Genomic DNA, 60,948 nt, shown 5'->3' with positions numbered 1-60,948 from the left:
TTGGTGGTATTAGAAAGTGATTCAAACACTCTGCTATAAGCCTCCCCCAGGTAAAGTGGTAGCTATTTGTTTTATCTTGTTTTTTTCTTTTTGTTTGTAGGGCATACGGTGTGATACGTAATGTAGGCCTATTCAAACTATTGTTTACAGTAAGTGCCCCGATATACCAACGAAAAAAAAAGTGAACCATTTGTGAATCTTAATTGTATTTTTAGTGAACTAAGAGACACATCTTGATATTTTATTACAATGTCGTAGACCGTGGTAGGTATGAATAAAGTGGGTGTTTTTTTACTTGTGTGTGATTGAGAGTTGTAAACTCAGAGGTTGCTGCCAGCTGACTACTGTCTGTGTATAGCACGCATTTCGCAGATTGAGTATACCATCAGGGAATGGAGCTTCCACCTCCTGGCTAACACCCCTTGTGGTAGAGATGTAAACTGCAATCTTGAGGGTCGAAGGGACTGGTCGGACAATGCCTGCCCCACCCTCTTTGTAATCCTTGTTTATCCCAGACAGCTGGCACGCGACGACCAGTAATTAAACGTCACCATAGTAACGACAGGTCCTTAGTGCCCAGGGGCCGCTGTTGACACGCAGTCTTTTGCCGACCTTTTTTTTTCTTTCGCCCACAATAGCTGAGCTATCCAGAAGGGTCCATATTACGTAATGGGGCACGCGCCACGGGGACGGGGATGCATAACATAACAATGAAGCATATAATGCTTTGTTGTCGCTACGTGACTGAAAATCTTGTTTCACGTCAATGCAAATCCATTATATTGATTTCCTCGGATTTCTGATAGTGGTTAGGTCTTGGCTGTGCTGTCCAGACAAAGGTTGCTAACCTTTTCTTCCTTTTTTTCCTTTTCTCTTTCTAACGGGGTGATAACGCCAGTGATTTCATTTCTCCTTCTCGTTCCGAAATTGTCCATAGTTTTAGAAAATAGCATTACACACCACAAACGAAAATACGCACGCATGTATGATATTATCAAGACGTACAGTCATCGAAAGAACTAGGCATAATGTCATAGATACAGAAACCGCATGAAAGATGAATTTTCGCTTTCTCGTTAATCTACATCATCTCCGTTCTACTTTCTTCAGTAAAAATCACACAAAATCACACACACACACAAAAAATAAAACAGAAAGCTCTAAGATGGCAACAAAGCACAGGTTTGCATGAACCCTTAATCCGATTCAATAAAGTGATGGATTCACATTTTGAAAGAATGAGAGGGAGGGATAGAGGGGTGGAGGGATGGAGGAAGAGGGAGAAGAATAATTTCTAATACAAGCAGCGGAATGACAGGAGCAGAGTGGTGAAAATACAAATCCAATTTGTTCACACATGCTATGGAAGGTGTTCAAGTTTTGCTATAAATCTAACCATAAGCACATGGAGTGACGTCTTTCAACCTGCGAAATTTGTTCGTTCGATATCCTATAACTCTTTCTGAAAACGCACGTAATGATATCAGATAGTCTATAATGTCATACACTTCTTCACTGACTATTTGTTGCTGTTGTAATATATATAAGTGTTTGTGTTTGTGTTTTTGTTTTTACAAAGAATAAAGATGCCTGCTGTCCCGGGTTTAACTTTAATGCTTCGCGAAGTTGGAAACCCTGACGACGACCGATCAGTTGTACCCTCAAGTTTGCGTGCTTGAATTTTAGATCATGTAGATTTATTCTCAGCCATGTCACTGAGTTTTATTTCTAATGGTCACATTGTGCTCCCAGGCTTTCCACATATAATGACATGGCAGGCTTTTCAATGTTCTTTCTAATCGGATGTCTGTATGGTGTGAGACCACTGGGCCTATTATGTCCCATACGGCTTTTGTCCTAATTGAGGGAGGTGGTGGTATAGTGGTGGCGGCATTGGCGGTTCGTGGGAAGGTTGGTGAGAGAATCGAGCTCCAAGCTGCTAGTATTGTTCATTATTAAAGGGTACCTTTATACCAGCACACTCACTTTATCTATCTACAGATTTGGCTAAGCGCAATGCTGGACATTCCTTTCATTCAACTCAGATTTTACAGGTTCCCAGCAGTACAATACTGTCGTTTGTCGGTCATTAAACGCTCATTGACCAGATAACTCCCCGCCCTTTTCAAACACTGTCGCTCCGTTCTATTGCTCGTCTCCCTACTTCCTTCTTCCTATTATTGCGTGTGCTGAAACTGACTCGATCTTCCTGGGTAGAGTTCCCTGTGAAAACTTAGATTCGTTGAGAAATCTAATATCTTTCTTACTTTTTATATTGTAATATCGAAGCCATCGATTTAGCCCAGCAAGTCTAACCCACTAAAAGTACGGAGGAATGGCAGACTGATGTCCTTTTTTTAGCTGTGGGTTTGTGTGGTGTGGGAGTGGGTTACAGCAGAATATAGGGGAAGCCCTGTTTACGTGCAGCCTGAGGGCTATCGCTGGACGCTTCAGACTCAAAGTGATTCTTGTTTGCCATTTATGGACAACCTTATATGCGAACTTCTCTGGGTCAATGAAAGACAACATCATCCAGTAGACATCTATAGTCAGTCTCTATAATGCACAGTCATGGTAACAGACCGAGAAGTTTTGCAACAGCACTTCAAAAAGGACACTGCCCCAACTCGTACGGATCTATATAAGGATCACTGCCTCTCTTTGAATTGAAATGGGAGAGGCTTCTGAAGTGCGCAAATAAAAATAGACATTGCATTCTCTCTCACAACAAAGGCTTTGAATAATTATATAATAACGCGCGATTTAGTCCGCCACCCACAACGATACATTTGTTTTTTCTTTTAGCCTATAGGGCATGTAGTGATGACTTCATGTATAGATACAACTGTACTTCAAACAGACTGTAACCGGTATGACATTTTGAACCACACTCGATTTCAACTTATCATTACAGGCAGCTAAGCCAACATTTTGGATTTAAAAGGAGATGAAATATTTTTGATGTCTGTAATCTAATTTCTTTATTTCCATAGAACAAAAGGGGATATGGTATATAGTATTCAGGAGATAAACAACCAAGAAAAAAAAAAACACCCAACCAAACAAAGAAACAAAATAACCTGTCATCCTCCCCCAACCCCCCCTCCCAAAAAAAAAAAATAAATAAAACACAGCAACAAAGTGCTCGTAACTGAAGAATACGTGTAATTAAAGTTATCGAGTGTATCTTAGGTTTTCACGGGGAAACAAGTTCAATAGCAAAATATCTACACTCTGGAACCGAAACATACGAATCTCTTTGCTTTGAAGAAGGTAGGCAAGAGATGTTTGTTGTTCTGTATTCATTATATGAAAGTATAATATATATATATATATATATATATATATATATATATATATATATATATATATAACACATTTTGACAGGGACATATATGTCTGAAAGCATTGTTCTCGAGAAATTAACTTATTCTATCAAAATCAAAAACGCCTCTCAGGTATTGCTTATACACCCTTTATTCCTCACAAGCAAATTGTAAATACGCACGGAGCTCTGCAGATCCTTGGCATAATATTTTACGGAAGCAGCAGGCGTAAATAATATCTGGGCTAACCAAACATAGTGCTTGTTTCACAACTGAGTCTCCAAGTGGCCTGCCTGTCCGATCCAAAACAAGACCACCTGACACTGTGTGGCACACATAACAGTATGTGACATAGTTATCAATTAGTATAGGTTCGAGTTCGGTCCAGTGCAAAGGTGAAATCGGCAATCTTTTTTTTTTTCTGATTCCATGTAGTCGACAAATCAAATTTAGGCAATTACTTTGAATTCTACAACAAATTAACAGAACAATATAATTGTACTGCTCATTCTGTTGTAGCATTCATAATATTAGCCTATATATTTGAATGTACAAATCAGCTATCACACAAAGACCATGGTGAATTTGTTTGGTGATATATAATTGTTATGCCGGGACTGTCCCACACTGATTCGACCAGTAACAAAGGGTATACATGAAGGTGCGATGATGACCCTGAATGCAGTAACTCCTGTCCAACTTGAGGTTTTGTTCCAAGTGAGACGCACAGCACCTCAGCAGCTCTTTGTTGCTATAGATCAGTTTTGCAAGTACCAGAACGGTACGGAGACTATGCTTATTGTTGTCTGTAAGTGTCGTATGCGTGAACACAGAAGGACGTTTCTCTCCGCTGCATGCAATGCGGGCAAAGGAGCTGCAGCTTCAAGTTTTGGTAACAAAGGGAATTTCAGCAGAATAGTTGAAGAATAAATTCACAAAGCATCGATATATACACTAATATAAATATGATATTTGAAATTAATGTTTGCAGATGAAGATACTACATTTCGTTAAAGACATTCGGTCGCATTTTATTCATAGACGTATTTCTTCAAACTTCGAATCAAACTTCGAACAAACGATAAAAAGTAGTGTTGTGGTTTTTAGGCAAGCCATAGACCTGGTTTTAATCCAACAGTGACAATTCCTGTGGATACTACTTTCTAAAGAAGTTTCTCAATCATTTAAAATATTGTAAGATAATTATGTAGATCAAGTTCGCACACGACCATGTTATCTTCTTGATGTGGTGGTGGTGGGGGGGGGGGAGTTCATAAAATGGCAACTTCGGAGATATTGATGTTGTGCAGCTCCACATGTTGAAATGAAGATACAAATACAGATAACTGAAACAACGAGATCCAGTTAGAGCATAAGAAGACATCTATTTCATTAACATTGGAAAAGGGTGATTGGTCTTTGACAACATGGGTCATGAGGGTGGGGTCTTGGATCAAACAGGTAGACTGGTTTAAACCATAGAACACAGTGATGCGGTCTTCAGGCAAACTTTACAACTTCGTCTTCACCGACCCCTCCCAACTCCCACACACACACACACATGCATAGTCTTCCTGCATGGGGATACTCAATTCTTTGAAATGTAACAAGATGATTAATTATCCAGACCAAGTACGCGTTTCTCCTTATAGATGACCGTCTTCTTTATTGTTGGTGGTATCCGGCAAAAAACAAAAGTTTATAAATACCAAACACCCATGAAGATATAGGAACAATGTGTGGGTTGCCGAGCTCGTCAAACATGGAAATGAAGATGGAAATAAACTTAATTGGATCAAGTTCGTGCGAGACAATAAAGTATGATATTGGCAAAGTACGATTGGTCTCTATAAGATAGGTCATGGGGTGGTAAACGTGGAGCACACAAGTGTTCTGGACTAACCCTTGTCAGAGACTTTGGACTGTGTTGCTGATGATGATGATGAAGATGATGATAATGATGATAAAATAAAATTCATATAGCGCCATTTATCCGTAGAAACATTGAAAGGCGCCCTGCTCCCACAATGTGTCACACATCATTCACAAAGTTGCTGGAGAAGATAAGTATTCAGTTCAGATTTGAAGGTATTGAAGTTGTTACAATTCCGAAGCGGGACTTGGGCACATGGAGAGTCAGATCCAGTATACAACGCAGTCCTGGTCGCCGCTGACGTACAGTGTTTACAGGGTGGTTTTCTGTGCCAAACAAGAGCACACTGAGGTTAAAGCAGGATATTCCTTGCAAGATATTCGCATGAAAGCATTAAATCGTGTAACAAAGCACGCAAAATGCATAACATTTTTCATCTTCTTTGACATGTCAAAACAAAAGCTATGCGTCCACAATGTTAAGGTATCTGCATAATAGATGACGTGACGCCATAATTGTCGTAAATCTGGTAATATTGGAACTTTTTGCTTGTTTTGCTCCATAATCCACTTTTCATAATACTTTTTCGCGTAACACTGTAAGAAAATACTTAAAACTAATTTGTTTCACCATTTGTGCATGTATGTGCATACATTGTTTATGCAGGGCTACTTATTTTCTATTTCTTTTTATATTATTCTCAGCTTTCATTAACCGGCCTGTTTGCATTGTTACTTAACATGTACTGATAGATAAGTTAATGCTCGAGCTGATATAATTATTATGTATAGAGCTATTTCATGTAAGCTTATGAACGATTAATATCTTCAACATTCATTACCATCATTTCACGGCTGTAATTAAAAGTTATATATGAATTTTCAAAGAAAATTAACAATTTAAAACACAGTTTACTTTAACATATAGTGGAATTTCTCTTTAAGCTGAGTACTGTAGTCTTGTCCATCCATCGGCTGGTTATTGACGCAGTCGCCGTACAAAATTTGGGCAGGTGTTTTAACGCGTGCGTTCTCTGTTGCTTCTTTTTTTTTCTTCATCATTGTGAAGTAAGGTGGGTGAGGAAGGCACGTAACACATGTGTATCTAGCCTATGTATCAGACTTATCATGCTTATAGATCTCGTTGGGGTGTCTGTGTGTTATGCACCTGCTAAGGTGTAAAGGATGGCGGCAATAAGGTACTTGCTATTGCCGAAGAAGCGTTACGTCCCTTTCAGGATGGGCGACATTATCGCTTGAAGTCGCCCATTGTCATGAACGAAATTGAGGCAAAACACACCTTCCGGTGCGTCTTGTTGTTAATGACAGTAATCAATGCACTGCACGCTCTGTTACCAAATCGAGGGACCCATTAAGAATAAACCAGCTCTTCTATTCAAATGGCTAGTGGTAGGTCTACTCTTTTACGATATTTTCCACGTCCCCATTAATTTGTTTCCTTACCCTTTTTGTTTACAGTTTTTGTGATTTCTATACCTTGTGTTTAAAGGAGGATAGATTCTAAATAGATTAGGCGGAGATACTGAAAGCAGAAACACATCGGCTAAGTTCGATGGAAATCGGGCAACCCGTTAACAATCTTTTATTCTTTTAAGAGAAAGTTTCGGTTGATCTACATGCCATCATATCTAGCTGGATAACGAAGGCTACGAATTCCGTGACGTCATAGTAGGGAAAGGATACAAAGAAAATACTGAGAATTTCACAACATTCATTTTCATGGAAAGTAAGCACGTTGACTCCCAGCCTTCTAACACGTCACTGAAATATTATCTCCCCTGCCTTCCGGTTGGGAGCCAGGCTAAGTCAAGTGCTCCTTCAGACCACCTATGACCATGCTTCGGACGTGACAAAAATCATCACACGAAGTCCACTTCCTTTTTAATGTATAGCAATTCGCTATGTCACTCTGTAGGACAGAATACGATAGGACCTAGCAGGGTTACCATTTACACACAAAGTAGCTATATCGTCAACCATCATCGGACACGTTGCTTTTCTCTATGATAATTCATCGAAAAAAATAACATTTCTCGTTAAAAGGGAGAAAAAAACTTCTTTTTCATGTCGCAATACCTCTATACCTCTAAAGAGAGAGAGAGAGAGAGAGAGAGAGAGAGAGAGGGAGAGAGAGAGAGAAATATAACTCAGAAAACGTCTGGCGTTTCTTGTTACCTTGTGCCTCACATCGTCACATCTACAAAAAGATGACGGAGGAGGAGGAGGAGGAGGAGGAGGAGGAGGAGGAGGAGGAGGAGGAGAAGAAATAGAAGAAGAAGAAGAAGAAGAAGAAGAAGAAGAAGAAGAAAGAAGAAGAAGAAGAAGAAGAAGAGGAAGAAGAGGAAGAGGAAGAAAGAGAAGAAAAGACAAAGAGACTAAGATGAAGATCGCCGCAGTATCCAACAGAGGGCGCTATTCAAACTACTCAGAGTTAATATGCCATCGGATCTGTAATAGGGCAGCTGACACGGGTAAATACCATAGAGACGTGCGTTAAAATTCAAAATTCAAAAAATTCAGTAAAATAGCTGGAAGAAATGAGGTGTTTCATCTTCACTAACCTTGATAAATGAGATATACCCTTTCATCAATCATATTTCGAAGGCGGGTTCTTCAGTTCAAGCTCTGTCGAGTTCTTTTCACTCAAAAAGTCACCTATTATCTGTATAAATTATGCACCCAATGAAACATAGTCCCTTCAAATTCCATGAGAAAAGCTTTCATCTTCCAACCAAAATGCAGTTTGTAGAGGAATTCATACTCAATATCTGCAGCTATTCATTTTTTTTTGCCAAACTGCATTTCTGATTTTTGATTATTTTTTTTTCTTCATTTACTTTGGTATCTTTTGTATGATTTTGTGAAGTGGTCAGGGACATTCCATTCCATTCCTTCTTAATCTTTACAACTTCTACAACAGTACCGAGTGCAAGGGCTACTCACTGATTACTCTGATTCCTCACAGGCTAGTGATCTTTGCCTTAGGAAGAAAAGCAAAGCTCGTTTCAAGCTAATCAACATTTGGATAACCATACATCATCTGTACAGTGGCTGTCTTACTTCACATTTGTTTGTAGGGATTGCACATTGCACACATCCAAAAAAATAAATGAATAAACACTACAGATGTTCGATGACCTTTTTTTATATTTACCTACTTGGTCAGATCAAGACAAGAAGGAATAGTCCTCAAATGAAGTTAAAGTTACATGAACCCAAGGAAATGCAAGTTGACAATTTTCAAAAATAATGTCAGTAGAAAACATCTTACTATGCAGATACACGTACATGCATTTTCATTCCCCAAATGCAGTACATATGTGTTGGTAAACTATCATATTGCATTTTCACTACACTTGCAGATGTGTTACCCACTGTATTTTGCTTGTTTTTATGAAACTGTACCACTTATGAAACAAGAAAGCAAGGCATTCTGTCTTTGTGGATGAATAAAAAATTGCTCCTAATTTCAGAAATTCATTAAGAGCTCACACAATTGAGGGGCTTCCTATTTTTGTTTATATGCCACAGAAAAAGAAGCAAAACACACACACTCACACACACACACACGCACAAACACACACACACGCACACACACTCACTCACATACAATCACACTGCTAAACCATCAACAGCATGTAAGCATCGATCAACAACCCATCAACACACAGTCTCTATTTTCAACAATCCTCCCACACTCACAGACACTCGCCCACACACAAGCACGATTATTGAAATCCCACACATGTATTTTGCCCACTTCCTGTCAAAACATCCTGGTATACAGTCACTGGTATCAATTTTTAAAATCAACACGACATTTATCACGAAATGCATGAATAGTGGACTGGAATTTGTTCACTTCACAATCATTGATTTATTCATTGACATAAGTATCCATGTTTGATATAGTAAACTGGAATACTCTCAAGACAGCCTAACACAGTCATTAGTTAAAGTACACAAAGCAACTCAGCTCTACTAACGTACAAAAAGTTCACTCAAAACAAAAACTCTTGAGCTATATGCACAATTCATATAAATACTTCATCACCTTGTGTGCTAGTATTAGACCAAGGGGGGGGGGGGGGGGGGGGGGAGGGGTTATTACTCGCCGAGTGGTTGTAACACAAGAATAATCTATTGCTGTATCAAGCTTAGGGCCATAAACGGAGAATAAAGCAATTGTTGCTCAATATAAGCTCTGTAATTCTCTTCAAATAAGTGTCAAGGTATACCGAAGCCTGCTACAGCCTACCAGCATGGTACATAGTGAAGTCTCAATAGAAGTAGTCAAGTCTGTTTGTGATAGCCAGGGGAGGGTGGGAATCACAACATATCCAAAATGTCAGTGTGTATCATTGAGCCCAATGAGAGAGACATACTGGTACCCTGGGAAACATACTACCAGTGGTGGGATGGTACAGCATTACCTCAACAGCCAATTCATAGCCATGGATGCTGCAACTTTGCTGGTATAGGCTGTGTCCAATTTCACACAAAAATAGCACAACTGCTAGTTTTGATTAAAATGGTGATAGTTGGGGGGTGGGGGAGACATTAAGAAAAGTGACAGGAGACATTCTATCTAGTGCTGTATACTCGATACATTAGACGAGTCTAATTTTTTCGCCAGCTGGGACTTCCAGACAATTTAGCGAGCGCATGAATTCATGATCATGGAGTACGGTAGCGGATGTAGAAATGTATGCATGCTCATCAGTCCCATTCATGTTGGGATCAAAGTAAATGCTTTGGCATTTTGCAAACTTCGTAAATACACCATTGTAGATCGACTGGCGAAATTGGTGAAAATAAAACTCCAAGGAAATATATGGTGTATACAGTATAAGTTTTGACTTGATACAGTACTGAGTGAGCTCAAGATGATAACTCATAATGTATGTAGCGCTTACATAGTATGAATGCTAGAGTTCCTATGGAACCTGAAAGCAATTTTCTGGGAAGCAAATTTTAACCTCACACAAGACAATCTCACTGACTTCATCCTTCCTCAAAGACTTTGTTTTTGGGTCAGCAGCAACTGATCTCCCAGCATGTGAAATACAGCTCATACCGATGTTCCCTCTAGCTCCCCATAGCCTTACACTCAGCCTTGTGTGCATTACGAAACTGTGCATTAGCAGCAAATCAAAATTCTCACATTCTTTCACATCAATCCTGAACAGACACTTAACATTTACATGTGACATATCACACAGCTGCCACTAGATTTTTCCTTAACTCAAACTTCCATATTTCTGCCGACAAGAGAATTTTATCAACAGCCTCACATCCCCCCCAAGGATGAACCAATCAGTACCATCTAGCTTGCCATCAAAAAAATTGTTCATCTATCCGTTGTGAAATGCGAGGTCAAGAAACCTTACATTCCGAACAACAAGACGACTTGACATGAACATTCGCCTGACATCCTCAACTCTTTGCATATTTGCCTCCATACTGTGACTGCTTGTCATACCAATCACTAGAACAAAGTCTTTGTAAACTGTTGCTGGCACAGTCTCAGAAAGCAGACGTTTGGGGTCCATTATGAAAAAAAGAGGGAAAATTTCTTTTATCTTACATTACCCAATGTATATTTCTGTAACTATTCCTTAAACAAATCTCATCTTGTGTGACCCAGTCTTAATTGCTCTTGTTCCTTCTCTGTTTATCCTGAGAAAAAAGAGTGTAACAGAAAACCAGTAACAAATAGAGCCTGGAGGCAATGGACTTTAGTGCATAGATGTAGCATATTCACAGTTCTGCTCTCACGTTGTCATGGCAACCACTGTGAAGTCGAGGCATGGTAAGAGGATGGGTCTCTAATTACTATCAAGAACATCCACAATGTTCTCGTAACCATGAAAACCGGGCTGATTAATCTAGTGTTTGTGACATGCACTATATCTATGAAAACCCCCCAAAACAACATCAACAACCAAACAAGACAGTATGTTGTGTGAGTCTTGTGTACAAGGCTTGGAAAGATGGTAACTTAGGACTTCATCTTCATGAGGAAACCCTACTACCTCCTGACATTTACAATAGCTGTCCGACTAGAGTAAGGGAAACCTGTCATTCTTTTCCATGTTTTTTGACTAGATACCCTGGGAGACATTTTATTTGGGATTAGGGTGGGGTGGGGGAGGGTGGAAACCTGGTCCTGCACTGCTTGTGTGATGCACTTTTCTTCTCCTAACTACCTACAGACATGACAATTATTCCGTTGTCGGGGCAACGGTGCCGGCGCCCTCCCTCTCGCCTGCCTTCTTGGATCCCGACACAATGTCGTCTATGCGCAGCAGGAGCATTGCAGTCTGGGTGGAGAGGAGGAAAAGTGGAGAGCGAGATAAACAATGGTTATGGGGGGGGGGGGGGAAATTTTGCAGCAGAAATCATTTATCTAATCATCAAATTGGCAACCAGCTCTGAATGTCACTGAGACTTTATATTGGAGACTGACATTTGAACAATAGCTAAAAAAAAAACACACACACACACACAGACATTTGCCAATTTGAGAGAACCAGGAACATCTATGCTCAAAAAGGATCCCCTAATAATGTAATGAACAAATGTATGTTCTCTCTTTTCTTAAAAACAAAAGCTAGGTGAGGCATATGCAATGATACTCTAGGAAGTATGGGTATAAAAATATTTTGAGTATGTTCACATTGAATCAAAATATAGCTATAAATCCATCATCTACAAAGGAGATGGAATGCACAAGCTAATTCTTTGGGGATACCTGCATAAAAATTGGACTTTTAAAATGAAAATATCAACATTTTGCTTCTAGCCTTTGATCAAAAAGGTCAGATGTTATCTTCCCCTTTCTTCATGCTTTGCAGCAAAAAGTTATCACTGCCCCCATGCCAGAGTACTGTAAAATAACATGAAATTTTCGAAAATTGGAGCCGACGGCATTTTTCGTGGCATGAAATTTTCGCGGGTTGCCTTAACATTCAATGCATATAGTGTAGACAATAACTTTTGCATTTTAATTTCGCGAATCTTGGCTCTCGCGATATTCATCAAATTAAAATGCACATGAACATTCCTCATTTTACAGTAATGAAATTCAATTCAGGGATTTGAACCTGTGATACTGTAACTGAATGCCTACTACATCAACCCTCCTGCTGCAGTGCTGCACACCACTCAATGGGCTTACCTCTATGGCCGTCTTGTAGGTCTGAGCCTTGACTGCATACGGATCCCACACCCCCAGCTGGTTCATGTCCGAGAGGACTCCCTTCTCCCCATCAATGCCCCAAGTGAAGTTGGTCTGGTCCACATGTTTGGCCTACGGGAAAAGAAAATAGTGAGGCAGCGGGGTAACAACTCTGCTTCAATTGCTGGCCAGTGATGGTTTTGCCATCTTCACTGTTGTCATTATTACAATCGTTGACAATAATCAGCAATACCATGAATTACAACCATCGATGCCGATAACATAACCCTAACACTGTCTTATTCAGTCATTCCTTAAAAAAATAATGCCTCCGGCACCACTTCATGGCGGAGGCATAAAAAAAAGTGCTACATTTATACTGCTCATTATGCTCATTATCACATTGCTCGGCTCAACTCACTTGTCCTCAAATGTTGAGAACTATTCATTTCACAGCAGTTGCCTTGTGACTTGGCCAACTCCCTTATCATATCCATATATGATCATACATATCGTCGCTGGGGCGACAAGAGCTCATGTCTGCAATTTTGGTGAATATGACTTTTTTTTTAGATTAATAGTCAGATAATCAGTTAAGTGATGTTCTGTCCAAATTCTAGCTGTCTTACCCTAAAAATGAAGCCACCACGGCATGTCAAAGGAAAGGCTTTCCCATCTGATACAGTGCTTTGGCTGTCATGTTTTTTTGCTCTCCTGAACATTTGACATTTTGTAGATACAAGGTCTTGTCGCCCCAGCAACGATATGTCATGTATGTATTTTTGTGATTCTGTATAGTGTATATGGACCCTCACACACTTTGATGTAACATGTGGCATGCATGGGGTTGGCATCTGTCCAAAGCGAATGTATTCCACCATTCATGCCATGACAATGGTCACATGTTCTAAGGTAATGGCACACTAGAAGCATGCTCGATTAAGTTTGTAGACGTGAGCAAAATAATACTGCACATATTGATGCATACTGCCAATAACTTCCACAGAACAGCGCATTGCCAAGCAGCAGAGTACAAATACAAGCACAAGCACAAATATTTTTGAAGATAACCCTTATGCATTTATTTTATTGCTGCATTTCACCCTTGAGGTCATGCTGAAAAGAGACTTTCATTCTGGCAGTGTTAGTAAGACTATATAAAATTAGCACAATATTACTTTGACGAGGAGGCACTGCCATAAAATGGCACACACTGCTGACTGGGATGAATAGTTGTTTGTTTTGAAAGTGACACTTTTGATACAGAAAAATGAGAGTATCATCATCAGACACATGATTCCAATATCATAACCTAATCATTCTGAGTTACAAACTGAAGCCTTAACAGTGCAAATCAGATTTCAATTAAAGATAATAAAAAGTTTTGGTACCTCAAAAGTTTCCCTGAATTTCCTTGTCTTGGTTTGTGTTTCACGTTAAAGTATGTTGTCTGTGAGAATTACTCGCCCCAAAGTGCTCTCATGTCTTAGTAATCATGCAATAATGGTTTCGTACCAGAGCCGTCGCCGCACGGTGTCGATAAATATTGTACGAAACCACTGACTGCGACCAGCAGTGTGCAGCCCATTGTACGGCATAGCTAACTGCGACCAGTAGCCCCATACGCATAGCGTAATGGGGCTTCGCATTGTAGCATTCAGGATCATGACAGAATTAGTATCGCGGGTAAATGGCAACTTAAAATCCAAAAATTTCTTTGATTTGAAGACTTACCAATTAAGTTGAAGTATTGAAAACAGGCTTCGAACAACGTTTGGTTCTGCCAATAGTCCCTTTCTTTTCGAATTGATGACTGAATGTGACTCGGTCGAGAGGACCTTGGGAGAGCTACTACACTGACTACTACGGCCAGCGCATGCGCACACAAACATCTTATCCGTTGATGGATTTGAAATTTGTGCGCATGTGATGTGTTCGCATGCACTGGCTGTAGTATTCAGTGTATGGTATCTCCCAAGGTCCTCTCGACCGAGTCACATTCAGTCATCAATTCGAACAGAAAGGGACTATAGGCAGAACCAAACGTTGCCCGAAGCCTGTTTTCAATACTTCACCTTAACTGGTAAGTCTTCAAATTGAAGAATTTTTGGGATTTTAAGTTGACATTTATCCTGCGATACTAAATCTGTCATGATCCTGAATGCTACAATGCGAAGCCCGATTACGCTATGCGTATGGGACTGCTGGTCGCTATGCGTATGGGGCTGCTGGTCGCAGTTAATTGCATGATTACTAAGACATGAGAGCACTTTGGGGCGAGTAAGTCTCACAGTGTTAGTTATATGAAAGGTACTTTAACCTGAAACACAAACTAAGACAAGGAAATTCAAGGAAACTTTTGAGGTACCAAAACTTTTTATTATCTTTAAAGGGATGGCATAGTTTTGATTGAGAAGGGGATTCAGGTTTTAACTCTTTGTGAGATAAACAGAAACCACTTATATGAATTATTTAAGAGCACAAAAGTCAAAGAGGAATTCAACGGTTATATGATGAGAATCTGTTTTGAAATGGTTGAGATATCCGGAAAACAAAGTACTTGTAATGAAATGTGGACCCCTCCTTTTACTAGGATCACTTTTTTAAAAACTTTTTTTTGGGATATTTTTGCCATTTTTAAACTAATTTTCATGAAATAAACTGAATGCTACTTAGAATTGTATGCTCTTTCATATTTCACAAAGTCATTTCTAAAAAGCTCACATAAAGTTAAAAGCTGAATCCTCATCTCAACCAATAATGTACCATCCCTTTAACGACTATTTCATCAGGTCCAAGACTTTCCACCTGCAAGGTGCCGGGAATGGACCATATGACCTCACTCCCGAGGATATGAGAGCAGTGGAAGATCTGAGTGACTTACCCTAAGAGCGGTCAGTGTGCGGATGGTGTTGCCCCCACAGTTCTGGATGAGGGTCCTGGGGATGACCTCGAGGGCTGAAGCGACTGCCTTGTAGGGCCACTGCTGCACCCCTTTGATGGTCTTGGCTTTCTCTGTGATGGCCTGATGGAAGGAGAGAGAGTACATAGTCAAAACAATTTCATTAACAGTTTGCATGCCAGGGATAGAAAAAGTGTGTGCAATGCTATGGTGTTTTCTGTGGTAATCGGTACTCAAAGCACACAATGGATTAATTTGAACCCAGAGGGTAGAATAGGGCCCCAACTCTGCTGTCACTTCTTGCAAACATTCCCACATTGATATCAGGCAAAACCCAAGAAGCAATCAGGAAAATGCTCGTCTGTAACATGCACCGCAATAGGCCAAAATAATACCCTAATTAGGGAGGCTTGTGTATTCTGTCATCAGAAGCAACTTCAGCTTTCAGAGTGCATCCTGCAGACACTGGGACACTTGGCCGTTCTGTTATATATCAGGTGGGTGTTTCATAAAGCTGTTCGTAAAGTTACGAACAACTTACGAGCGACTGGTAATCAGTTCTTGTGCTGAATTATTGAAATTCTGGTAAGTATAGCACATCAAACTGATCACCAGTCACTCATAAGTTGTTCGTAACTTTACGAATAGCTTTTAAAACACCCCCTGGACTGTGAAACCACAAACATTTGTGGCATGAAATTTTTGCAAGTTGGAGCCAGCAGCCTTTTTCATAGCATGGAACCTCTGCAAATTACCACTGGCATTCAATGCATTGCGTACAAGAGAGTTTTTGCGTGCATTTTACTTTTGTGAATCTTGGCTCCTTGCAGGAATATCTGGTATAACGGTAATCACAAAGACCATTAGTCTTGATGTAACAAAAGGACAAAAGGGACGGTGACAGGAAATTCCATTTCAATTTAATTCAGTTCCTACATAATTGGAGAGAGAGAGTGTACACATTCATTACACAGAAAATATTAAATAGGAAGGGCAAGAACTCAACGTTGCTTGGGTGACAAGACCTACAAAATGTCAAATGTTCAGGAGAGCCAAAAAACATGGTAGCCAAAGCACTATATCAAATGGGATTGCCTTTCCTTGGAGATGCCATGGTGGCTTCATTTTAGGGGTAAGACAGCTAGGATTTGGACAGGACATCACTAAACTGATTATCTAACCATTAATCCAAAAAAGTAATTTTCACCAACATTTGAGATACAAGGTCTTGTCACCCCAGTGACGTAAAGCTGATGACAAGCACTGACATCACTGACATGAATGATGCAAAATCCACTCCACATGCACAAACTCAAGAGGAAAGAGAGAGATTGCCATTCCCACAATTTGCAAAAGCCAAACAATACTTTTGACAGGCAGGACAAGAACTTTAACGAGATGTTCTACATAACATGCAGCAGAAGAACGAGAATAAATTACTGCAAAGTGGCTGTATGGCTGTATTTCCCCTTTGCTGATGTGTACTCACATGAGAGAGTGCCATCTCAACGGCGCCACCCCCAGGGACCAGGTAGGGCTCCTGCATAACGTTGCGTGCCGCATTCATGGCATCCTGCAGGTTGCGCTCCACCTCGTTCAGCACGTCCTTGCTCGCCCCTCTCAGCAGAATGGTACAGGCCTTGGGGCTCTTGCAATCAGTGATGAATGTGAAGTACCTTGGGAGTGCACACATAAGAGAATGTTCTATTTAGTTATGGGGGGAGTATAGGGATAATTGCAAGTAAAATCAATTTATCTACATCCAAGCTTACTAAATATTTGTCCATCTCACCGTATTATCACTGACTGGGCAATAAGACAATAATATACAAGGTGTCACTATTAAACAGCATAGTCATTTTATTTTGTTCTCATGTATGTATTTCTCTTTGAAGAATTTAACTATACGTTAACCAGTCACTATGCAACACACTATGCACAAATACATGTACCAGGGTGCTACATAAGAACTTGCCCGATTGCCCGGGGCAAGTAAAAATCAATGTCGGGCAAGTGTTTTGGAGCAATGAGAAACTAGAAATGTCGCTATGGCGACTGATGCCTCCGCCATAATGCATGATTCTCCCAATAGGCTTATAGTACAATGTCTTCACAATGTGTGATCCATGACAGTTTCACATAACTGGCAAAATATTGAAATGACAGGTTTGTCAGAAATGTCTTGAACTGGGTGTGGTATAATTTTCTAAGAGTGCAGGTACACATACTTGGGGAATTGAGAATTTTTACTTGAATTCTGACAGACCTTTTTATAAGTTTATGCATTGAGTAATTTCCAAGGTATGAAGAAAGAGTGTAAGTACAGTACAAAATAGATTTTTTTTTTTTTTTTTTTTTTTGGGGGGGGGGCGGGGGCATTGAAACCTGGCCTTTGACCCTTAACCTTTGACCTTTGACTTTCTGGCTGGAAATTTCCCAGAGAATTTCCATTAGGTAATGCATGTATTAAGTTTTGAAACTAATAATGCAAGCATTGCATATACTAGTATATGAGGGAAATAGTAAAATTTTGAGGAGTTGACCTTGACCTTTCACCCCTGACTATTGACCCATGACCCCTAAATTCCCTAGATAATCCCTGCCAGTCAGTACATGCGTATGTACCAAGTTCCACGAAGATACATTGAACCATTTGCGAGAAAAGTGATATTGCAACATTTTCACCTAACCTTTGACCTTTTGACCTTTGACCTAATGACATGAAACTCTCTCTGGAGAATCTTTACGCAGTAGTACATGTCCACACCAAGTTTCAAGAAAAATCTTTGGGCATTGCATAGAAATGGGGGAAATTGCAACACTTGTAGCATTTGACCTTGACCTTTTGACCTTTGACCTCTTGCCAATGTCACTAAAATCTACTCAACTAATTGTCCCATCATACATCATACTTGGACCAAGTTTGGTGAAAGCTGCTTCATCCAGTTTTGAGTTATCACGTAAACAGATAAATTTTAGGATTTGACCTTGATCTTTGACCTTTGACCTCTGTCCGATTTCACTGAAAAACTAATCAAGTAATTGCCCCATCATACATCATCCTCCAACAAAGTTTGGTGAAATTTGCTCCATCCAGTCTTGAGTTATCGCGTAAACGGATACAATTTCATGATTTGACCTTGACCTTTGACCTTTGACCTTTAGCCGATTTCACCCAAAATCTGATCAAATAATTGCCCCATCATACTTCATACTTGGACCAAGTTTGGTAAAATTCCAGTAAATATTACTCAAGTTATCGCGTAAACAAAAGCGGACGGACGGATGGACGGACGTACGTACGGACGGACGGACGGACAACCCGAAAACATAATGCCTCCGGCACCACTTCGTGGCGGAGGCATAAAAATGCTTGCCCGAATTGGGCAAGCAAAACGTTTTTAAGTCACCTTCATTTTGCAACACTTACGTGAAGAAGTCCCAATGCAATCCAACACCAACACTCTATTGAACATGTGCTGTGATTCAAGTGATTGTGTTCTATCATGCCCTTGACTTTACATGTGATTTTCTATGATTTTTCTTATGTCTTTGGACTTTCTTTTCAGGCAAGTAAAATTTATGTTCAGGCAAGTGTTCTGCAACGATTTGAAAACCTGCTTGCCTGACCGGGCAAGTGGTAAAAAAATGTTATGTAGCACCCTGATGTACTAACAGAAACAAAAAAGACAGTGAAAATGAGATTCAAACATCATTTCCCTATTTGATCACCATTTTATACTCCTTTGTTTCAAACTCCAATCAAACACTGCGGACTCAACTCACATCCAGGCCCACAGCTCAACTAAATCATGTTGAATCCATGCAAACATCTCCAATATGTTTGGCAGGCAAAAAGAGAATCAAATCTGATAATACTCACTCATCTCCAATCTTCTGGACTTCAAAGACACCACAGCCCAATCCAAGGTCCTCCTCCCTGAGTTCGTCTGTGCGATTGACAACAGTCGCGCCGCATGCTCTGTGAATAAGTACCAAGACAGATTGGGCGTAACTCAGTGAATCACAAATTGACGTCATCTGTACAAATTGGAAGCCAACTGTGAAAATAGTTACAGAAGTTGGCAGACGACACTGCTCTTACCAGTGACGTTGAGACTGGAACTTGACAGGAGTTTATAAGGCTTGTTAACACTATTAGCTCTGTGACACAAAGATAACTGATTCCTTACACCCATCTTCAACACAGTTAACCCATTACAGACATTTTCATAATACACCAGAGACACATCTGTGACTCTAAAGTCTCACCTTGCAATCCTGTTGTTGTCCGACTTCCTCACCCTTCTGATGGCTGTAATGTTTGCCTTTACCAAATAGTGCTGGGCCAAATCTGTGAGGGATGAACAAAAACCAACATAAGGAGCACCAGAGATGATACATAAACATGTGAGCACTCTTAATGACTACGCGTGAGAAGTACAGAGGTCAAGAAAGGTACAAAAATATTTTATTTTACATATTCTACGCAACCAGACAAACACACACAAGCACACTAATCCTACTTATATCTTATGGACACGGGGCATTACTGCATGCATCAGATCTTCGCCTGCCTGGCAGAAGGGTCCTTCCGCCAGGCAGGTGACGATATATTTAATAGCAAGTCTAATTTTCACCAAACAGGACTTCCAGACGATTTTGCGATTGGTTAAATTCACGATTGTGGAGTACAGTACATAATGTATTTAGAAATGTATGTTTGCACATCACATTAATATTGGGATCAGAGTCAATATTATCGCTCCTCAGTAAATTAGAGGAATTGCAGTAAGCACGTGACTCACAACAATTCACGAAAATACAATCCTCATGAAATATTCTACATATGGAAGAAGACAGAGAACTATCTTCTTTTCATTTTCTTAATGTACAATCAGAATGCAAACCAAATCTAAAACTAGCACACTATCCAACATGCTTAACATTGTTTTATTCACTTATCTTTAATGCTTGCATCATGACCAATCACTGAACAGATTATGTTGACCATTTAATATTGCATAGAAGATGTGGCCACAGGTGTCTATAGAGTTACTCACCAGAGATGCCCTTCTCTGTGAAGACGAGGTCAGGCTTGAGGGCAATGACCTCTGAACAGATACGTTGGATGTACTCCTCCTCCAGCTGTAAGATGCGGGTGAAGTCCGTCTCCTTGGTGATCTCCAGGTTGGTCTGAAGGTCGCCAATGCCCCCAGAAACACAAACAAACACACATACACACACAGAAAAAGAAAAGGAGATTGAGGCATAATCAAAGTCACAGCACAGCATCTGTCATCATGTTGTTGCTGCTGTTTATGGAAAAAAACACCCTCTGTATTCCCTCTTATCTGTACTCCCTGATATCAACATACGTAAGTATTAGTGTGTGGCCAGGACAAGTCATCTAACACTTCCTACTCTTTTACTTTTCTCCCTATGTGGAAATAGCAGCAAATCAAGCATTCCAGACGCTTTATCAGAAAGCTGGAATTAAAGCCTCTGACAAAGTGATTTCAGACCACATTCAAAAGACCTACCAAAAAGGCCCTTGTGTGTCTATCTATCATATCTCCATCAACAGACCTCAAATAACAACCCTATTAAGTTTGCCCATCTAAATATACACATTGGAATCAAACTCCACTGGCTCGCCACTATCCGATAAGCACTTTTCAGCAGCCTTTTTTTGGCTACATCTTTACTCTTATTACAAACTCAAGAAACCCTTTGGACCTAGTCAGGTAAAAGTGGGTAGACCTGTCATTGGTGAAAATGGAGTATGAATTGCAGCAGTGCTTTGATACATGAAACTGATGGCCAGAAAAACGATCATTCTAAGCAACAGTTCAACTGAACAGGAAAAAGGGTCGCTCATGTGTTGGTGCGTAGAAATGATTTTGGGACTGACAGGGTAACAGATGAGAGCAGACACAGAAATCCCAACATTACAGGGATGGTACAGTCTCAGTTTAGATAGGGCTTCAGGTTTCCAACATTTTTTAATAAAGATTTTTGAGAAAATGAAAAACCTCTTATGGGATATGAAAGAGGATGCATAGTTCTAAGAGGAATACAAAGTTTATTTGAGGAAAATTGATTTTGAAATGGCCGAGATATCCAAAACAAAGCGATCCCAATAAAAAGTGGGAACCACCTTTTAGTGTTTCCTTGTTTCTTTTGTTTCCTTTGTTTTTGAAGATCTCAGTCATTTCAAAACTGATTTTTATCAAATAAACTTTGAACTCTTAATAGAACTGTATGCCCATACACGTCTCATGAAGTAGTTTCCATGTATCTCACAAAAAAGTTAAAAGTTAAATCATCATCTCAACCAATACTACTGTAAAACGAGGAATGTTTGCGTGCATTTTAATTTCGCGAATTTCGCGAGCGCCAAGATTCGTGAAATTAAAATGCACGCGAAATTTCTTATCTACACTCTATGCATTGAACTCAAGTGGCAATTTGCGAAAATTTCTTGCCACGAAAAAGGCTGTCGGCTCCAATTCGCGAAAATTTCGTGCCGCGAATATATCATGTTTTACAGTATACCATCTTTTTAATGATCACATTTTTAGACAATGAATGAAAAATGCTGGAATATCGACCCAAAAGCAAATGGAGTCGAGATAGTTTCTCTTCCCACCTGGCTTTCCCCCTTCTTGTACTCCAGAGAGCAATCAAGCAGCAAGATGCGGGGATTCTCGATGCGCCGACGCATTCTGGGGTGGGTCACGTCTTTATTCAGCATGACTCCTCTCAATACACGGGAATCTTCAATGATACCACCAGGTACCTGGTAAAACAAAATGGAAACAAGGATATTATCTACGTATTCTGAAATGTAGGGGTCATTTATTGTTGTGCATTATGATCATTCTTAGAAAAAAAAAAGAAGAAACACTGATCTAGTTCTTAACACAAGCAAAGCAGACAATTAAAGACTGCCATTAAAGCTGAACAGTTTGCCAGATTTGTTTTGAGATAACAACTAAAACATTTCTGATGGCAATCATTGAAGGAGTGTATCCATTTGTAAAAGGGTAATTCCATGAAGTTGGGGCAGTGTCCATGTAGCATCGTGATATTTAAAAAATACATTTCAGCATAACTCAATATTAATTATGCTATACATTTATTGTTTGTAGGCTTTCCATTTGCATTGAGGCCACACATTTTCCTGGAAATTTTGTGCCATTCAGACTCAATTTTGATGAAGTTATTAAACAATATGTAACAGTGTCCTGTAGCATCGTGACGTGTCCATGTAGCATCGTGATATTTTAAAATTTGGTCCTAAGAGACAAATTATGGCAACTGGCTTGACCAAAATTTGATGCAATATGCATATTTACAAGATATGAATGAGATAGCTAAATATCTCAAATTTCCTGTACACAGTTTTAATTTCAAAAGAAAATTACAAAATGTATCACGATGCTATGCGGTGTCCTTTTTTGTGACATTTGGTGGACACCGCGTAGCATAGTGACACATTGTGTAATTTTCTTGTAAAAGTAAAACTGTGGAAAGGAGAGTTAAGACATTTAGCTATCTGACTAATCTAGTAATTATGCATATTATTTCAAATTTTGGTCAAGCTAATTGCATTAATTTGTCTTTTAGGACCAGATTTTAACTATCACGATGCTACATGGACACGTCATGATGCTACAGGACATTGTTACATATCGTTTTAATAACTTCATCAAAATTGAGTCTGAATGGCACAAAATTTCCAGGAAAATATATGGTCTCAATACAAATGTAAAGCCTATTAACAATATATAGCATAATTAGTATTGAGTTATGCTAAAATGTCACACTTTGCGCCCCAACTTCACGGAATTACCCCACCTTCACGGAATTACCCAAAATCCTTCAGGGTGATAACAAAATTATCAACTCAGGTCTATTTGATTATCAATTGAAAAAATAGGCATCTACAGACATAAATCGTAGCCTCTTCAAATTTCAACTAGATAGAGAATATCCTTGCAATATCAAGGCAGATGAACTTTAAACAAATCACAAGTGGCACTTTTGCTGTGGAAGTTGAGTTTTAGCAACAACGTTCCTACTAGGGGACACCTACTGTTCAGTACAAATCGATGATTTTCCTCTCAAGTAATAGTAGTCTTAATGCAAGTACACCTTACCTTTTCAACCTTTGCATAGCGTTTGATGTCGATCTCCTTACGACCATTCTCATCAAGGAACACAGTGTTGACAGCATCGTATGCTATTTGACACGCCAGATCAGCCCTAATAAAAAGTTAAAAAAGACAGAACTCAATGAAAGAGAGGTAAAAATTTGTTCTAGTCCTTGCCCTATCTCAGTGAAATCATACAATCATCTGAAATCTACTTATCCATTCCATGCATCAGCTTGGAAATATGACTTTTTATAATGACTGGTGCTTATGTGGATTGTGCTTGTGGATGGCCTTTTCTACAAAAATTGACACACCTGAATCAAAATCATCTGAACAACTCCATGCTGAATACAATTCTTTGTAACAATTTATGAAAAATTGAATATGTTTCGCGGTACTGACATATATTCAACTGACAAGTGCAGAATTTCTTTCATTTATTTGAAGAAATATACTATCCATAAGACAGAAAAGGAATGTTTACTCCCTTGATAACATGATTCACCCATATTACATGGGGTATATTTGCTAAGACCAACACCCAATCATCAATGTCATGACTATGTCTGACTGGGTAGTTAGTTCTTGACTTCCCTCTAAATAGTTGAATTTACCACATAGATAAACAATGCCTTGTTGTTGTCCAAGGAATCTAGATCTAAATCAGGGTTAGGCGGAGCATATTACCATTTGTTGATGAATTTGGTTCCAACACAGCTCTTGATGATTGTCATCATCTGGTCCCTGTCGTTGATGTCGACCGGTTTACTGTGAGGTGGAAAGGACACAAGAGTTGAGAAACACTGTTCAAGCACACGTCTTGATCAAATAGTGCTTGTACAACATGTTTGTTCAGCTACATATTTTGCACCTTTATAATAACACCCAGGTTCATGGCAAATTGTAAAATTCTTGAGACTTACAAATTGACAATTTTCTGCTTTGTGGTCCTTTCTCTGTTGGTCACTCTTATCAAGTCTTGAAGAAACACATTTACTGCACGAAACAACCTATCGGTCTGTGCTTTCGGTTACCTTTTTTTTGTTTTGTTTTGTTTTGTTTTTAATTATCTCATACCCTCTTCAGAAACAATCACTGAATCTGCCAACTGATTTGTGACAAAATTTGACAGTTGAGTACATTGAAACATGTATCCCTTGATTGAAGAAAACTTTGTACTTGTTTACACATGGGCAAATATAGGCTGTTTGTATACTGCGAAGGTTATACATTCCTCACAATGCTGAAATGAATTGAACAGGATTGAATTGAACTGAATTGATTTGGTGTACAGGGCTGCTGAAGAAACAATGAGTGCTTGTAAGCAAGCAACAGCTTCAAGTCCCCTTCGATGGACTAGGCAACAGGGATAAAGTGCCTTGCCAAGGGGGCACAATAACTGCAGCCTGGAGATTTGAACCGGTGACCTTGTCATTGGTATTCCATGGTCCTATCCACTGATCCATAACAGGTTCTGCTGATGCCTTTTTTACCTGCACTTGTCCTTCATGATCTGTAGCATGTCCTCCATAGCCTGCTTGTAGGCACTAATGATGAGGGTGGGGTGCATCTTCTGCTCTAGGAAGGGCTCAGCTACCGACATCATCTCACCAGCTTTGGGAGGGAGAGGGGGAGGGGAGATCACAGATGAAATACAGCTAGCATTTTCAGTCACTTGCATTCAACCATATGTAGCATCACTTCTCTTCTTGTTGCCTGATCTTACTGTATGCATGTCTCAAGGAACAACATTTGTCATAAGAGCCATCTTTTAGATGTACAGTTGAACCTCTCTTATCCGGCCTCCCTTTATCCGGATCTCTCTATTATACGGACGCAATCTCGCCGTGATTTTTTTTTTTTATAATTACAGGAGGAAAGGGGGATTCCCAACTCCTTGAGAACTCCAGCACAAACACACATGAATTACATATACTTGATACATTTCTTAATAATTATTTAGGTAAACCATCCCAAGAATTCTTGCAAACACGAACCTCTATTTTGGGGTCTGTTACTGAGTGTAACAATGAAAAGGTTGCAGTATACACATTACTACATGTGGTACTACAATGGGCTACATCAATACATGTGTATGTATATGTACATGCCCTGTGTACATGTATAAACTAGACATATCGCTACGGCTACTGATATGCCTCCGCCATAATGCATGGTTCTCCTAATAGGTCTATAGTACAATGTCTTGACAATGTGTGATGACAGTTTCACACAACTCGCAAAATATTAAAAGGACAGGTTTGACACAAATGTGCTGAATGTTCACTTTCCTAGAACTAGGTTCAATTGGATGAATGATTAAAATGTCAGAGTGCAGGTATTTGGGGAACTGATGATTTTTACTTGACTTTTGACCCTTTTATAAGTTTATGCATTGAGTAATTTTCAAGGTATTGAGGAAAAGTATAATTTCAGTATCAAATGGGAAAATAGCATTATCTAAACCTGGCCTTTGACCTTTGACCTCACAGTTCCAAAGAGAATCACTGTTAGGTTGAACATGCATAAATATGTAAGTTTCATGATGATACCTGGAGTTACTTTCGAGATATGGAGGAAAAAGCGCAGTTTAGCACTTTCACTTGACCTTTGACCTTTGACCTTTTGGCAAGAAACTTCCCCAAAAATATATATTGGGTAATACATGCCATACATCAAGTTTAAACAAGAGACCCACGGGTCTAGCGCTCACCTGAGTATCGCAAGTTCACCTTTCACGCAGTCACTAATCTAAATTATTCACAGCTCTACCAAAATTTGACCAGGCATTCTGAAGTAGAAGATGAAAATGTACAATAAGGGCCCAGATTTTTAAAGATTCCTTAATTTGGGGAATTGGGGGCCCCCTGGGGCCCTCTGGGTGGGGCATGGTGCCCATTTTGATAAATTGAGATCCTGACCCCCTAAGGATGCTACCTGCCAAGTTTGACGAAAATCTATCGTGAGGTTTTCAGGAAGAAGATGACAATGTACGATTCAGACCCCCATTTGGACCTTCCTAACCAACCCCCCCCCCCCACCCCTGCCCCCAAGAGGGGCACCCCTGGATCTCCTATGAACAAACTCGAAACTACAGTCATTAATGTACTCACTCATAGTATTATCTTAGCTGTATAACTTCTGATTCTAGAGAAAATTTTTAACGATTCCTTCATTTGGGGGGTTTGGGCCCCCCTGGGGGCCCCCTGGGTGGGACATGGTGCCCATTTTAACAAATTGAGATCCTAACCCCTTAGGGATGCTACCTGCCAAGTTTGGTGAAAATGGGTCATGGGGTTCTAAAAAAGAAGATAAAAATGTACAATTTAGGCCCCATTAGGACCCCTCCTCACCTCCCTCCCCTGGGTCCCAAGGGGGGCACCCCTGATTCTGCCATGAACAAACTTGAAACTGCAGTCATCAATGTACTAACTCATAGTATTAACTTAGCTCCATCACTTCTGGTTCTAGAGAAGAAGATTTTTAAAGATTCCTTAATTTTGGGGGATTTTGGCCCCCTGGGGGTCCCCTGGGGGCCCCCTGGGTGGGGCATGGTGCCCATTTTAACAAATTGAGTTCCTAACCCCCTAGGGATGCTACCTGCCAAGTTTGGTGAAAATGGGTCATGGGGTTCTCAAGAAGAAGATGAAAATGTACAATTTAGGCCCCATTAGAACCCCTCCCCACCCCCCTCCCCTGGGTCCCAAGGGGGGCATCCCTGATTCTGCCATGAACAAACTTGAAACTACAGTCATCAATGAACTAACTCATAGTATTAACTTAGCTCTATCACTTCTGGTTCTAGAGAAGAAGATTTTTAAAGATTCCTTAATTTTGGGGGGTTTGGGCCCCCCTGGGGGCCCCCTGGGTGGGTCATGGTGCCCATTTTAAGAAATTGAGTTCCTAACCCCCTAGGGATGCTACCTGCCAAGTTTGATGAAAATCGGTCTTGGGGTTTTCAAGAAGAAGATGAAAATGTAAAAAGTTTACGCACGACGCACGACGGACAACGGACGACGGACGACGCACGACGCACGACGCACGACGCACGACGCACGACGGACGCCGGACGAAGGGCGATCGCAATAGCTCACTTGAGCCTTTGGCTCAGGTGAGCTAAAAAAAAAAAACCTTCAGGCATATTGCATTCTAAGGAAAGTAGTGATATTTTGAGGAGTTGACCTTGACCTTTGACCCCCTGACCTTTGACCCACGACCCCAACTTCCCTAGATAATCACTGCCCATCAGTACAAGCATATATACTAAGTTCCATGAAGACACCTTGAACCATTTGCGAGATATGGAGAAAAACATGAAATTTCAATTTTTTTTTTCACAAAATAACCTGTGACCTTTGACCTTTGACCCTGTGACCCTAAAATCCACACAAAGTATTATCCCCCAAGGATATACCCTCATACCAAGTTTGATGTAAAACCACCACACGGTTCTTGAGATATCGACAAAAACAAAACGGGACGGACGGACGTACGGACGGACGTACGGACGGACGTACGGACGTACGGACGTACGGACGGACGGACGGACGGACGGACGGACGACCCGAAAACATAATGCCTCCGGCCACTTCGTTGCGGAGGCATAAAAAGCATTGAGTCTCCCGTATCCGGCCAAATCCCTTATCCGGATGAGCCCCTGTCCCGACTTGTCTGGATACGAGAGGTTCAACTGTACATACCGAAGGTTAAGACTTCCCATGAAAGTTCAAATTACTGTGTACACATCTTTGCACTGCAAGAGTTTACAGCATATATTTGAAATACTAATTAATAGTATTGATCTGTTAATCTCTAGAGGATTGTAGAAGCAACAAGCATTAAACGTATGCTAAGTATGCATATCATGAAAATGCACAAGTGAAAGTCACTCACAAAATCTTTACACCAATAAATACCATTAACAGCATCATTTGTTGTTTTTTTCTTCACAGAAATCTTTGCCATGCTAGAGACATTTATTGGCCATATGCTTTACACAAAACAAGTCTTCCTTTGACTGGCGGTCCCCTTCAAGCCCCTGCACAGCTGGACACCAGTCTTTCCCAACTGCACTGTGTGTGCTTACCAACCAATGCAAACATTACTTACAATCGTACCTTTTTAGGATAGTGCAGCTGCGCCACCCTCAAACTACATATATGATGTCACTTAAATTTCTCTGCCCAGGAGGCAGCAGTTACAGCAATTATGTTCTCACAAAAGCTTATGATGCTACACTGCATAGCAACGGCGGTGACACTGCATAGCAACCAAACCTCACCTAGGATGATGACTGATGTCGTTCCGTCTCCAACTTCCTCGTCCTGGGTCCTGCTGATCTCAATCATGGATTTGGCCGCAGGATGCTGAACTGTGATCTAGGGATGTCAGAACAATATGCTACATTATTACCTAGTTTTGTGGGGCAATTGTAGTTGGTATTTTGATCGGTCGTCGAGGTCAGCGCATTATATTATTTATTATTTATTTATTTATTTATTTATTTATTCAGTTTTCTTTACCCAGGGTAGCCCCATCAGTGGTTTACACACTGTTATCCTCGATATTAGTGGGTATCACCCTACATCCGGGTCTCGCCATTCACTTTACGTGTAAACATTCCGCTCAATCACAAAGAGGAGACATTCACAAATCCGCGGCACACACGCACAGTAGAAGAATGCCAAAAAATCAACTCATACACGGTTGACCACTTCCAGCAGCACTACGCGTCAAACAATGACTGGTCCATTTCTGCTCAATAACTGCACAGTGACCATCAGTTATTACAACTCTCCAAATTGAAACATAAGCAAAAAACAATGTGTAAATACGTTCAGATATTAGAAGTTCGCCTGTTACAACTATATGTATCTTGGAAGTTAGAGTTGAATGGTACATATTAATAAACAATTTTGCAATTATTCGACATCTTGGTGATGATCTACAGGTAGTCAAATGTGGCTTGATCTATATCATAGCATATAGCCGTATTCACATATTTTCCTAATTTACCTAGGGGATAGGTAATAATTATGATATTGACTGGCCTTGAGGGAGATACCAGATAAATATTGCCAGCACTGAAAGAATATTTTCTGGTATCTGCCTCAAGGCCAGTCAATATCATATAAATACATGTGTAGTATTTTCTGTTGCATGCCTCTTCTCTTTCTGCAAAGGAAAAGAAGTCCTCACAGGTGAGCCTGAGGGCTGGACTAGTACATGATACCAGAGCTGTTTTAGAAGATGAACAGTCAAGATTTTAGAATGATCCGTAAAGATTGATTGGGACAAAATTTCTCTGTTCGAGGTGCTTGGTACCTACAGATGCTACATGGTTGCATGATGAAACAAGGTGTAAGAACACTGACTCTTAACTCTTAACTACCATGAGATTGGTGAAGTGGGTTTTTAGTCTTAACTGTAAAGACTCAGGGAAAACTAATCTATTGAAAAAATATTCACTCACATGGAGAATACGAAACAATGAAATGTTTTAGGATATGTGATGATTTAAAAGTTTTAAATAAAATACACTGCAATAGATCTTGCTTACTAAAAGTAACAAGAGACCCGCGGGTCTAGCGCTCACCTGAGTATCGCAAGTTCACCTTTCACGCAGTCACTAATCTAAATTATTCACAGCTCTACCAAAATTTGACCAGGCATTCTCAAGTAGAAGATGAAACTGTACAATAAGGGCCCAAATTTTTTAAGATTCCTTAATTTGGGGGGGGGGGGGGGGGATTGGGGCCCCCTGGGGCCCTCTGGGTGGGGCATGGTGCCCATTTTTATAAATTGAGATCCTGACCCCCTAGGGATGCTACCTGCCAAGTTTGATGAAAATACATCATGAGGTTTTCAGGAAGAAGATGAAAATGTACAATTCAGGTCCCCATTTGGACCTTCCCAACCAACCAACCCCCCCCCCCCCCCCCTGCCCCCAAGAGGGGCACCCCTTGATCTCCTATGAACAAACTTGAAAATACAGTCATTAATGTACTCACTCATAGTATTATCTTACCTCTATAACTTCTGATTCTAGAGAAGATTTTTAAAGATTCCTTCATTTTGGGGGTTTGGGGCCCCCCTGGGGGCCCCCTGGGTGGGGAATGGTGCCCATTTTAAGAAATTGAAATCCTAACTCCCTAGGGATGCTACCTGCCAAGTTTGGTGAAAATGGGTCATGGGGTTCTCAAGAAGAAGATAAAAATGTACAATTTAGGCCCCATTAGGACCCCTCCTCACCCCCCTCCCCTGGGTCCCAAGGGGGGCACCCCTGATTCTGCCATGAACAAACTTGAAACTACAGTTATCAATGTACAAACTCATAGTATTAACTTAGCTCTATCACTTCTGGTTCTGGAGAAGAAGATTTTTACAGATTCCTTAAGTTTGGGGCGTTTGGGCCCCCTGGGGGCCCCCTGGGTGGGGCATGGTGCCCATTTTAACAAATTGAGTTCCTAACCCCCTAGGGATGCTACCTGCCAAGTTTGGTGAAAATGGGTAATGGGGTTCTCAAGAAGAAGATGAAAATGTACAATTTAGGCCCCATTAGAACCCCTCCCCACCCCCCTCCCCTGGGTCCCAAGGGGGGCACCCCTAATTTTGCCATGAACAAACTTGAAACTACAGTCATCAATGTACTAACTCATAGTATTAACTTAGCTCTATCACTTCTGGTTCTAGAGAAGAAGATTTTTACAGATTCCTTAATTTTGGGGGGTTTGGGCCCCCCTGGGGGCCCCCTGGGTGGGACATGGTGCCCATTTTAACAAATTGAGTTCCTAACCCCCTAGGGATGCTACCTGCCAAGTTTGATGAAAATCGGTCTTGGGGTTTTCAAGAAGAAGATGAAAATGTAAAAAGTTTACGCACGACGCACGACGGACGACGGACGACGGACGACGGACGACGGACGACGGACGACGGACGACGCACGACGCACGACGGACGCCGGACGAAGGGCGATCGCAATAGCTCACTTGAGCCTTTGGCTCAGGTGAGCTAAAAAGGAAACAAAAACAAACAAACAGCAAAATGGCATGTTACTAAAATATTAAAGAAAAAAAAATGTTATAGTAGGCCAGCAAGTCTTTCAATATTGAGTGTGTCCATGGGCATAACTTTACCTCTCTCAATATACAGTTGCCATCATTGGTCATAACAATGCCTCCCATTGGGTCCATGAGCATCTGTAAAATAGAATAGGAAACCAAGATCAGCTAAGAATCCATTTGGACTGAAAAAGTAGAATGCTCTAAGTTGAACTGTTAAAGATAAAATGGGAGAGAAGAAGGACTCTTGATGAATGTATCTAAACTCTCATTTCACACATTAAAGTAATATCATGTTATAGAATCTATTAGCTTACTCCATCAGTAAAAAACAAAGAGAAAACACAATGAAAATTTTTTAGTTTGCTGCTTGTTACACTTGTACCTCAGTTTACATCACTGGGCTACGCAAAAAATGCCCTTATTTCTGCTTCCTTTCAAATACAGGAGGAATATCTTGTATACAACTTTTAAAGTATTCACTAAATTTGGAAACTACGGTATATATACACATTATCATCCTGAAGTATGTCATGGTTTTGTCCTATGGGTATTCAATATTTTCTATGATGAAAATACAAAGAAATATGATCTGTGTAATGTAAGCTATTTATAATGAAATCATAGTCTTCATATGTTACCACAACTGCGTAAAGAATTCCAGAAAAACACAATTTGTAAGAACGACTGCAACTCACATTAGTTTTTGCAGAGCACAAGATACAGAGAGTCTGTGTAAAACTCAGTCAATTTAAGGCAAGTCCAAGATAAGGTCCCCTCAGAAGGCAAAAATTCATCTTTGCTCAATATTGACATGTTTGGTATCATTTTGAAGCTTATGAGTTGAAGTTTTGATTTCCATGGAGGAAAAAATTATATTACGTAAATTTATGCAAATTTCAAGGGCTTCATTTGCATAATTGTGAAACACAGCGTTACGTATGGGACATTTATGAAAATTCATATTAATTCAAAGGAAAGCAAATGATATTTGATTAATATGTGGACATAAGAAGTTCATCAAATAGTTTAACTTTGTATGAAAATTTAGGGATTATGCAAATGATTATGCAAATTAGCTCGTGTCCTATCATGAGATGTCCCATACGTAACAAATTGAGGTCAGTTTTTTAGTTTTTTTCTGAAATTGCTAAGGTTGTATTAATGCCCTTTTGGAAAGTTCTAATTTATTGTTTAGAGAAATTAAATACCATAGAAAAAAGAAAAAACAGCAAAAGGAATATTTTTTATGAGGCATTGAAATAATGTTACGTATGGGACAAATGCGTTACGTATGGGACATCCTCATACATAATGCATGTGAATGCATGTAGCTAGCTGGGAAGGTCTCTCAGTACACAAATGCTCAATCATCCTGAAGAAAGCATCCCAACATTGTAACTACTTTTTGAGTCATAGACACTTTAAACAATACATGTACTTGACTGAACAATTTTCAGAAAGGGGGAGTGGAAAATGGCAAAATACACAATGAAAAATCAGCATTAAAGGGATGGTATAGTTTTTTGTAGAAACAGGGATTCAGTTTTCAACATTTAATGAGATGACTGGAAACCAATAATATGAATTACTAAAGAGCATACAATCCTAGACAAGAGGAATTCAAAGTTTAGTGATGGAGATCCAATTTGAAATGGTTGTGATATAAATATTAAAAAAAATATAAAGTAAAATGATTTTTTTTTATTGCAAGTGATACAAAAATTGTCCTTATTCAGGTTTCAATAATAGCCACAACAAAATTCATGGGTATACATACTGAGGTGTGACTCGAATCAATGACCTGACTGCTAGACAGACATCATATATCTACTCGATCACTGAGGTTCCACGCAGCAGGTATTGCTTATTTATAAAAATTAATATTTCTTGTGACAAGTTGTTTTTTATTGAAACGAAATGGCAAACTGCCCATCATCAATGGAAGTAAACACTTGAAACTATTCAATTTTTCAGTATTAACTATCCTGATAGAAATAGGGCATACAAGTGTACATACTCCGGTTGGTCATAAAAATATAGAATAATGATTAAATATGATTATGATGGTGAATATTTGGGGAATATTGTTCCCTTGTCAATCTGAATCAGTATTTGAGTAGTTTCAACTGATTCCATTTCAATAATTATGCAAAAAAATTTTATATGGGTATTTTGCAAAATTATTTTGCAAAATACCCATAAACATGTCTCTCCACACACTAAACGAATGGGGGACAAAGGGCATGCATACTCAGGTTGGTCATAAAAATATAAAAATATGATTGAATATGATTAGGATGGTGAATACTTGGGGAATATTGTTTCCTTGACAATCTGGATCAGTATTTGAGTAGTTTCAACTGATTTTACTTCAATAATTATGCAAAATACCCATAAACATGGTTCTTCACACATTAAATGAATGGGGGACAAACTGTCCCATACGTAACTGTCCCATACGTAACACGTCATGTCTATCTTTAATTAGAACCTGTAATTAGAGCTTTTTACCTAATGACACGAAACTTACCTGTGATAATCTTGAGTGTTGTGACTTTCATCACAGTGAGTTACAAGTTGTAGAATGAAATACTTTCAGAGAGTTTTGAGGTTGAAAAAAATGTTCAAAAAAACAAAATTTTTCTGGTCCCATACGTAACGGCACTTATTTTCTCTTCTAGAATATAATTGTGAAGGTCATTTTTCTCCATTTTTTGCATGATTATACTTCTCCTAGATATCAATCACCATGATAAAGTTAAATATGATCAGAAGCCATTAACACTATTTTTCAGGTCATAAAAGTCTCTGAATGTCCCATACGTAACGCGCGTGTTATCTTGGACTTGCCCTTTACTAAATGAACATGTTTTTTATTCCCACCTTTAACATGGACCTTGGACCAAGACAGGTCCTGATGACATCAGCTATCGTCTGAGAACAGAAAGAAGAACATCAATTAGAATGGGCAACATTTGATGCTTGTTTTGCAATTTCTTGAAATGTAAGAATATTAAATATCACTTGGTAACAGTACAGAATTCTCACTTTTCCTTGAATTCCTAGAAACTCTTTGATCAATTTTATACTATTCACAACATCTATCAATCCTATTCCAACTTCAAGAAATTTGCTTAACACTCGATATGTACAAATTACTAGCCTTGGCTTGGCTAACATACAATACACTGTACCTCACAAACTCGCTAGACCTGGATACTTGAAAGACGCCATACCCACATCAGGTCATATTCTCGTAAAATGAGATGGCTAACTTCAGTTTCAGATTTTAGGCAGCATTAGCCGCTTAAAGCTCTTTAGTGACTCGGATTCAGTCAAAAGAGTCAGAAGCTCTTTTGAGCAATGACAAAAAAGTGAACATCTAATATCAACGCTTCCTCAGCCAACTTGGTTGAACTTTACAAGTTATTTAGAGATTATAAACCAGTTTTCAGCCACCCTCTAGAATCTGGACACTTATCACTGATCACCAGCCAGCAAATTCTATTGTCACAACACACACATTATACATGTGTATCAAATCATTTCACACACTGGCACTGTCGTTCACAACAGGGAAATCTGTGCCTTAACATAATCAACATTGAGATAAAAGTAGTTTAAATATATTCAACAAACATTGTTGATATGATTTGTATGTATCATTTTAGTTGAGTTAAAGGACAAATTCACCTTCATAGACATGTGGGTTTTGTGAATGCAGCAATTTTAGTAGAATGGATCAGTGAGAGTTTGAGGAAAATCGGACGATCCGTTCAAAAGTTATGAATTTTTGAAGTTTTTGCTCAGTCACGACTGGATGAGAAGACTACTACAGCTTGTGATGTCACATGAGTACAACGACATAAAGTTTATAAAGAAAATTCAACATATTTCTACTTTTCTCGCGTAACAAAAGAACACTCGACTTCTCTCTTTCAGAAGGCATGGGGAATAATATTACCCTTAACATATGTCAGTAACAAGTCAAAGAAATGAGCACTGTATTCACAAATTAAAGTTTTGTGAAATGCTCTTTTTATTTTCCTATATATCGTTGTACGCATGTGACATCACACACTGTGGTGGTCTTCTCATCCAACACGGCCGTAATCTGGCAGAACTGCGTATCTCCTTTAACACATTACGCCAGAAATTGGGTTTAAAGATTCAATGTTACACCTTTCTAAACTGAGATACGATGAGTTGCATTTTTCCTCTTTTCTCGGTCATAATTGGTCTAAAGAATTTATTTCCAGCAAAAAAATGACAATCTGACCTTTTTAAGTAGTAAAAATTACCAATTTAAAAAACTTACGCAGTTCTGCCAGATTAATCGTCGCCAAATTTTTGCGATCGTAATCTGGCAGAACTGCGTATCTCTGGTCACGTGCCCGGGTTGATCAGCCAGAACTGCGTAAGTTTTTGGCCATGCGGGGGGTTTTTCAGGCAGAACTGCGTATCTCTAGGAGATACGCAGTTCTGCCTGATAAGCACGTGTTTCATCAGGCAGAACTACGTATCTCTTTTTGTCGTCAACCACGTGCTTATCAGCCAGAACTGCGTATCTCCTAGAGATACGCAGTTCTGGCTGATAAACACGTGGTTTATCAACCAGAACTACGTATCTCGGTCTATTTTCTGCGGGTTGTCTATCGTATTTTACCATCCACCCTCTTACTATTCAGCGGATGCAGTGTCAAAACAATGAATATTTTAGATCGAGTACAATTTTTTTGAAATATTTGTATTGTATAAAGTCATCATTATTGATTCACATTTAATTTCATTTTATCCATTCATTTGTATATGGAAAATAACTTGCTTTCCCCAAATGTTGTCAGTCTGTGTTCATGTTTCAGTATTATTTAGCGGCACAAGAAGTACTGCTACATCAAAAGCCTGGCTGCTGCTTGGGTTATTGTCGATCTCATGAAGCATTGCATTTGGACTAAGAATAATATTAGACTAGGTTCTAGATGTTAAGCTATATTGTTCATCAAGACTATAGGTACTACACTGTAGACCGTCGTCTATTCAGGCCTAACGATACACTAGACATCTAGAGACTAGTACTAGTAGAGCGGTACGTAGGAATCTGCATACGATAGGCCTACTGATCTCATCATTATCCTAGTATTCCTACTCTATGCCCAAAGTAAGAGTAAGCCTAGACCCTTTTGGCTGAAGGCCTAAACTCTATTTAAACTAAAGAATATTAGGAGCTAGGCCTGACTAAAAGTTTATTTACAGCTTTATTAGAAAATAAAAAAAATAGACCCTAGTTCTCGTTTGTGTCGACTCCTAGTCCTACTGTAGGCCTTATTGTCACTACAGTACTAACGTTAGGGTAGTAGTGTTCTAACCGTTACTATCTATTTCTACGCAGGCCTATTAAAAACGTACGAGAACTCTCGAACTCTGTCTACTCGATTGTCTAGGTCTATGTAACATCCAGACGTCTATTTTGGGGCGTCATTATAACAGACTAGTAGATCAATGAAAATTAGTTTCTAGATTTTCTAGTCTAGACTCTAGATCTAACGCTAGACTCTATATCCAGGTAGGGGCTAAATCTAGCGTTACAGCTAGACTGTTTATTGGGGATCTAGGCCTAGAAGGTACTAATGTTGTAGATCTAAGAACAACATAAAGCCTAACATGCCTATCTATAATGACTAACGGTAAGTCTATAGAGTCTATAGCCTATAATGTCTAGTAGTAGGCCCCTAGTACTGGTAGTAATGTATAGAACACAGATCTAAATCTAAGTTTCAGATCTATTTCTAGGGCTAAATGTTTATAATTTAGCGTTTAACCTGTAGATTCTAGATTCTTCATATTACAGACTTCAAGAATGTCTGGCCGAATCAAATCTAGAAAAACAGAAAACTGAGTAAAGACAGAATAACCGGCGATTCAGCCTAAGTTAAGTAACGGTAGGCCCCAGTAGTCTACTAGTAGTAGGCCCTAGGCCCCTACTGCACAATTTACTGGGAGTACCGGTACGGTACCGGTATTAAAAAGTAAACTGTAAAAGTGTTAGTATTGGTCAATTTCTGACGTCTGTAGGATTGGATCGAAAATGCCATCGTTATAGACGGTATCCTAGATATTCATTAAACTTCTCGAGATCAATCCCATAGATCCAAGCCCACTAACCGCTTATTACAATGAAAAATAAAATAAGAAGCTATGGTCAATGGATTACAGATATTGTTGTTCGCGTGACCTACGCTACCGCACAGTACATTGATTTCACGTACACTAACAATCATGGACAAGTGCTGCAGCAGTACCAAGTAGGCCTAAAGTTGACTGGAGCGTGATGTCAGACAAGATGAAAACTATAACGTTTGTTAGATCTAGAAATGCTCTAGGCTTAAAAAACACTAGATTGTAGCAAAACTTAATAGTAAGGCATACCGCATATTGACCTGTTTTGAAGCCTGCCAGTCTATGAAGGGAAAGAAAGTGGCAATTTCCCCCAAGAGTAACGAGGGTTATTGCTTTAGCGTGACTGTCGTCGTGTACAATACACGTAGCCGCACGACGTGTCTAGCTAGCTAGCTAGCTAGCTAGGCACTGCTAACCTGAACGCGCAGCGCGTTCGTCACTACCAAGGTCGCGCACGCGCGTGTTAAGATATACCATGTCCGTGCGGGACGCAGGAACACCTTGGTCCAAGCGTTGTCGTAAGTCGACTTACGCAGTTCTGCCTGATTAACATCGGAAAATTCATTTCGAATCTCGACTTACGCAGTTCTGCCAGATTAATCGCCCTCTCTCCTCAGGAATTTTGCCAAAATCACTTTCTAAAAATAACTTTCTGTACCGATTCACAACTTATTTTTTGGCCCACTTGAAAGAGCATGAGAAAAAACACTCAAAACACTCAAAACCTGAAAATCGACCAAAATCGACTTAGGGAGTTCTGCCAGATTACGGCCGAACAGTGACTGCGCAGATACTTAAAAAATTCATAACTTCTGAACGGATTGTCCGATTTTCCACAAACTTGCAATGATGTGTTCTACTAATATTGTTGCCTTCACTCAATCCACGTGTCTATGAAGGTGGACTTGTCCTTTAACAAATATTGCAGCAAAAGCCAAATGTTAAGAGTCCGAAAACTGCGGGTGGTGGTTTTGCTCTATTAAACATTAGCAATGCCTATGATTTTTACTTAACAGTGCAATTTGAGACTTCTAGAATTTACGAGGACCTTTACTTACATGGATACATTTTATTTTTAATACAATGTACCACTAGGCCTACTAGGTCTAGAGGTCTAGGCAATTACGAAAGTAAATTTTACATCCTGACATTAACGTCAATCACCGTATACAACCTAGTCACCACCTGCGTGTATTTCCTAATCCTATGCACTCCCGGGTTGGTCCACCGCCAACAGCGCGCCACATTAACACGTGTTTATGCACACACATTCCATCTAGGATGCATTGTGCATCTGATCATTGCGTTTGAAAAACTTTGTTAATCTGCCACCTGAAATCCATTCGAAATCAAATACATTCTTGCATTAAAATGGTTTTGTGACCTGTTACTATATGGTAAAATACATCTGGATTACAATCATTTGTTTGTTTATAAAGCCAAAGGAAAAAGGTTTAATCTGCCACCTGAAATCCACTCGAAATCAAAAACATTCTCTCATTAAAATGGCTTTGTGACCTGTTACATATGGTAAAATACATCTGGATTACAATTATTTGTGTTTTTATGAAGGAAAAAGGTGAAATAGGAATGAGTGATGAAAGTTAATGCGTTGCCCCAGCCCAGCTGATCTCCGATCGCAGCGCGCGTTACATGATGTGACGTCTGGCAACATATAACCGGGGTAATCAACGTTTAATAGGGTCTAGCTAGATACTAAACCTTCTAGTTCTAGTTTACAGCATCCCGAAGAAGGCTTTACAGTAGTCTGCATTCTTCTTTTTCAGTGTGACTTTAGTCTCGAATTAGGGTTCTGTTAGTTAGAAAGAATCTGTCTTCAAGTCGTACAGAGACTCCAACTCTCCCGTTTTCGACGGGAGATCTCCCGCCGAAAACCCATTTTTGCAAAATCTCCCGTTCTCCCGTTTGAGATTTAATTTCTCCCGCCCTGGCTCTTTGTCTCCCGTTGGAAAGGATTTCTTGCATATTTCTATCGTGTGTTGAAAAAATAAGCCTTAGATAGCACCAGAGAGCATCTAGAACCCTAGGAATTTCGCCCTTCGCACACATCAACTTTGAGTCTCCCGTTTGCTCGGGGTTTCAGTCGGGAGAATCTCCAGATCAGAAGGTACCTTGGGTTGGAGTCTCTGGTCGTACATCTTTGCAGACTCTTCTAGTTCAATTGTGAGTGTTACTCTGGAGGTGTCTGACGTCTGTGGTATCAACTTCTAATTTTGTGATGTACATCATTCATTGTCATCATCATCGCTGATCACGCACTTTTGCTTATTCAAATCTCTACACCTGTAGTGTAGGTTCCTTTTCCATGGCTTGTACAAGGCACAAATTGTGGGCATCAACCAAAGTCACGACTAGACTACCGTGCTCTGTGAAATTGACCACCACCCAAATCCGAATGCACAGAAGAAGGCCTACTGGGCATTTTCAAGGTAATGGGACCCCCCAACGTTACATTTGGTGTTTCGGACATATCCACAGTGCTTTACATTCTAAATGAAATACAATGGCTTTAAGTGATTCCTGAATAATATTTTTTTCTTTAACTGAGTCACTTATATATTTTTTTATTTCTGCAAATTGAAGATGAAAATTTCATGTGAACGTATGTAACAGGTGGACAGACATTGGTGTACTAATGTATGACGGTCAAATTAAGTATCTTCCATGGAAAATGATCCTTTGTTTACTAAATGAACTGATATGGATGATAAGAGATAACATCATCCAAAGAAATCAAATTACCTGTGCATTAAGGTACTTTTCTAGAGTTTAGGCTGAACGTATGTAACATGGACGGACAAAAATGTAACGTCCACGTCTGTCCACATGTTACATACGTTCGTTTTTTCTACAAGTGTACTATAGTGCACAGTTAATTTAAATTTTGGGGGTGATATTGTATCTTCTTATCCATATCAGTTGTTTTAGTAAAGAAAAGCTCATTTACCATAGAAGGTATTTAATTTGACTGTCATGCATTAGTACACAAATGTCTGTCCACCTGTTACATACGTTCACTATTTTTACGTTTTTTGAAATAAATTTTGATAGATAGCCTGCTTGGAGCAAAATCTGGACAAAGTTATCTCTCCTAGGTGAGCTTTATACAGTGCTAAAGTGTTTGGTGGGTTATTCACATTGGAAACATAAGATTACCTAGTGTCTTTGAAATGGACCCCATTACTGTGAAAATGCCCTACTGTACCTCCGTACATCACCATGCCATGCATACACAAAGTCATTGCGTGACTCACCTTCGCTGCAGCCACATTTCCGAGCTGGACCTGCTTTCCGCTTTCCCGTTTCGTGTTCTGATCTGGAATGAAATACAAAAATGATTCATCGCATTGACATAATAATATGTTGATGAAAAAGACTAGATTTAAGAAGATAAGTATTATTGAAAAATACTTACTGAGAACCAAAACGGGAGCTCTGCCTGGCATCATCATTTTGGGTAACTCTCTGCGCCCTGACGTTGTGAGGAATACTCTCGAATTATCAATACATGCGTTGTACGTATAGCTAGCGAAACACGTGCATGCATGAGATACGCTATGGATACACGCATGCTACTATACATGCATGCATGCGGTATGCAGTACACCGGTTCTAGAGTACGTTAGGTTGCCATTAGTATCTTGCATTTACAACGAGAGAGGGCTCTCTTCTAATTGCAGCTGACACACAACACTGGATTCGTACTGTGTACTGCAGCGTGCGTAGCTAGCTAGCTGCATGCATCTACAGTATGCATGGACTGAAATTTATCATAAATGCCCGGGCGCGTGGGCACTGAGCACTCAGGTAGCATCAAAGATCTTTGTTACGGGAAAGTTGGAAGAATTTTTGTTTGCTCACATCCCGTGAAGCAGGAAGGTAAGATAAAGGCAAACGCCAGGCGATCTTATACTGGATTCAATAACGTTCCAATTGCACTGATTTCAGCCCGGCCCCCAACCTTGTTTCAGCCGCACTACTACTATTTACGCAAGCATGTGCACGTGCTGTAAATTTACAGGGCAATTCGAACTCCGGCGCGGGCGGGCGCGGGGCATGTTGTTGATGTCGACTGTTGAGTCCCTGCACTGGTATGATGCTGATGGTGCATGCGCGGCCATGCGGTTAGCAATCCAAATGATCCAGGCAGGGGTTGAAGGGCCATACCTCAAATTGACTCTATTGATCAATCTGCTGACAATTTTCTTTGCAGAATTATGTTCTCAATTGTTTGAGCTTCTCTGCAACATGTGCAATGTCATTACGATCGATGCAACCGTAGGACGTATAGCCGTGAATAATAAAATGATTGCAATAAACTTCACTGTTCTGAAGTGTGAAGAGTGTTCAGTAGGCCCTAAACGTTATTGCCGAGTGCAGTGCATGTTGCTGCCAATGCTGGCCTGTTGCATAAAACTAACCGTTGAATTTCAGTGGTAACTACCGTCAAAATTAGGCATCACAGCCAATCAGCATCAAGGATTATAAGTTTTACCACTAATTTGAAGACTTACTTGGCACTAGAAATGCGCGGTAAGTCCAGCGGTAAGGGTTTTATGCAACAGGGCTATCTGAGTTACGTGAGTATCACTATCAGTAAATTTAACTTGTAAGTTACTGTTAGATCTACCACTTGCTAGGAATAAATTATAGGTGAGAGGTGGTTAAACCCTTTATAAGATACTTAGAAATCACTTTTTGGGAAATGTTAAAACATACAGTTCAAATAGGAATTCAAAGGATATTTGTTGAAAGGCAGTTTTGAAAAGGCTGAACTATCCAAAAAACAAAGTTCTGGTAGAGTCTACGGTTCAGTGGTAGTAGTACTAACGTTAGTAGGCCTACCTGCAGCCTGGTAAATCAAAGCGATCCAATAAAAAAGGTGGGTCCTGCTTTTTATAATGTATGGATTGCTTTGGTATGATGTACATCTCAGCGATGTCAAGACAAGAATCAAACTGAATTCCTCATTGAATTATGTGCTCTTATTATTTCATAAGAGGTTTCTCATAATGTCAAAAAAACATTTTTATATAAAAAATGTTGAAAACCTTGAACCCTATCTCAACTGAAACTGTGCCATCCCTTTAATATTGATGGAGCTCTGTTGAGTTGGCAACTAAAGCCTGCCGCACACTACACGACTCACGACTATATACAACCTTTGGACCATACCCAGTTGTACGACCTGCCAACGCACACTATACCATCAGACCTTACTAGTAGGCTTGGAGTTCGATGTTAATTGTGAATTAGCCTAGTACTAGTAGACAGGGACATCGTCAAAGAAAGGGGGTGATAGAAGAGTAGTGGAAAGGGTGATGACAATTTTTGTGTATGTAGGAATGGATATGGACTAGATGGAGAGAGAGACGGTACACGTCTTCCTTGGCTTGGGTCTGAGAGGCCAACTGTTTATTGCAACCAATATGGCTGATTATATAACACAGTCCAGTACAAGTATTTACAGTCATGGGATGAAGAGGATGGGTGGCAGAGGAAGTGAGATGGACAGGTGGTGATGTTTATATGCGTGGTAATGAGGCATGGTAGTGGCTGGAGAAAGGAGTGTCAGGTTGACCGTGAGAAAGACAGGATAGAGTGACCAAAGCAGTGATGGTGGAATGATAGCATGAGATGGTACAATTGTTTCATACACATTCTATGTACAGACATAATATCCCTCCCCTTGTTGAAAGAAAAGAAAAGAAAAGTCAAGAGGAAGTGTGAGTGTGAAAGCAGGAAAGTCAAAAGATCAAGACGTGAATTCGGGGAGGCTCTTTATACAACAAAGGCAAAACATAGTAAAGACAATAAGCAGATAACAGAGTTCAATTTTCACTATTCACTTGACGATGTCTAACTACTTTTTTTTTCCAAAGTTCAAGTCCATCTTGGTCAGTCCTTTGTTTTCTCCTATGTTCTCAAAGTTATATACACAGCTAACTTAGTTTTCAGATTTTCAATCATAGTCGGGGGCAGTCCATGTTCACTCACTTACGTTCTAATTCCTCCTGGTTGTCATTCGTGGTCGCGATTCGGGAAGTCCTCCATGTTGTTCGAGGCTCAGTCGCTTCACGTCCTCGGGTCACATTGGTCGTCGTTAAGTTCAAAGCTTCCGAAGTCGCGCTCGGGTCTTAGTCGAATCATTATCCTCTCCTTGGAATCAAAATAGTCTGTCGCGGTCGTCCTGATTTTTTGTGGTCGTCACTCTGCGATGTGTTCGTCATTGATCGTCCGATCGATGTATGGTGTACGCTGTTTCTCGTGTCGTCAGTCCGATGTCGTGATTTTCCCTTGCAGTCTGGCCGTGCTGCATGTTTTTAAGATGCTTGGGCCGTGGATGAAAATCGTAATCCACTCGCTTTTCTCACTTCAGTCTCATTAGGTTCGATCTGGTATCTGGCCATGCTGCACATTTTCTCTGATCCGTGCTCGGGCCGTGGATGGCTGGTCCACTCAGCGATGTTCAATCGCGCTGTGTCGGCTTTTTGTCCTGATCGATGATCTGGCCATGCTGCATGCTGCTGATGCTCGGGCCATGGACGGCTAGTCCATCCGGCGATGTCCAATCGCGATTATTCTCCGTCAGTGTCAGTGTCAGTCCGTGCTGCATGCTTCCAATGATGCGCGGGCCGTGGACGACATGTCCATCCGGCGATGCTAGATGATTGCTTGATTCACAAAGTCTCTTGCATGTCGATGTCGTAATCGTTGCTCATGTTCATGTTCACTGTTGTCCTCTGGAGCTAGGGTCCGGCTCAGATTTATCGTGGTCTATTTCTCCATTCTCAGTACGTTTGAAGGCTCGCCATGCTGATCGTGTGCAGTCGTGCTCATAGTTGGTTTCCGTTTGTGATGCATGGGCCATGGTCAATGTCTCTGCAGCTCATTGCCCTAGTCGATCTCAATGTCGATCTCCTCCCTTTCCTCCATAATGGAGGGAGTAGCTGTTGAGCACACAGCGGTTCTACATCCTCGTCGCCATTTTTTGTGTATGTAGGAATGGATATGGACTAGATGGAGAGAGAGACGGTACACGTCTTCCTTGGCTTGGGTCTGAGAGGCCAACTGTTTATTGCAACCAATATGGCTGATTATATAACACAGTCCAGTACAAGTATTTACAGTCATGGGATGAAGAGGGTGGGTGGCAGAGGAAGTGAGATGGACAGGTGGTGATGTTTATATGCGTGGTAATGAGGCATGGTAGTGGCTGGAGAAAGGAGTGTCAGGTTGACCGTGAGAAAGACAGGATAGAGTGACCAAAGCAGTGATGGTGGAATGATAGCATGAGATGGTACAATTGTTTCACACACATTCTATGTACAGACATAATAACAATGAAGAGAAACAAGCAGCAAGGGAGGTTGAGGGTGCTGAAATTCTCTGACAAAGGGTCATCCCATTCCCATGAATTCAAATTTCTCAAGAGAGGAAAGGGATCCTGATTAAGAAAGATGGTGAAAAAGAAAAGTTGCAATGCTGAGTGTATACAGAAATAACCATTTTTTTTCTTATATATACCACTATTTACCAATTTGAGATTCACTCATAGCTACCCACTGTACCATGCTTCTGTGAGTATTCCTGGCAGAGGCGCATGTTCTACTGAAATTAGCCAGCAAATTGTGAGTAGTGAATTGTGAATACTGTAAAAGTGGATCCTTATTTTCACGCAACTAATTTTTCGCGCTCGGCGGGGTTAGAAGAGTTTCGCGTGTTTTTAATTCCGCGAAATCAAAACGTCAACTACTGGAACATATGGCAAGCAAAAGTATTCGTGTGCTTTTATTTTCGCGCTAGTTTCTGGTTGCGCGAAATGCGCGAAAATTTCAACACCGCGAAAATTTCCACTTTTACAATAGTGAATTGTCGGGGCATGCATGCTGGCTTCTACAGCAGTTTAAACACTTCTGGCATGGGACCCATTGCTAGAAATTTGTCATAATGCCATTCAAAGCAACTTTACATCAAATGCAAGTACAGTCAACCTTCCCTAGGTTGAGTCTATTTGGACTGAAAAAAATAGCTTCAGCTTAAAGAAAATTTGACTTGTAAGGGATTAGAATCAAGAGGAAATAAAGAAAAAAGGACTTGAAAAGAACTTTTGAGTTAGGCGATTGTTCGACTTAGATTCAACTTTGGATCTGTTGCTTTCAACTTTGCAGAGACTCCAACTCTCCCGTTTTTGACGGGAGATCTCCCGCCGAAAGCCCATTTTTGCAAAATCTCCCGTTCTCCCACCCTGGCTCTGTGTCTCCCGGTGGAAAGGATTTCTTACTTATTGCTATCGTATGTTGAAGAAATAAGCCTTAGATAGCACCAGAGAACATCTAGAACCCTAGGAACTTCGCGCTTTGCACACATCAACTTGGAGTCTCCCGTTTGCTAGGGGTTTCGGGTGGGAGAATCTCCAGATCAGAAGGTGTTTGTGGTCGGAGTCTTTGACTTTGCGTTTACAAATTGCTCAAAATTAAATGCAAAGTGGCATTTGATTTACCGGTATTTGTGTATAAAATCAAGTGCAAGTCCTGTCAGCAATGGACTTGCATTTACATGCAAAGTTGCATGTATATGATTTTGGGGACTTGCATTTGATTTTATGAGTTTCTAGCAATGAGGCCCTCCCAGGTTCGCATGAGCATTAGATGCCAGGTTTCCATCAGAGAGGTTGGCTAATTGCAGAAGATGATGTGGGTACGCTAGACATGCTTGTAATGTGCATTTGAGCTCAACTGGTATTTGGCTTGTAATCTGACTCTGGCTGCTCTTCTATGAAAAAATGGTCTACTAATCAGAGTCGGTGTGTTCTTTTGTTTCTTTCAGGGCAGGAGCTTAGCTGCTTTCCATGAAGTGAAAATGGCCTCGGCGTCAACGGATCCAACAGTTGTGGCTGTTTTCAGTGGCAAGCGCAAATCTGGCAAAGACTTTGTAACATCCATTTTGAACCAAAGGTAAAACTTCCAAAAAGACGATAACAAACATTGGGCTAGTAGAAGTCACAGCATTGATTCCTGCTGCAGCAGATTTGATTTCAATCATGTCTTAGAACATCATATGCCATGTACTAGGTGTTTCAAAAAACATTTCCCACTTTTGATCATAAATATTTCAAAAACTATTCATTTGATAGAACTGTCATTGATATGAGTAATAGGTGGATAGTGTACAATTTGGTTGGAGGTGATTTGCACGTGAAAGCATAAATCAGTTTCATTAAATCTGAGATTGATTTTGAAGTAAGGTGTCAGATTTTGGTTAAATTTTAACCCTCTGTAAAAAAATTGAACTTCGCACAGGAACCAATGATGTGTGTGTGAGTGTGTGCTGACAATGGCCCTGAACAATGGACATGCCTGAACCGCCTGTTGACTAGGCGTCAGTCTGGCGCTCCCTGTCACATGAATGCTAAATCAACTAGAAAAGCACTCTGAGAGCGCAGACCTCCGCCAAGCATGCAGCTCATTTCCACCCGCACTGATCTTGTTTGAGATCAGTGAATTCCACCCAAGTACAGAAAGCCGCCTGATTTCCCAATATAGAAACCTTTGTTACGTCATAAACCCTCAGCTGCACAGCGCGACTCACCCTAGCAGAAACCAAATTGGCAGAAACTAGAGCACACGCTTTTGTGTGCGCATGCAAACCTCAAATACGCGCAGCCTAAACTCCCTAGATCATTGACCCTACCTGCCAAAATATCAAAAATCCTTCATAAATTCCCCCCAAATTCCCGGATCACTACCAAAAGTTAATCGTTTGGTACTTGTGTCACTCTCAACCTTTCCTGCAAGTTTCATTACAATCCGTTCACTACTTTTTGAGTTATTTTGCACACGGACAAACGAACGAACCAGCTAACAAACAAACCAACGGTAACGAAAACATAACCTCCCCCCTTGGCGGAGGTAATAATTCATGTGGATTGCCCTGGGCACTGCTAGTCTGAATTCATGCACGGTAAAGTGCTTGCAAACACCACATTTCATTCCAGCTGGCAATCATTTTCAAATATTGCTTCACATATCACTAAATTTGGGATATAAATAGAGCATAAATGATCTAAAGTTCCTCATTATACCCCCGCCAAACGAAGTTTGAAGGGGGTATATAGGAATCAGTGGACGGTCGGGCAGTCGGTCGGGTGGTCGGGCGGTCGGGCGGTTGGGCGGTCGGTCCGTTGCAAATCTTGCGTCGCGAACTACTTCCTCAGTTTTCAACCGATTCCCGTAAAACTTGGCACAGATGTGTGCCTTGGGTTGTAGATGTGCAGACATATTTTTTGACAGTACCCAAAAGTACGTTGCCATGGTAACGGCATATTATGGGCAAAAATGGGTACAAATCTTGCGTTGCGAACTCCTCCCACAGTTTTTGATCAATTTTTATGAAATTAGGTACAGATGTTCATCTGAATATGTTAATGTGCAAGACACATATTTCCGCAGTGGCAAAAAGTGTGTTGCCATTGTAACGGCATGTTATTGGTAAAATATAGGGCAAAATGCTTCATGGCAAAACTACTTCATCAGTGTTCTTCCAATTCTCATGGAATTCATATTGAATGTTTGTCTTAGGATATAGGTCAGCATGACACATTTCTTGACAGTGACAAATAGTATGTTGCCATGGTAACAGCTCACATATTATGAGCCAAAATGATGGAAAATTTTGTGTTGCAAACTACTTCCTCAGTTTTTGCCCAATTTCCATGAAACTTGGCACAGATGTGTGCCTTTGGTTGTAGATGTGCAAGACGCATTTTTTGACAGTACCCGAAAGTACGTTGCCATGGTTACGGCATATTAATGGCAGAAGATCAAGGAAAGATCTTGCGGATTTAACTACTTCCTCAGTTTTTTGACCAAAGCTTATGAAATGTGGCACACACCTTGATCTTGGTGGGAAGATGTGGAAGACATATTTTTCGGACGTGTCGGAAGCTGCGTTGCCATGGTAACGGCATATAAATGGCAGAAGATCAAGGAAAGATCTTGTGGATTGAACTACTTCCTCTGTATTCGACTGAAGCTCATGAAATGTGGCACACACATTGGTCTTGGTGGGAAGATGTGCAAGACATATTTTTTGGACGTGTCGGAAGCTGCGTTGCCATGGTAACGGCATATTAATGGCGGAAGATCAAGGAAAGATCTTGTGGATTGAACTACTTCCTCAGTTTTTGACAAAAGCTTATGAAATGTGGCACACGCAATAGTCTTGGTGGGAAGATGTGCAAGACATATTTTTCGGACGTGTCGGAAGCTGCGTTGCCATGGTAACGGCATTTAAATGGCAGAAGATCAAGGAAAGATCATTCCTTGGGTAAGACTGTCGTCACGGGGCGGGGGTATTAATCACCGTCAGTGATATTTCTAGTTTTAATACAGCTGTCTACTAATTAAATAGTCCGACAAATTTTTCGCTTTTTCGATAAAAAGAGATCATTTTTGGTAAAGAGTTCGGCAGCATTTATCATTGGGGCGATTTGTTTCAGAGTAGATTTATTTAAGGCTCCATATACACAAGTGTATACTCTAACTGATTTTCTTTACTTCCTGTCACCACGTTTACGATAGAACAGAAGGTATTCATTGTAATTTTGTTTTCAGAAGTAGGGAGAGCACTGACGCGACTCAACGACAGTATCGACAGGCGTTTGACTTTACACAGATACTGCCAGAGGCTGAATAAAGACTAGTTGTGATAGTGGAATTTCTCATGAATGAATAATGAAGCATTCAAACCCTGGCCATTGTTCAGGACCATTGTCAGGGTGTTAACCACACACTCCCATACACACCCATTGACCCCTGTGCAAAGTTAAATTTTGTACAGAGGGTTGAAAATAGAGCAAAGTCTGGAACCTAACTGAAATTAATCATGGATTTCATGAAACTTTAAATGCTTTCATATTTAAAACACCTTCAACCAAATTGTACACTATTCAGCATCACTCAAATCAATGACGGTGTTATCTGATATAAAGTTTTTGAATTATCAAGAATCAAAAGTGGGAAATGTTTTTTGAAACACCAAGTACATAGTTCTAATAAAATTTGTAGGTACATGTACATATCGGACCAGAAATGATTAAATTCACTATTCAGTATGCTACAGTGTGAATGTTGATACTAGTCTATAACTGCAGTAAAGACTTCCCAAATTACAAGTGTGCTAAACTTTTGTAAGCAGCAATCAATAAAAATTTTTTTTTTCAAAAAAAGACCTCAACACCTTTAACTGTCCAAAAGTGTCCAGTGTAAGAATTGGTTCAACATAGAGAAATAGACACGTCAGGGAAAGTTATTTTTTGTGAGTTGTTTAGAAAAAAATTACTGAGTTAGGTATAATACACCATAGGGCTTATATGCTGTTTATGGTCTCCTACGGAAATCAGATTGTTTGTCTTTTACCCACAAATTGACACAAATTCATGAATGTTTAGTGTCGTTCAAACATCACCATTTGCCTTGCTTTAATACACTCTCCCTATGTCGCTTCCCTCATCCTCTCTCCTTTTCTAGGGTCTTCTTTTGCCGAACAACAGTCCTTTCACAGACTGCATGCACATGGTATCACCATGAATCTCTCTTTCTCTTCTTGAATGTCATTTAAATGCGGAAGTGAAATTAAATAGCCAGGAAAATTAATCTGCATTGAAATACAGTCCAATTAACTGATACGATGATTTCCCAATGGTGTAGATATGTTGTAAATTTGTCATTGCAGAATAGGAGAAAACGTTTGCAAGATTCTCACTCTCTCTGCTCCTCTGAAACGCCAGTATGCCAAGGTATGTACTTTCCTTCTTTCTTTCTAAATAGATCCGTGGTAACAGTCTAGATATATTCTGGTTTCATGACAATACCAAGTCTTAAAAGCAGCAGTTAATCATCTTTATCAAGTTCTTTGAGTGCTCGGTTAGATTCCCTTAGGCTGATTTATGCAACAAGGTGAATAACTCAATTTTTGTAATTGAGGGTGTAAGGGAGAACATTGGATGAATGTTCTTGCAGTCCAAATATAAATGTGTGGATATGTAGACATTTACTGTTCTCAGAGACGGTTGCCATGGAATGTCAAAAAGAAGCACCTAGAGAATTCAAAGCTCTGTCGAGGTCATAGGGTCAGTAACCTCATGGAAGTGCATGCATGTTTTAGAAAAATTGTAGAAACGGTTCATGGTCTGGCCCACTGTCCAAAACTAAGTTGAGTTCTTTTCCCCCTTTTGTTTTAGTGAGCATATTCCGAGTCTTTCATCGAAATCTGATTCTACCTTTTGAGAGATACTTTATATTTATAGACAGACAACCAATACTGCTATATAAAGCATAACCACCTTGGCCGAGGTAACAGTACGAGTAAGCTATTAAGAAACCTAGTCGACAATACAATAGTATTGGGTTCCTCAAGGTTTTGCATTACCTGTATTTGAAAGTTTTGATGGATAATTTTTGGTACACATTACCTACTAAGTACTGCAGATCGGGTTGCTGCAGTCTGAATTCATGATGATCCGCTGTGTTATTTTCAGTTGGATATATATTTTTGATTTAGTGCAAGTTTTTGCCACTCAGCCCTTCCTGTTGGCTGATTCATTAACCTGTTGAGGACGAGTCCCGAGTATACTCGGGCAGGTGTCTATGGGAAATGCATGTTGTAGCAAAATCAGTCCGTCCTCAACGGGTTAAGAGTTGTCATTAGCTAAAATAGAAATTAAGCCCAAATCTGCAAGGTTCAATGCGGTGTAGGAGCACTCTTGTTTTACTTGTCATCATAGCAAGTTACACTTGTTTGTGCATAATGTTTGGTTTATAATGTTGGTAGCATTGCATTTTCAAGCGTCCAGCCACTACAATGGACATTTTACTCACTTGCCGCCACAGGTATTTGGCAAGGGTCCTGTGATTGCATTAGTCAAGGGCCTAATGATTTAACCGACAGAGAGTTCTAATTCCCTTGGGCTCTCATGCAAGTGCATTTGTAGCACCCTGAGCTCATGGATAATCTGTGGACTTTTGAACAGGAGGTTTTGAATTGGATGATGATGATCCACAGCATTTGTATAGCACCATATATATGTTTTAAAAACACTCAAAGGTGCAGAGAAGTTGAATTGTATGTGGCGCAACTAACCTGTGATGTGTTGTTTATTGTTTGCCCTCATCACCTTGGTTTAAAAATGGATACTATGTACGATGTAGCTTTGCACTGAGGTAAGGCGGGGTCTTCTAGGAAAGCAATGCTATTTGCACTCGCGAGGGTAAGTGAAACTATAGGTTTGTCAGACCACTGTTAATAATTGTATGGTAACCTGTCAAAGTCTTACCATTACAGGAGGGATGTTTCATTCTCTACCCAACAGATTCACAATCTTGACTATGAGCAGCTCCTGACAGCATCGTCGTACAAGGAGCGTTACAGGCAGGACATGGTGGTCTGGGGAGAGAGGAAGAGACTGGAGGACCCCGCTGTATTCTGTCGTCTTGCTACTGAAGATGTGCCATCTCAGTTTAAGGTAAACACCTCTTAGATATAACAGGACAGGTAGACTAGTACAATGGTTTCAGTGGAAAGACTTTCCACTGAAACCATTAGTGTGTAAGTTTTTTGTTGCAATATGTCCTCTTTTGTTCTGATGTGATTGTTACAGTTTATTTTCTGAGTTTCCGCCATACATTGTTGACAAGTATGCCTGTGGACAATCAGGAATGCCACTTATCAGGCAAAAACCTGAAGTTGTGCCATAAAAATAGTAATTTTCATGCTCTTTGATGTACAGATTAGTTCTTACTATTTTTACCCACATCCCTGAGTAGTGTCTGCTACATACAGATGTAGCTACACGGCATAGTTAGGGATGTGTGTAGCAGTGTTGGCCTTGGGCATTTATTATCCAGCGCCCATCATGTGTTTTCCATAGTGTGTAATAGTCATGGGTAAATTTTTACATGTTCAGCTTCTTCTTGAAAACCCTATGAAGGATTTCCAGCAAACTTGTCAGGTGGCATTCCTTAGAGTAATAGGACATCTATTTGTTCAAATGGAGAGGGAGGGGGAGGCAGAGCCATGAAATCAGGGAATCTTTACAATCTTCTGTAGAATATCTTCTTCACTTCTTCAGAGTAAATATATTGTTGATTGTAGTTTCAAGTTTGTTCGTGGTGGATCCAAGGGTGCCCCCTCGGACCTGATGGGGATTAAAATAGGGGCTAATTTCACAGCTTCATCTTCATCTTGAAAGCACATCATCAAATTTTTCACCAAGCTTGGCACGTATTATTGCCAGGGTGATAGAATACTTTTGGACTGACAGGTATCAATATTTTTGTACACATTTAATTGACGAATGCTAGTAATAGATGTCGTCCCGTAAAGTCTATATTGGACCAAGTTCCTCTCGTCACCTGTAATTGTAGGTGTGGCTAATAAGCGATGCACGACGACAGACTGATGTGGCCTACTTCAAGCAGACATATGAAAGCAGGACCCTGCTGGTCAGAGTTCAGGCTGAGGAGACTGTGAGAGCGTCAAGGGGATACGTTTTCAAAGCAGGTACAGTAGCGTGGCATGGCATGTAACTTTCACGAATCGCCACTGGCATTCAATGCATTTTATAAACAAGCACTTTTGCTTGCATAATTTTACTTTCATCAAAATCTTGGCCACTTTGCGCAATTTGCAAGTTTCGTTCACAGAAAAATTTATGGTTTTATGGTAAACTTCTTTGATTAATTTCATAGACTGGATGGAAAAGTACCACTTGTAACAATCTGCAGTCCTTTCAAATGAACAATAAAAAAAAAAAAAAAACAGAGTGGATAACGTTGCAGCTGGAATTTTTACGCCATTGTAACCTGAATTACAATGAATTTTGTTATAAGCATATTCGTTATGATGGGAGTGCAATGTACACGAAGTCATAGTTTGTGAAATTTAGTTGCAGCGTAGCTAAATGTAGGGCTACGTGTATGTTATTTTCAATCTCAGAGTGTTGTGCAGTGTAGAATAAACTTTTCTGCTTTGTTTCATCTCATAGGTGTCGATGACAGCGAGACAGAGTGTGGCCTGGACGAAGGTGTGGAGTGGGATTTCATCATCATGAACAATGGCAATGAAGAGGAGCTACACAGACAACTCACCCAGCTAGAAAACTTCATCAACTCCAAGTTAATTAATGGAACCTCCACGAAGTCATGACAAATAGCTAAAGATTTACTTTTTTATTTTTAAGTTATCATTCAAGGCAGGGAAAGTAATCCAAAGTATGTCAAAAATAGTGTGGATTTAACATGAAGCATGTATACAGTAGCATGTAGCGGGTGCTGCGTAATTATTCAAATTCATGAACTTCTTCCGTCGAGATGTTTTCATTGCAATTGATTATCATGGCTACTTCTAAAACACTGATCAATTCAGAGCTTATTCACATCGATGTAGGGCAATTTGACAATCAGTTGCAATGAAAACATCTCGACAAAAGAATTTCATGAATTTGAATAATTACGCAGTACCTGCTGCATGCTATAAGGGTTAGAACCAACACTTACTGTTGGGCGAAAGCTCGGTGGTCTAGTGGAGATGACGACTGTCTGGAGATCAGGAGGTCGTAGGTTTGAATCCCTGGAGTACATATATGCCCATGATATTTTTTATCATGGCTACTACTAAAACACTGATCAATTCAGTGCTTATTTATGTCGATGTACATGTGTAGGGCAATTTGTCAATCAGTTGCAATAGGCGGTTTTCGCATCCTCAGCATGGACGTAGAATTTGCGGTCCGTGCGCAAAAATCAACACGTTACTATAGTAACAGCGGGCAGCCTGCCATAGCATAGAAATCTTGAATGGGTCTTGCCCAGATTTTTGTCGGTTGCAACGAGGTCGGACACAGAATCAACAACCAATCAGCACGCTTGTAGCAGTGTAGACACCACGCATGATTGAATCACACATGCATTGCAAGCCTCTATATGTGACCCGCTACAACAAAATGGTCCTAAAGTCGCGCACGGTCGAAGCCGTGAAAATCGAGTTTGAAATTAGAGCATCAAAATTGGTCAAAACTTACGATTTTCTGAATTTGACATATTATTAGAGTCTGACATGTCTTCTATCATCTGTCGAAATTTTGAAGCAAAATGATGAAAGGAAAGACCAAAAAATAACGTTTTTCTGGGCCATGTTTTTTGGGCGTTTCAACGAAGCAGAAACTGGTTCGAACATTTGGATTGAGCGCCACACGTAGGCTCCGCCCCTAACAACGACCAGAGTGATCTCATTGGTCAGTTTGCTGCTTGCCGCTAACCAAAGCGTGAAGCTCGCACACTGCCCAGTCGACTGGTGCGTGCAGGCGGGTTGCGCTATGCCTAGCCGCTTCTCCTGACATCCTGGTCACTGATTGGTCGGTGAGGAGACCGCCGACGCTGTGTTTGAATGAGCATTTCGGGGGTTGCTAGGGCTTAACTTCTATTGTCCGGAGGTGAATACTGACTTGCGTGTCTCTTGATTGTGATTGCGTCGCAAGGACAACTTTTAGGGCGCTTTTCTCGAAACAGTGATTTCCCAGACGTCTTGACATGCTCTCTTTTAAACATCGATATCTCCGCAGCCGATTATTTTCATAAGACGTGTTATATATCAATTTAAAGCAGAAAGATTAGGGAATTGTGTCATGCAGTTTTCAAATAATCGACCTCGCCCGACTTTAGGATCATTTTGTTGTAGCGGGTCACATATTCAGATCCAGGTTCCATCGTCTCTAACCAGGTGGTTTGGCCTTATAATCACAATGGATTCAACCAATTTTCAGAGCTCTTTGGTGAGTTTTTTCAACTATAAATAGTATTGCTTGAGTTGTTGATGTCACTAAGATACATAAACTCTTCGTCGTCTATAACGTCGAAAAAATAGGCTGCGAGAAGGGTGTCCTGCACTCATAATTCGCCATTTCGCCGGCCGGACCGAGCTAACGCGCAATATTTAGATTTCCCCTAGTTGTGACGTTAGGCAGTATACCTACGTTCGCGTTCAGCAAATCAGCGAAACCACTTTGTAGGGAGTGTTCTTTGAGCACGGCGGACATAGCAGGAGATCGCTCCCACGTTGTTGAAACCCCCATACGTCGCTGAGCAAAAACACGCTAATGAAAACGTCTTGACGGAAGAATTTCATGAATTTGAATGAAGGGTTATTAAAACTCCTTGGCGTCACATGCATTATCGGAAGGGAAATTAGAATTTGTGTATTTGCCACTGAGAAGTAGGCTTCTGTGAACATTGATATCGTAGACTGCTTTCACACCAGTTGAAAAACATAATTGCAATGCTGAATTACAATTACAATATTTTGTCTTTTTCATTTTTCACTGATCATTGTAGTTTTCTGAACTTGTCTGCGACTCTCCTGAAGGTGAGCAAAAAACCCATGCACTTTGCGAGGTCCTTTACACATATCTCCTAGTTCAGTGAAAAGAAGGACCAGACCACATTCATCTTGAAATGCCCATGTCCTATTCTCAGAAGGAGCCAATCAAATTCACGGACATAGAGATAATCACCCTGTGGGGTGTTTGTGAATCGTTCATGATCGTGGCAGTGTCTGATGTATGCGTTCCGCGGAAAGAGGGCTTGCTTGCACTCCTGGCACATGAATGTTTCTTTAAGAACCTGCTGGGCAATTGTGAATGGCAGTCCGTTGCAAGTGACTGCCACCCACTGATGCTTCCCACCATTCACATACTTACTGATCGAAACTTGCTTTCCAATTTCTTGGAATACTCTTATCAGGCTGGTGTGAGAGTTGGGGTTGACAAACACAGTTTCCCCTGCTTTGACTTTTACTCTGGAAGGTGGAGGAGTGTTTTTGCTTGATGAAGAATCATTTACAGTGCTCTCCTGCTGGTCTGCGTAGGAAAATGACACCTGCAGATGAGTTTCTGTGTGACGTTTTTTTGGTCTTGATGGTATTGGCTCCTCTGTGGGTACTCCAGGTTTTTGGTTCAAGTTTGCAGAGCAGCAAACACAAATTTGTTTGGTCTTAACATTACCTGTGCCACGGAGCCAACACACTTTCCACTGTTGTTTTTGAATCTCTGCAGCTACTTGATCATCAGTGTGATCATGCCACTTCTAACCTTTCAAAATTTGCTGAGCAGATACCACAGTGATTCTCTGCAGCAAAAGCTGGTACGCTTCCTTGTAGTGTGTTGCATCAACCGCCTTGTTGAAGTGGCTCTCTGGATTTAGAACCCCTTCAACCTGCTTGGCTAAGTTTTCCTCAGTGAGCCAGTTTCCTGGTCGAAGTGTTTCCTGAAATTGTACTTGTAGGTTTTTCTCCTTATCTACATCCTCTGCAATGCACACACTTGTAATGATGCTGCTGAGTAGGGCCTACTTTGCTGTTGGTACGCACATGATAGCTTTTCCCTATAACTTGGTCATTGTCAACTGCTACTAAACAATCTCCAGCTGGCGGTAAAATGGGCTTTCTTGCCTGTGCAGTTAGCCAATCTAGAACATAGGTGTGACTGCCTACCGGAGACGATGACAAATTTATGTTACATGCAATCTTGCTCCGTGTGACTGCATGAGTGACAAGGTTCTCAGAAAGTGCTATTAAAAGGCAGTACAATGTTCTTGTTTTGTAGATCTATAGCAAATTTGCTCCACAGTTTTTTGCGAAATCCAAGTCTTTACTCTCGTCAACAAATGTACGGTGCTTGGGATTGGTGCTAAGTTTTGCACGAGTTTCAAAATTCTTCATGAGCATCATATTATCCAAATGGAATTAAAATCAGGCAATAAAAATGCAAGGTCATATGCAATGTCCAGATAAACTAAATAGCCTATTAACAAAATTCTTCAAATGTTGTACAGTGTAGACTATTACCTTACCCACGTCATGACCACTGTGGTCGATGTCATCAGGTCGGCTGATATATATTCGCATCTCCGTACGCAGCTCTTCTCCTTTGGTTATCGCTGCCCTTATTTGAGCACTGATGTGACTCTTCTTCCAATGTGAAGCATCCTGGCTGACCTATGCAAAAACATACAAACCCCCCCAAAAAAAACAAACAAACAAACAAAAACAAAACAACAACAACAACAACAAACAAACAAACAAACAAACAAACCTCATGAAAATTAGTTGCAAGGTAGTTTGAAAACATGAGTGTTGCCCATTTTATGATATTTCAAGCATAGTTCCACTTGAAAATAATATTGTTTTTATTTGTGTATTTGCCACTGAGAAGTAGGCTTTATTGAACATTGATATCATAGACTGCTTTCACACCAGTCGAGAAACATAATTGCAATGCTGAATTACGATTACAATATTTTGTCTTTATCATTTTTCACTGGTCATTCTAGTTTACTGACCTTGTCTGCGACTCTCCTGAAGGTGAGCAAAAACCCGTGCACTTGGCGAGGTCCTTTACACATATCTTCCCGTTCAGTGAAAAGAACGACAGGACCATATTTATCTTGAAATGCTCATGTCCTATTCTCAGAAGGAGCCAATCAAATTCACGGACATAGAGATAATCACCCTGTGGGGTGTTTGTGAATCGTTCATGATCGTGGCAGTGTCTGATGTATGCGTTCCGCGGAAAGAGGGCTTGCTTGCACTCCTGGCACATGAATGTTTCTTTAAGAACCTGCTGGGCAATTGTGAATGGCAGTCCGTTGCAAGTGACTGCCACCCACTGATGCTTCCCACCATTCACATACTTACTGATCGAAACTTGCTTTCCAATTTCTTGGAATACTCTTATCAGGCTGGTGTGAGAGTTGGGGTTGACAAACACAGTTTCCCCTGCTTTGACTTTTACTCTGGAAGGTGGAGGAGTGTTTTTGCTTGATGAAGAATCATTTACAGTGCTCTCCTGCTGGTCTGCGTAGGAAAATGACACCTGCAGATGAGTTTCTGTGTGACGTTTTTTTGGTCTTGATGGTTGGCTCCTCTGTGGGTACTCCAGGTTTTTGGTTCAAGTTTGCAGAGCAGCAAACACAAATTTGTTTGGTCTTAACATTACCTGTGCCACAGAGCCAACACACTTTCCACTGTTGTTTTTGAATCTCTGCAGCTACTTGATCATCAGTGTGATCATGCCACTTCTAACCTTTCAAAATTTGCTGAGCAGATACCACAGTGATTCTCTGCTGCAAAAGCTGGTACGCTTCCTTGTAGTGTGTTGCATCAACCGCCTTGTTGAAGTGGCTCTCTGGATTTAGAACCCCTTCAACCTGCTTGGCTAAGTTTTCCTCAGTGAGCCAGTTTCCTGGTCGAAGTGTTTCCTGAAATTGTACTTGTAGGTTTTTCTCCTTATCTACATCCTCTGCAATGCACACACTCTTAATGATGCTGCTGTGTACTTTGTTGTTGGTATGCACATGATAGCTTTTCCCTATTACCTGGTCATTGTCAAATGCTACCAAACAAGCTCCAGCTGGTGGTAAAATGGGCTTTCCTGCCTGTGCAGTTAGCCAATCTAGAACATAGGTGTGACTGCCTACCGGAGATGATGACAAATTTATGTTACATGCAATCTTGCTCCGTGTGACTGCATGAGTGACAAGGTTCTCAGAAAGTGCTATTAAAAGGCAGTACAATGTCCTTGTTTTGTAGATCTATAGCAAATTTGCTCCACAGTTTTTTGCGAAATCCAAATCTTTACTCTCGTCAGCAAATGTACGGTGCTTGGGATTGGTGCTAAGTTTTGCATGAGTTTCAAAATTCTACATGAGCATCATATGATCCAAATGGAATTAAAATCAGGCAATAAAAATGCAAGGTCCTATGCAATGTCCAGATAAACTAAATAGCCTATTAACAAAATTCTTCAAATGTTGTACAGTGTAGACTATTACCTTACCCACGTCATGACCACTGTGGTCGATGTCATCAGGTCGGCTAATATATATTCGCATCTCCGTACGCAGCTCTTCTCCTTTGGTTATTGCTGCCCTTATTTGAGCCCTGATGTGACTCTTCCAATGTGAAGCATCCTGGCTGACCTATGCAAAAACATAAAAAAACAAAACAAAACAACAACAAACAAACAAAAAAAACCCCTCATGAACATTAGATGCAAGGTGGTTTGAAGACATGAGTGTCGCCCATTTTATGATATTTTAACGCATAGTTCCACTTGAAAATAAAATTTCAATAGGGGTAAATCAGACGAGCAATGAAAATTTCAGCAAAATATGATGAATTGAAGAACAACAAAGTTATGACATTTTAAAGTTTACATATTTGGATGTAACAAATATGTACATGTACATGCAACATCATCTTTTCAATTTCTTTTTTTAATTCTTTTACATGAAATGTCATTCATTCAAACTTCCTCCTCCAAGAAGGTAAATATAGGAATCCAGTGATAGCTAATTAAATGTATTTTCAAAAATAGATGTCTTAGCTTTTGCTTTTTTTTATATTGTCATGTATCATGAACTGGTTCCCCCCCCCAAAAAAAAAAAAAAAAGGATGGTGCTGTTACACTTTTTGGTTTCATGCTGAAGATATTTGTTGACGCCGCCATCGTCAAAGCAGCAGCTATGTCGCACGTCTGCCATGCAGGCAAATCAAAATTGCACATCCTATGTACGAGCTGTTGTTCAAGTAGTAGCTCAATTAAAAGCAAAAAAAAAAATAAATCAGACATTTACTGAATCAATTACCTTACAATCACGAAATGTTACTACTTTCTTCATCTTAATTTTTGCTGGACATCCCTTCTTCCTGGATTGCTGAACTAGCCGGTACATCCTTTTCCTCGGCAATGGGTGATCTTGCTATAATAGAGAGGACATTTATAGGTAATATGAAATGACCATATGAAATGTTAGATTAGTTGACATAGCATTTAAGACATATTTGCAGAAATTGAGAGTAATTGAACAAAGAAATGATGATATATATATATATACATATTTTTTTTTTTCATTAAGCAATGTTTACATACAGATAAAAGACTTTCAAATTTTAATATCAAAGAAGTTACTCTTATGTTCACACTTTGCAGAGGGGCTGTCGACAGTACCCGAAAGTACGTTGCCATGGTAACGGCATATTAATGGCAGAAGATCAAGGAAAGATCTTGCGGATTTAACTACTTCCTCAGTTTTTTGACCAAAGCTTATGAAATGTTGTTTTGACCAAAGCTTATGAAATGTTGTTTGGCGGGGGTATAACCAGTCGCTGT

At 40.2% G+C, this 60,948-nt stretch overlaps 2 protein-coding genes across 2 annotated transcripts; one reads left to right on the top strand and one right to left on the bottom strand.

The window, feature by feature from the left end:
• Nucleotides 1-9,337: 9,337 nt before the first annotated feature.
• On the bottom strand, nucleotides 9,338-41,221 carry LOC139718573 (T-complex protein 1 subunit gamma-like). The gene is made up of 16 exons (XM_071630040.1): nucleotides 41,140-41,221; nucleotides 40,979-41,040; nucleotides 34,410-34,460; nucleotides 31,599-31,661; nucleotides 28,745-28,841; nucleotides 24,957-25,077; nucleotides 24,151-24,231; nucleotides 23,467-23,572; nucleotides 21,954-22,103; nucleotides 20,365-20,497; nucleotides 19,574-19,655; nucleotides 19,185-19,283; nucleotides 16,791-16,977; nucleotides 15,284-15,424; nucleotides 12,400-12,531; nucleotides 9,338-11,542 (listed from the first exon to the last, which is right to left on the bottom strand). Exons 1-16 carry the CDS (start codon nucleotides 41,174-41,176, stop codon nucleotides 11,444-11,446), a joined length of 1,641 nt encoding a protein of 546 aa, XP_071486141.1. The 5' UTR covers nucleotides 41,177-41,221; the 3' UTR covers nucleotides 9,338-11,443.
• A 259-nt stretch (nucleotides 41,222-41,480) lies between these two features.
• Nucleotides 41,481-54,038, top strand: LOC139718556 (phosphomevalonate kinase-like). The gene is made up of 6 exons (XM_071630022.1): nucleotides 41,481-41,603; nucleotides 46,554-46,681; nucleotides 50,460-50,523; nucleotides 52,096-52,248; nucleotides 53,150-53,285; nucleotides 53,770-54,038. The coding sequence occupies exons 2-6, from the start codon at nucleotides 46,587-46,589 to the stop codon at nucleotides 53,928-53,930; spliced, it is 609 nt and encodes a 202-aa protein (XP_071486123.1). The 5' UTR covers nucleotides 41,481-41,603; nucleotides 46,554-46,586; the 3' UTR covers nucleotides 53,931-54,038.
• The last annotated feature ends 6,910 nt before the right edge of the window (nucleotides 54,039-60,948 follow it).

This window comes from Diadema antillarum, unplaced genomic scaffold (assembly GCF_040938485.1).
Source record: "Diadema antillarum isolate AM-2024a unplaced genomic scaffold, OU_Dant_1.0 scf00000097, whole genome shotgun sequence".
Taxonomy (NCBI): domain Eukaryota; kingdom Metazoa; phylum Echinodermata; class Echinoidea; order Diadematoida; family Diadematidae; genus Diadema; species Diadema antillarum.
This window is presented reverse-complemented; position numbering and strand designations above follow the sequence as displayed.

What these genes read in the sequence shown, in the direction of transcription:
- LOC139718573 (XM_071630040.1), bottom strand. Translation starts at nt 41,176, where the DNA reads ATGATGATGCCAGGCAGAGCTCCCGTTTTGGTTCTCA. An exon ending in GCAACTGTATATTGAGAGAG is followed by an intron (nt 28,842 to 31,598) that starts GTAAAGTTATGC and finishes TGACATCCCTAG; the next exon opens with ATCACAGTTCAGCATCCTGC. An exon ending in ATCATGAAGGACAAGTGCAG is followed by an intron (nt 24,232 to 24,956) that starts GTAAAAAAGGCA and finishes TCCACCTCACAG; the next exon opens with TAAACCGGTCGACATCAACG.
- LOC139718556 (XM_071630022.1), top strand. Translation starts at nt 46,587, where the DNA reads ATGGCCTCGGCGTCAACGGATCCAACAGTTGTGGCTGTTTTCAGTGGC. An exon ending in TGAAACGCCAGTATGCCAAG is followed by an intron (nt 50,524 to 52,095) that starts GTATGTACTTTC and finishes TCTACCCAACAG; the next exon opens with ATTCACAATCTTGACTATGA. An exon ending in ATGTGCCATCTCAGTTTAAG is followed by an intron (nt 52,249 to 53,149) that starts GTAAACACCTCT and finishes CTGTAATTGTAG; the next exon opens with GTGTGGCTAATAAGCGATGC.